The sequence below is a fragment of the Prinia subflava genome, chromosome 5 (genome assembly GCF_021018805.1).
Source record: "Prinia subflava isolate CZ2003 ecotype Zambia chromosome 5, Cam_Psub_1.2, whole genome shotgun sequence".
Classification (NCBI taxonomy): domain Eukaryota; kingdom Metazoa; phylum Chordata; class Aves; order Passeriformes; family Cisticolidae; genus Prinia; species Prinia subflava.
This window is the reverse complement of record NC_086251.1, coordinates 58,744,583-58,803,784: the sequence shown is the minus strand read 5'-3', so window position 1 is coordinate 58,803,784 and position 59,202 is coordinate 58,744,583. Positions and strand designations below refer to the sequence as shown.

The 59,202-nt window shown below is 52.3% G+C and overlaps 13 protein-coding genes across 13 annotated transcripts; all 13 read left to right on the top strand.

Moving 5' to 3' along the window:
• The first annotated feature begins 917 nt into the window (after positions 1-917).
• On the top strand, positions 918-2,441 carry LOC134551511 (inositol 1,4,5-trisphosphate receptor-interacting protein-like 1). Its single transcript, XM_063399174.1, has one exon. The coding sequence runs from the start codon at positions 984-986 to the stop codon at positions 2,439-2,441; it is 1,458 nt and encodes a 485-aa protein (XP_063255244.1). The 5' UTR covers positions 918-983.
• A 3,093-nt stretch (positions 2,442-5,534) lies between these two features.
• LOC134551510 (inositol 1,4,5-trisphosphate receptor-interacting protein-like 1) lies at positions 5,535-7,058 on the top strand. The gene has a single exon (XM_063399172.1). It carries the CDS (start codon positions 5,601-5,603, stop codon positions 7,056-7,058), a length of 1,458 nt encoding a protein of 485 aa, XP_063255242.1. The 5' UTR covers positions 5,535-5,600.
• A 3,166-nt stretch (positions 7,059-10,224) lies between these two features.
• LOC134551509 (inositol 1,4,5-trisphosphate receptor-interacting protein-like 1) lies at positions 10,225-11,682 on the top strand. The gene has a single exon (XM_063399171.1). It carries the CDS (start codon positions 10,225-10,227, stop codon positions 11,680-11,682), a length of 1,458 nt encoding a protein of 485 aa, XP_063255241.1.
• Positions 11,683-14,778: 3,096 nt separating this feature from the next.
• LOC134551508 (inositol 1,4,5-trisphosphate receptor-interacting protein-like 1) lies at positions 14,779-16,302 on the top strand. Its single transcript, XM_063399170.1, has one exon. It carries the CDS (start codon positions 14,845-14,847, stop codon positions 16,300-16,302), a length of 1,458 nt encoding a protein of 485 aa, XP_063255240.1. The 5' UTR covers positions 14,779-14,844.
• Positions 16,303-19,464: 3,162 nt separating this feature from the next.
• On the top strand, positions 19,465-20,922 carry LOC134551507 (inositol 1,4,5-trisphosphate receptor-interacting protein-like 1). Its single transcript, XM_063399169.1, has one exon. It carries the CDS (start codon positions 19,465-19,467, stop codon positions 20,920-20,922), a length of 1,458 nt encoding a protein of 485 aa, XP_063255239.1.
• A 3,062-nt stretch (positions 20,923-23,984) lies between these two features.
• On the top strand, positions 23,985-25,538 carry LOC134551506 (inositol 1,4,5-trisphosphate receptor-interacting protein-like 1). The gene has a single exon (XM_063399168.1). It carries the CDS (start codon positions 23,985-23,987, stop codon positions 25,536-25,538), a length of 1,554 nt encoding a protein of 517 aa, XP_063255238.1.
• A 3,100-nt stretch (positions 25,539-28,638) lies between these two features.
• On the top strand, positions 28,639-30,162 carry LOC134551505 (inositol 1,4,5-trisphosphate receptor-interacting protein-like 1). Its single transcript, XM_063399167.1, has one exon. It carries the CDS (start codon positions 28,705-28,707, stop codon positions 30,160-30,162), a length of 1,458 nt encoding a protein of 485 aa, XP_063255237.1. The 5' UTR covers positions 28,639-28,704.
• A 2,858-nt stretch (positions 30,163-33,020) lies between these two features.
• On the top strand, positions 33,021-34,790 carry LOC134551504 (inositol 1,4,5-trisphosphate receptor-interacting protein-like 1). Its single transcript, XM_063399166.1, has 2 exons — positions 33,021-33,588; positions 33,649-34,790. The coding sequence occupies exons 1-2, from the start codon at positions 33,021-33,023 to the stop codon at positions 34,788-34,790; spliced, it is 1,710 nt and encodes a 569-aa protein (XP_063255236.1).
• A 3,078-nt stretch (positions 34,791-37,868) lies between these two features.
• Positions 37,869-39,392, top strand: LOC134551503 (inositol 1,4,5-trisphosphate receptor-interacting protein-like 1). Its single transcript, XM_063399164.1, has one exon. It carries the CDS (start codon positions 37,935-37,937, stop codon positions 39,390-39,392), a length of 1,458 nt encoding a protein of 485 aa, XP_063255234.1. The 5' UTR covers positions 37,869-37,934.
• A 3,144-nt stretch (positions 39,393-42,536) lies between these two features.
• LOC134551502 (inositol 1,4,5-trisphosphate receptor-interacting protein-like 1) lies at positions 42,537-44,060 on the top strand. Its single transcript, XM_063399163.1, has one exon. The coding sequence runs from the start codon at positions 42,603-42,605 to the stop codon at positions 44,058-44,060; it is 1,458 nt and encodes a 485-aa protein (XP_063255233.1). The 5' UTR covers positions 42,537-42,602.
• Positions 44,061-47,213: 3,153 nt separating this feature from the next.
• Positions 47,214-48,737, top strand: LOC134551501 (inositol 1,4,5-trisphosphate receptor-interacting protein-like 1). The gene has a single exon (XM_063399162.1). It carries the CDS (start codon positions 47,280-47,282, stop codon positions 48,735-48,737), a length of 1,458 nt encoding a protein of 485 aa, XP_063255232.1. The 5' UTR covers positions 47,214-47,279.
• A 3,110-nt stretch (positions 48,738-51,847) lies between these two features.
• Positions 51,848-53,371, top strand: LOC134551500 (inositol 1,4,5-trisphosphate receptor-interacting protein-like 1). The gene has a single exon (XM_063399161.1). It carries the CDS (start codon positions 51,914-51,916, stop codon positions 53,369-53,371), a length of 1,458 nt encoding a protein of 485 aa, XP_063255231.1. The 5' UTR covers positions 51,848-51,913.
• A 3,077-nt stretch (positions 53,372-56,448) lies between these two features.
• Positions 56,449-57,972, top strand: LOC134551499 (inositol 1,4,5-trisphosphate receptor-interacting protein-like 1). The gene has a single exon (XM_063399160.1). The coding sequence runs from the start codon at positions 56,515-56,517 to the stop codon at positions 57,970-57,972; it is 1,458 nt and encodes a 485-aa protein (XP_063255230.1). The 5' UTR covers positions 56,449-56,514.
• Positions 57,973-59,202: the final 1,230 nt, after the last annotated feature.

Here is a 59,202-nt window from a genome sequence, read left to right as displayed (position 1 = left end):
TAGGTTGTGCCACAGTAGCTTTTGATGGGATCTCTAGGAAATATTCCTGCAAAGAAAAGGATATCAAGCTGAGGAACAGGCTGCCTAGGGAAATGGCTGAGTCCGCACGCTCAGAAAGGTTTCAAAGTCATGTGCATGTGGCATTTGGGGACCTGGCTGATGGGTGCAGCAGGCAGCGTTAAGTGTGCAGTTTGCCTGTGTGATCTTCAGGGATTTTTTCAACCTTGCTGACACAGAGATTGAAGTGCACCTCAACCAGTAAGGAATCAAAGCTTAGACTCAATGATCCTCAAGGCTGCCTTCCAACATGGATGTCTAGGAGATTGCCAATGCAGGTGAATGCAGATGAAAAGAAATCCAAAATAAAGAACAATGGCAGTTCTTAGAAGAAGATTCACACAAAGGCAGCCTTAAGCATTACACCAGAGCCACTGGGAGTGGCTGAGCCAGGGTGGGGACAAAGGGTGGAGCTGGCTGGGTTGTGATGTGCTGTGACACCTGTGACATCACAGGGGACATGTCACAATGGGGGCAGCTCTAAAAGGCCCCAGCAGGTAACGCTGGCCCGGCATTGTTTGGGCAAGCGGTGAGTGCGCACGTGCTGGGGAGCCTGGGCTGGGGACAAGGGCTGGGGCAGAAACGCCTCACCCGGGGCTGGGTTCTCCCCCTGCATGCAGGGACAGCCCCTCATGGGACAGCCTTGGGCAGCCCAAGGTGCTGATGCCGCTGCTGGTGGGGCAGTGGGACTGGCCTTGCTGCCTGCCAGCTGTCTGGGGCCCTGTCCTTCCTGCCCCCATATCCCTGCAATTCCCTTCCCTGCTGCACTCATTGTCATGTCCCACCCTCACAGCCCCACTCAAGGCCTTCTCTCCCTCCTCCTGCAGACCATGAATTCCATAATACTCCTTCTCGTGCTCTTGAAGAGCCTCATCCAGTACCCGCAGCCCGTGGGTGATGTCTGGGATGAGGAGACACGACTGCGCATGGAAGTGCGTGCAAAGCAGCTGGAATGGGAGAGGATTCGGCTAGAGCGGGAGGTGGAGCAGCTCACCCTGAAGCAGGTGCAGCTCTTGCAGCCCTTGGCTGTTGCTGTGCTCGTGCTGCTGGTCTTGGTGCTCTGGTTTATCGGGTGGAAAAGGAGCCTGAGGAGAGAGGAGTTAGAAGAGGAAAACAACGGTGCAGCTGAAGAGGGATGCAGAAATGTGCAGGCAAATGAGGAAGATGATGTTGAAAATGGAGGCGTCCATGGAGCTGCAAATGCAGAAAACAACAACGATGTGGCAAATGAAGAGCAAGAAGAAGAAAGCTATGTAAATGATGACGCTGGAAGAATTCTAATGGAGCGCATAGAGTGGCCTGTACAGGACCTGCAGAAAGGCTGTGAGTGGACAGCTGGCCTCATGGAGAACTATATAGCTTACTTTGGAGAGGTGTTATCAAACAGTTTCTACCCAGTCCTGCAGCCAGCCATCGGGGTGGGCAGTGGCTTTGAAGGCTGGAGTCCCCGTGAGCAGGACGTTGTCTATCAGGTGCTCATCCCCATGACTCCTCCGCCAGGCCACAGCTTCCACCTGGAGCTGGACTCTGCAGGGCACAGGCACGTGAGGAACTTCCGTGTCCGCGTGCAGCTGGAGTGCACCTGCACAGGAGAGCAGCAGGGCGAGAACCTGCTGTGCTTCCTGCACCAGCCCGAGGAGGAGCTGAGGAGCAATCAGGAGCCCAGCCTCCTGGACACCCTGTGCACCGACTGCTACCTGGATGTGCACAAAACTGCCCGCTGGTTCTGCCAGCTGGTGAGAGCAGTCTGGCCAGCTCTGCCTCACTCACACAACTGGCACTTGACGCTGCTGCCCTCCAGACGATCCTGCCAGTTCAAGGTGACCAATGGCATTGAAAGCTTCAGGATGGAGATGCTGTTTGGGGTGAGGAGAGATGACTCAGACATCTTTGTGAGCAGCCAGACTGCAGAGGCCTACACCCCAAGCACAACCTGGCCAGAGACCTATGCTGTGGCAGAGGCAAAGTTCTTCAACCACATCGCCAGCCAGGCCCCACCTGACAGTCTGCACCTCAAATGCCTCCAGTTCTTCGTCCATCTTCAGCTGGGCATTGGCTTTTCCACCTACACCATGAAGACCATTGTCATGCACCTGCTCAATGGCCTGCCCGTGTCATCGTGGCGCAGGGGAGATTTTCTGCTGCGACTGCTGGACATCATCGAGAGCCTGCACTTATGTGTGGAAGCAAAACACCTCAACCACTTCATTGTGGGGAACCGCAGGCTTCCTGAAGAGATCCGTTTACCCCGAGATGTGCAGACGGGTCAGACGTACAATCTCTTCCATCAGCTGGCGCAGGAATCGGCCGCCCACAGGCAGGCCATGAGTGAGTACCAGGTGCTGCGAACGCGGTTCGAGAGAATCCTTCTCGGTGAAGACTGAAGGAATGCAGGCACGGAGTCATGGCTATGAGAGCAGAGCTGTGCTTGGGCTGCTCACACCTGGCAGCGGAGAAGCACCTCACAGTCCAAGTCTGGTGCTTGAAGGAGAAGAGGATGCCTGCAACGGCTCTGGCAAAGGTCCCACAGCCTCTCCTGCTGCCTCAGCACGTGGAAGGCCACAGGAGGATTTATTCTCCCTCCTTGTATCGTTTTCCAAAGAAAGGCACCCAGATTCGCATTAAGCCCCGCTTAAGTATGAACTCTCCCATTCCAAAAATGCTCATGAAGAGACCACACGCCGAACATGCAGCAGCAAAGTCACCAAAGCCCACCTGGAACATGCAGTTGTTCCTGGCCTTTGAGAAGGGCTGAAAATTAGAGCATGAAGGAAGGAGGAATGTGGCACAGAGAAAGACAGAAGAAGACACAGGGCAAAAAGGAGCAAGAGGAAAAATCAGCATTGCTCGCCCACAGCCATTCAATGGATGGAGTCTCTTCTTGTCTGCATAAGGGACACCTTTGGGTCAGCATTGGACCAACTGTTGGAGTTAGAGCTGACCTCAATTTTTGTATATATAAGAATCCAGATTTTTTTCCATAGAGATAGACAGATAGATAGATAGATAGATAGATAGATAGATAGATAGATAGATAGATAGAGTGTATACAAGTTATACAGTATAAGGTTTATCAATTATCATATAGAATAGAAAAGGACAATAAAACAAAACAATTTACCAATAAAAATAATATCAAAGATATGAAATATGCAATTATGGCATGAGGGTTGGGCTGGTGCAGGTCAGGCTCTGCTGCCAGGAAACAAGGCAGAGGATGAGAGGAAATGGCCTCCACTTCTGCCAGGAAGGCTTAGATTGGGTAGGAGGGAAAAATTTCTCCTCTGAAAGGGTTGTTAAGCACTGCCAAAGGCTGCCCATGGAATTGGTGGAACTGTTACTGCTTGAGGCACTAAAGGATAATGTGGATGTGGCATTTAGGGACATGGTTTCGAGGTGGATTTGTCAGAGTCAGGTTGGTGCCTTCCGACGTGGTGGCAGGACGAATGTGGGGCGGGACACAGCCCAGATGCTGGCAACTGTGACCTGACTCAAGCCATACCCATGAGCCTGACACGTTGGCTGGCACCGGTGCTGGCAGCTGAGCCACTGGCCACAGGCCACCTCACCCCACTGCAGAACCCTTTCAGGGTCAAGCTGGGCCGAGAGAGAAAGGTCAGCAGCTCTCCCAGCTCCTCAGCACAAGGTGGGAAAAGAGAAACACACGTAGCCATCTACCCCTTGAAGTGACACATCATAACAGAGGAAAGAGAGGGGCAAAAGCACAATTTTGAGATCCACCTACACAACACTGGCAAGGGACCATTCCAATCCAGGTCTCCAGCATTGAAAATGACACAGCTTTTCCTGCTGCTAAAAAACTCCAAACAAAACACTACACAAAGCCCAAACCCAAACAATAATGTTTGAATTTTCCGTGATTGAGGGCTGATAGAAGCTGCTGCCTGGTGCTGATGGTCTCTTCTCTGCACGCTTCTCGTCTTTGCTCATCTCAGGGCTCCACAAAGCCAGGGGAGAGTTGCTTCCTGCTCTTGCCTGTGCTGACACCAAACAGCCTTGGGGTGCCCAGTGCTGTTAGCAGGAGAGCTGGTGAAAGTCACCACAACCCACGCAGCCTTCTCCTTCAAGGCTCCACAAATACCATGGCAGGAAGCTGTAGTCTAAGCTGGATTTCACTTGAGATCCCTTCTTCACAGTCTGGCTGTGCAGGTCAGCAAAATTCACACAGACATCCGGGAACATCCCAGCACAGAATTTCACTCCAAACCTTTCCATTCTCTACAGGGAAAATTCTGATTTTTCCTTCTGCTAGGAAGGGGATGGATTCCCTTGGCTGATGGATTTGGCACCAAGCTTCTCCTCACATGGAAACGCTTCTGGGAAACCCGAAACTCTTCTGCCCACTGACAACCCCTTTTGTCCCTCTGGATCATGGGAAGTCCACTGCAAAAGCAGCACCTTTCTCTCCTCTGCCAGGAGCTGGCTTCACAGCCCAGCTGCCTGACACGGTGCAGATGGTCCCCGAAGGGAGGTTGTAGCTAGGTGGGGATCATTATATTAGCCCAGAGAACAAAAAAGATTGCAAGAGGAAAATGAGTTTAGGTTGTGCCACAGTAGCTTTTGATGGGATCTCTAGGAAATATTCCTGCAAAGAAAAGGATATCAAGCTGAGGAACAGGCTGCCTAGGGAAATGGCTGAGTCAGCACGCTCAGAAAGGTTTCAAAGTCATGTGCATGTGGCATTTGGGGACCTGGCTGATGGGTGCAGCAGGCAGCGTTAAGTGTGCAGTTTGCCTGTGTGATCTTCAGGGATTTTTTCAACCTTGCTGACACAGAGATTGAAGTGCACCTCAACCAGTAAGGAATCAAAGCTTAGACTCAATGATCCTCAAGGCTGCCTTCCAACATGGATGTCTAGGAGATTGCCAATGCAGGTGAATGCAGATGAAAAGAAATCCAAAATAAAGAACAATGGCAGTTCTTAGAAGAAGATTCACACAAAGGCAGCCTAAAGCATTACACCAGAGCCACTGGGAGTGGCTGAGCCAGGGTGGGGACAAAGGGTGGAGCTGGCTGGGTTGTGATGTGCTGTGACACCTGTGACATCACAGGGGACATGTCACAATGGGGGCAGCTCTAAAAGGCCCCAGCAGGTAACGCTGGCCCGGCATTGTTTGGGCAAGCGGTGAGTGCGCACGTGCTGGGGAGCCTGGGCTGGGGACAAGGGCTGGGGCAGAAACGCCTCACCCGGGGCTGGGTTCTCCCCCTGCATGCAGGGACAGCCCCTCATGGGACAGCCTTGGGCAGCCCAAGGTGCTGATGCCGCTGCTGGTGGGGCAGTGGGACTGGCCTTGCTGCCTGCCAGCTGTCTGGGGCCCTGTCCTTCCTGCCCCCATATCCCTGCAATTCCCTTCCCTGCTGCACTCATTGTCATGTCCCACCCTCACAGCCCCACTCAAGGCCTTCTCTCCCTCCTCCTGCAGACCATGAATTCCATAATACTCCTTCTCGTGCTCTTGAAGAGCCTCATCCAGTACCCGCAGCCCGTGGGTGATGTCTGGGATGAGGAGACACGACTGCGCATGGAAGTGCGTGCAAAGCAGCTGGAATGGGAGAGGATTCGGCTAGAGCGGGAGGTGGAGCAGCTCACCCTGAAGCAGGTGCAGCTCTTGCAGCCCTTGGCTGTTGCTGTGCTCGTGCTGCTGGTCTTGGTGCTCTGGTTTATCGGGTGGAAAAGGAGCCTGAGGAGAGAGGAGTTAGAAGAGGAAAACAACGGTGCAGCTGAAGAGGGAGGCAGAAATGTGCAGGCAAATGAGGAAGATGATGTTGAAAATGGAGGCGTCCATGGAGCTGCAAATGCAGAAAACAACAACGATGTGGCAAATGAAGAGCAAGAAGAAGAAAGCTATGTAAATGATGACGCTGGAAGAATTCTAATGGAGCGCATAGAGTGGCCTGTACAGGACCTGCAGAAAGGCTGTGAGTGGACAGCTGGCCTCATGGAGAACTATATAGCTTACTTTGGAGAGGTGTTATCAAACAGTTTCTACCCAGTCCTGCAGCCAGCCATCGGGGTGGGCAGTGGCTTTGAAGGCTGGAGTCCCCGTGAGCAGGACGTTGTCTATCAGGTGCTCATCCCCATGACTCCTCCGCCAGGCCACAGCTTCCACCTGGAGCTGGACTCTGCAGGGCACAGGCACGTGAGGAACTTCCGTGTCCGCGTGCAGCTGGAGTGCACCTGCACAGGAGAGCAGCAGGGCGAGAACCTGCTGTGCTTCCTGCACCAGCCCGAGGAGGAGCTGAGGAGCAATCAGGAGCCCAGCCTCCTGGACACCCTGTGCACCGACTGCTACCTGGATGTGCACAAAACTGCCCGCTGGTTCTGCCAGCTGGTGAGAGCAGTCTGGCCAGCTCTGCCTCACTCACACAACTGGCACTTGACGCTGCTGCCCTCCAGACGATCCTGCCAGTTCAAGGTGACCAATGGCATTGAAAGCTTCAGGATGGAGATGCTGTTTGGGGTGAGGAGAGATGACTCAGACATCTTTGTGAGCAGCCAGACTGCAGAGGCCTACACCCCAAGCACAACCTGGCCTGAGACCTATGCTGTGGCAGAGGCAAAGTTCTTCAACCACATCGCCAGCCAGGCCCCACCTGACAGTCTGCACCTCAAATGCCTCCAGTTCTTCGTCCATCTTCAGCTGGGCATTGGCTTTTCCACCTACACCATGAAGACCATTGTCATGCACCTGCTCAATGGCCTGCCCGTGTCATCGTGGCGCAGGGGAGATTTCCTGCTGCAACTGATGGACATCGTCGAGATCCTGTGCTTGTGTGTGCAAGCAAAACGCCTCAACCACTTCATTGTGGGGAACCGCAGGCTTCCTGAAGAGATCCGTTTACCCCGAGATGTGCAGACGGGTCAGACGTGCAATCTCTTCCATCAGCTGGCGCAGGAATCGGCCGCCCACAGGCAGGCCATGAGTGAGTACCAGGTGCTGCGAACGCGGTTCGAGAGAATCCTTCTCGGTGAAGACTGAAGGAATGCAGGCACGGAGTCATGGCTATGAGAGCAGAGCTGTGCTTGGGCTGCTCACACCTGGCAGCGGAGAAGCACCTCACAGTCCAAGTCTGGTGCTTGAAGGAGAAGAGGATGCCTGCAACGGCTCTGGCAAAGGTCCCACAGCCTCTCCTGCTGCCTCAGCACGTGGAAGGCCACAGGAGGATTTATTTTGCCTCCTTGTATCGTTTTCCAAAGAAAGGCACCCGGATCCGCATTAAGCCCCGCTTAAGTATGAACTCTCCCATTCCAAAAAAAGCTCATCAAGAGACCGCACGCCGAACATGCAGCAGCAAAGTCACCAAAGCCCACCTGGAACATGCAGTTGTTCCTGGCCTTTGAGAAGGGCTGAAAATTAGAGCATGAAGGAAGGAGGAATGTGGCACAGAGAAAGACAGAAGAAGACACAGGGCAAAAAGGAGCAAGAGGAAAAATCAGCATTGCTCGCCCACAGCCATTCAATGGATGGAGTCTCTTCTTGTCTGCAGAAGGGACACCTTTGGGTCAGCATTGGACCAACTGTTGGAGTTAGAGCTGACCCGAATTTTTGTATATATAAGAATCCAGATTTTTTTCCATAGAGATAGACAGATTGATAGATAGATAGATAGATAGATAGATGAGAGATAGATAGATAGATAGATAGAGTGTATACAAGTTATATAGTATAAGGTTTATCAATTATCATATAGAATAGAAAAGGACAATAAAACAAAACAATTTACCAATAAAAATAATATCAAAGATATGAAATATGTAATTATGGCATGAGGGTTGGGCTGGTGCAGGTCAGGCTCTGCTCCCAGGAAACAAGGCAAAGGATAAGAGGAAATGGCCTCCACTTCTGCCAGGGAGGCTTAGATTGGGTAGGAGGGAAAAATTTCTCCTCTGAAAGGGTTGTCAAGCGCTGGCACAAGCTGCCCATGAAATTGGTGGAATTGTTACTGCTTGAGGCACTAAAGGATAATGTGGATGTGGCATTTAGGGACATGGTTTCGAGGTGGATTTGTCAGAGTCAGGTCGGTGCCCTCCAACTTGGTGGCAGGACGAATGTGGGGCGGGACACAGCCCAGATGCTGGCAGCTGTGACCTGACTCAAGCCATACCCATGAACCTGACACGTTGGCTGGCACCAGTGCTGGCAGCTGAGCCACTGGCCACAGGCCACCTCACCCCACTGCAGAACCCTTTCAGGGTCAAGCTGGGCTGAGAGAGAAAGGTCAGCAGCTCTCCCAGCTCCTCAGCACAAGGTGAGAAAAGAGAAACACACGTAGCCATCTACCCCTTGAAGTGACACATCATAACAGAGGAAAGAGAGGGGCAAAGGCACAATTTTGAGATCCATCTACACAACACTGGCAAGGGACCATTCAAATCCAGGTCTCCAGCATTGAAAATGTCACAGCTTTTCCTGCTGCTAAAATACTCCAAACAAAACACCACACAAAGCCCAAACCCAAACAATAAGGTTTGAATTTTCCGTGATTGAGGGCTGATAGAAGCTGCTGCCTGGTGCTGATGGTCTCTTCTCTGCACGTTTCTCGTCTTTGCTCATCTCAGGGCTCCACAAAGCCAGGGCAGGGTTGCTTCCTGCTCTTGCCTGTGCTGACACCAAACAGCCTTGGGGTGCCCAGTGCTGTTAGCAGGAGAGCTGGTGAAAGTCACCACAACCCACGCAGCCTTCTCCTCCAAGGCTCCACAAATACCATGGCAGGAAGCTGTAGTCTAAGCTGCATTTCACTTGAGATCCCTTCTTCACAGTCTCGCTGTGCAGCTCAGCAACATTCACACAGACATCTGGGAACATCCCAGCACGGAATTTCACTCCAAACCTTTCCATACTCTAGAAGGAAAATTCTGATTTTTCCTTCTGCTAGGAAGGGGATGGATTCCCTTGGCTGATGGATTTGGCACCAAGCTTCTCCTCACATGGAAACGCTTCTGGGAAACCTGAAACTCTTCTGCCCACTGACAACCCCTTTTGTCCCTCTGGATCATGGGAAGTCCACTGCAAAAGCAGCACCTTTCTCTCCTCTGCCAGGAGCTGGCTTCACAGCCCAGCTGCCTGACACGGTGCAGATGGTCCCCGAAGGGAGGTTGTAGCTAGGTGGGGATCATTATATTAGCCCAGAGAACAAAAAAGATTGCAAGAGGAAAATGAGTTTAGGTTGTGCACGGTAGCTTTTGATGGGATTTCTAGGAAATATTCCTGCAAAGAAAAGGATATCAAGCTGAGGAACAGGCTGCCTAGGGAAATGGCTGAGTCAGCACCCTCAGAAAGGTTTCAGAGTCATGTGCATGTGGCATTTGGGGACCTGGCTGATGGGTGCAGCAGGCAGTGTTAAGTGTGCAGTTGGACTGTGTGATCTTCAGGGATTTTTTCAACCTCGCTGACACAGAGATTGAAGTGCACCTCAACCAGTAAGGAATCAAAGCTTAGACTCAATGATCCTCAAGGCTGCCTTCCAACATGGATGTCTAGGAGATTGCCAATGCAGGTGAATGCAGATGAAAAGAAATCCAAAATAAAGAACAATGGCAGTTCTTGGAAGAAGATTCACACAAAGGCAGCCTTAAGCATTACACCAGGGCCACTGGGAGTGGCTGAGCCAGGGTGGGGACAAAGGGTGGGATTGGCTGGGTTGTGATGTGCTGTGACACCTGTGACATCACAGGGGACGTGTCACAATGGGGGCAGCTCTAAAAGGCCCCAGCAGGTAACGCTGGCCTGGCATTGCTTGGGCAAGCGGTGAGTGCGCACGTGCTGGGGAGCCTGGGCTGGGGACAAGGGCTGGGGCAGAAACGCCTCACCCGGGGCTGGGTTCTCCCCCTGCATGCAGGGACAGCCCCTCATGGGACAGCCTTGGGCAGCCCACAGTGATGCTTCTGCTGCTGGTGGGGCAGTGGGACTGGCCTTGCTGCCTGCCAGCTGTCTGGAGCCCTGTCCTTCCTGCCCCCATATCCCTGCAATTCCCTTCCCTGCTGCCCTCATTGTCATGTCCCACCCTCACAGCCCCACTCAAGGCCTTCTCTCCCTCCTCCTGCAGACCATGAATTCCATAATACTCCTTCTCGTGCTCTTGAAGAGCCTCATCCAGTACCCGCAGCCCGTGGGTGATGTCTGGGATGAGGAGACACGACTGCGCATGGAAGTGCGTGCAAAGCAGCTGGAATGGGAGAGGATTCGGCTAGAGCGGGAGGTGGAGCAGCTCACCCTGAAGCAGGTGCAGCTCTTGCAGCCCTTGGCTGTTGCTGTGCTCGTGCTGCTGGTCTTGGTGCTCTGGTTTATCGGGTGGAAAAGGAGCCTGAGGAGAGAGGAGTTAGAAGAGGAAAACAACGGTGCAGCTGAAGAGGGAGGCAGAAATGTGCAGGCAAATGAGGAAGATGATGTTGAAAATGGAGGCGTCCATGGAGCTGCAAATGCAGAAAACAACAACGATGTGGCAAATGAAGAGCAAGAAGAAGAAAGCTATGTAAATGATGACGCTGGAAGAATTCTAATGGAGCGCATAGAGTGGCCTGTACAGGACCTGCAGAAAGGCTGCGAGTGGACAACTGGCCTCATGCATAAGTATATAGCTTACTTTGGAGAGGTGTTATCAAACAGTTTCTACCCAGTCCTGCAGCCAGCCATCGGGGTGGGCAGTGCCTTTGAAGGCTGGAGTCCCCGTGAGCAGGACGTTGTCTATCAGGTGCTCATCCCCATGACTCCTCCGCCAGGCCACAGCTTCCACCTGGAGCTGGACTCTGCAGGGCACAGGCACGTGAGGAACTTCCGTGTCCGCGTGCAGCTGGAGTGCACCTGCACAGGAGAGCAGCAGGGGGAGAACCTGCTGTGCTTCCTGCACCAGCCCAAGGAGGAGCTGAGGAGCAGTCAGGAGCCCAGCCTCCTGGACACCCTGTGCACCGACTGCTACCTGGATGTGCACAAAACTGCCCGCTGGTTCTGCCAGCTGGTGAGAGCAGTCTGGCCAGCTCTGCCTCACTCACACAACTGGCACTTGACGCTGCTGCCCTCCAGACGATCCTGCCAGTTCAAGGTGAGCAATGGCATTGAAAGCTTCAGGATGGAGATGCTGTTTGGGGTGAGGAGAGATGACTCAGACATCTTTGTGAGCAGCCAGACTGCAGAGGCCTACACCCCAAGCACAACCTGGCCAGAGACCTATGCTGTGGCAGAGGCAAAGTTCTTCAACCACATCGCCAGCCAGGCCCCACCTGACAGTCTGCACCTCAAATGCCTCCAGTTCTTCGTCCATCTTCAGCTGGGCATTGGCTTTTCCACCTACACCATGAAGACCATTGTCATGCACCTGCTCAATGGCCTGCCCGTGTCATCGTGGCGCAGGGGAGATTTCCTGCTGCGACTGCTGGACATCGTCGAGAGCCTGCACTTATGTGTGGAAGCAAAACACCTCAACCACTTCATTGTGGGGAACCGCAGGCTTCCTGAAGAGATCCGTTTACCCCGAGATGTGCAGACGGGTCAGACGTACAATCTCTTCCATCAGCTGGCGCAGGAATCGGCCGCCCACAGGCAGGCCATGAGTGAGTACCAGGTGCTGCGAACGCGGTTCGAGAGAATCCTTCTCGGTGAAGACTGAAGGAATGCAGGCACGGAGTCATGGCTATGAGAGCAGAGCTGTGCTTGGGCTGCTCACACCTGGCAGTGGAGAAGCACCTCACAGTCCAAGTCTGGTGCTTGAAGGAGAAGAGGATGCCTGCAATGGCTCTGGCAAAGGTCCCACAGCCTCTCCTGCTGCCTCAGGTTGTGGAAGGCCACAGGAGGATTTATTTTGCCTCCTTGTATCGTTTTCCAAAGAAAGGCACCCAGATCCGCATTAAGCCCCGCTTAAGTATGAACTCTCCCATTCCAAAAAAAGCTCATCAAGAGACCGCACGCCGAACATGCAGCAGCAAAGTCACCAAAGCCCACCTGGAACATGCAGTTGTTCCTGGCCTTTGAGAAGGGCTGAAAATTAGAGCATGAAGGAAGGAGGAATGTGGCACAGAGAAAGACAGAAGAAGACACAGGGCAAAAAGGAGCAAGAGGAAAAATCAGCATTGCTCGCCCACAGCCATTCAATGGATGGAGTCTCTTCTTGTCTGCAGAAGGGACACCTTTGGGTCAGCATTGGACCAACTGTTGGAGCTGACCTCAAATTTTGTATATATAAGAATCCAGATTTTTTTCCATAGAGATAGACAGATAGATAGATAGATAGATAGATAGATAGATAGACAGATAGATAGATAGATAGATAGAGTGTATACAAGTTATATAGTATAAGGTTTATCAATTATCATATAGAATAGAAAAGGACAATAAAACAAAACAATTTACCAATAAAAATAATATCAAAGATATGAAATATGTAATTATGGCATGAGGGTTGGGCTGGTGCAGGTCAGGCTCTGCTCCCAGGAAACAAGGCAAAGGACGAGAGGAAATGGCCTCCACTTCTGCCAGGGAGGCTTAGATTGGGTAGGAGGGAAAAATTTCTCCTCTGAAAGGGTTGTCAAGCGCTGGCACAAGCTGCCCATGAAATTGGCGGAATTGTTACTGCTTGAGGCACTAAAGGATAACGTGGATGTGGCATTTAGGGACATGGTTTCGAGGTGGATTTGTCAGAGTCAGGTTGGTGCCCTCCAACTTGGTGGCAGGACGAATGTGGGGCGGGACACAGCCCAGATGCTGGCAGCTGTGACCTGACTCAAGCCATACCCATGAGCCTGACACGTTGGCTGGCACCGGTGCTGGCAGCTGAGCCACTGGCCACAGGCCACCTCACCCCACTGCAGAACCCTTTCAGGGTCAAGCTGGGCCGAGAGAGAAAGGTCAGCAGCTCTCCCAGCTCCTCAGCACAAGGTGGGAAAAGAGAAACACACGTAGCCATCTACCCCTTGAAGTGACACATCATAACAGAGGAAAGAGAGGGGCAAAAGCACAATTTTGAGATCCACCTACACAACACTGGCAAGGGACCATTCCAATCCAGGTCTCCAGCATTGAAAATGACACAGCTTTTCCTGCTGCTAAAAAACTCCAAACAAAACACTACACAAAGCCCAAACCCAAACAATAATGTTTGAATTTTCCGTGATTGAGGGCTGATAGAAGCTGCTGCCTGGTGCTGATGGTCTCTTCTCTGCACGCTTCTCGTCTTTGCTCATCTCAGGGCTCCACAAAGCCAGGGGAGAGTTGCTTCCTGCTCTTGCCTGTGCTGACACCAAACAGCCTTGGGGTGCCCAGTGCTGTTAGCAGGAGAGCTGGTGAAAGTCACCACAACCCACGCAGCCTTCTCCTTCAAGGCTCCACAAATACCATGGCAGGAAGCTGTAGTCTAAGCTGGATTTCACTTGAGATCCCTTCTTCACAGTCTGGCTGTGCAGGTCAGCAAAATTCACACAGACATCCGGGAACATCCCAGCACAGAATTTCACTCCAAACCTTTCCATTCTCTACAGGGAAAATTCTGATTTTTCCTTCTGCTAGGAAGGGGATGGATTCCCTTGGCTGATGGATTTGGCACCAAGCTTCTCCTCACATGGAAACGCTTCTGGGAAACCCGAAACTCTTCTGCCCACTGACAACCCCTTTTGTCCCTCTGGATCATGGGAAGTCCACTGCAAAAGCAGCACCTTTCTCTCCTCTGCCAGGAGCTGGCTTCACAGCCCAGCTGCCTGACACGGTGCAGATGGTCCCCGAAGGGAGGTTGTAGCTAGGTGGGGATCATTATATTAGCCCAGAGAACAAAAAAGATTGCAAGAGGAAAATGAGTTTAGGTTGTGCCACAGTAGCTTTTGATGGGATCTCTAGGAAATATTCCTGCAAAGAAAAGGATATCAAGCTGAGGAACAGGCTGCCTAGGGAAATGGCTGAGTCAGCACGCTCAGAAAGGTTTCAAAGTCATGTGCATGTGGCATTTGGGGACCTGGCTGATGGGTGCAGCAGGCAGCGTTAAGTGTGCAGTTTGCCTGTGTGATCTTCAGGGATTTTTTCAACCTTGCTGACACAGAGATTGAAGTGCACCTCAACCAGTAAGGAATCAAAGCTTAGACTCAATGATCCTCAAGGCTGCCTTCCAACATGGATGTCTAGGAGATTGCCAATGCAGGTGAATGCAGATGAAAAGAAATCCAAAATAAAGAACAATGGCAGTTCTTAGAAGAAGATTCACACAAAGGCAGCCTAAAGCATTACACCAGAGCCACTGGGAGTGGCTGAGCCAGGGTGGGGACAAAGGGTGGAGCTGGCTGGGTTGTGATGTGCTGTGACACCTGTGACATCACAGGGGACATGTCACAATGGGGGCAGCTCTAAAAGGCCCCAGCAGGTAACGCTGGCCCGGCATTGTTTGGGCAAGCGGTGAGTGCGCACGTGCTGGGGAGCCTGGGCTGGGGACAAGGGCTGGGGCAGAAACGCCTCACCCGGGGCTGGGTTCTCCCCCTGCATGCAGGGACAGCCCCTCATGGGACAGCCTTGGGCAGCCCAAGGTGCTGATGCCGCTGCTGGTGGGGCAGTGGGACTGGCCTTGCTGCCTGCCAGCTGTCTGGGGCCCTGTCCTTCCTGCCCCCATATCCCTGCAATTCCCTTCCCTGCTGCCCTCATTGTCATGTCCCACCCTCACAGCCCCACTCAAGGCCTTCTCTCCCTCCTCCTGCAGACCATGAATTCCATAATACTCCTTCTCGTGCTCTTGAAGAGCCTCATCCAGTACCCGCAGCCCGTGGGTGATGTCTGGGATGAGGAGACACGACTGCGCATGGAAGTGCGTGCAAAGCAGCTGGAATGGGAGAGGATTCGGCTAGAGCGGGAGGTGGAGCAGCTCACCCTGAAGCAGGTGCAGCTCTTGCAGCCCTTGGCTGTTGCTGTGCTCGTGCTGCTGGTCTTGGTGCTCTGGTTTATCGGGTGGAAAAGGAGCCTGAGGAGAGAGGAGTTAGAAGAGGAAAACAACGGTGCAGCTGAAGAGGGAGGCAGAAATGTGCAGGCAAATGAGGAAGATGATGTTGAAAATGGAGGCGTCCATGGAGCTGCAAATGCAGAAAACAACAACGATGTGGCAAATGAAGAGCAAGAAGAAGAAAGCTATGTAAATGATGACGCTGGAAGAATTCTAATGGAGCGCATAGAGTGGCCTGTACAGGACCTGCAGAAAGGCTGTGAGTGGACAGCTGGCCTCATGGAGAACTATATAGCTTACTTTGGAGAGGTGTTATCAAACAGTTTCTACCCAGTCCTGCAGCCAGCCATCGGGGTGGGCAGTGGCTTTGAAGGCTGGAGTCCCCGTGAGCAGGACGTTGTCTATCAGGTGCTCATCCCCATGACTCCTCCGCCAGGCCACAGCTTCCACCTGGAGCTGGACTCTGCAGGGCACAGGCACGTGAGGAACTTCCGTGTCCGCGTGCAGCTGGAGTGCACCTGCACAGGAGAGCAGCAGGGCGAGAACCTGCTGTGCTTCCTGCACCAGCCCGAGGAGGAGCTGAGGAGCAATCAGGAGCCCAGCCTCCTGGACACCCTGTGCACCGACTGCTACCTGGATGTGCACAAAACTGCCCGCTGGTTCTGCCAGCTGGTGAGAGCAGTCTGGCCAGCTCTGCCTCACTCACACAACTGGCACTTGACGCTGCTGCCCTCCAGACGATCCTGCCAGTTCAAGGTGACCAATGGCATTGAAAGCTTCAGGATGGAGATGCTGTTTGGGGTGAGGAGAGATGACTCAGACATCTTTGTGAGCAGCCAGACTGCAGAGGCCTACACCCCAAGCACAACCTGGCCTGAGACCTATGCTGTGGCAGAGGCAAAGTTCTTCAACCACATCGCCAGCCAGGCCCCACCTGACAGTCTGCACCTCAAATGCCTCCAGTTCTTCGTCCATCTTCAGCTGGGCATTGGCTTTTCCACCTACACCATGAAGACCATTGTCATGCACCTGCTCAATGGCCTGCCCGTGTCATCGTGGCGCAGGGGAGATTTCCTGCTGCAACTGATGGACATCGTCGAGATCCTGTGCTTGTGTGTGCAAGCAAAACGCCTCAACCACTTCATTGTGGGGAACCGCAGGCTTCCTGAAGAGATCCGTTTACCCCGAGATGTGCAGACGGGTCAGACGTGCAATCTCTTCCATCAGCTGGCGCAGGAATCGGCCGCCCACAGGCAGGCCATGAGTGAGTACCAGGTGCTGCGAACGCGGTTCGAGAGAATCCTTCTCGGTGAAGACTGAAGGAATGCAGGCACGGAGTCATGGCTATGAGAGCAGAGCTGTGCTTGGGCTGCTCACACCTGGCAGCGGAGAAGCACCTCACAGTCCAAGTCTGGTGCTTGAAGGAGAAGAGGATGCCTGCAACGGCTCTGGCAAAGGTCCCACAGCCTCTCCTGCTGCCTCAGCACGTGGAAGGCCACAGGAGGATTTATTTTGCCTCCTTGTATCGTTTTCCAAAGAAAGGCACCCGGATCCGCATTAAGCCCCGCTTAAGTATGAACTCTCCCATTCCAAAAAAAGCTCATCAAGAGACCGCACGCCGAACATGCAGCAGCAAAGTCACCAAAGCCCACCTGGAACATGCAGTTGTTCCTGGCCTTTGAGAAGGGCTGAAAATTAGAGCATGAAGGAAGGAGGAATGTGGCACAGAGAAAGACAGAAGAAGACACAGGGCAAAAAGGAGCAAGAGGAAAAATCAGCATTGCTCGCCCACAGCCATTCAATGGATGGAGTCTCTTCTTGTCTGCAGAAGGGACACCTTTGGGTCAGCATTGGACCAACTGTTGGAGTTAGAGCTGACCCGAATTTTTGTATATATAAGAATCCAGATTTTTTTCCATAGAGATAGACAGATTGATAGATAGATAGATAGATAGATGAGAGATAGATAGATAGATAGATAGAGTGTATACAAGTTATATAGTATAAGGTTTATCAATTATCATATAGAATAGAAAAGGACAATAAAACAAAACAATTTACCAATAAAAATAATATCAAAGATATGAAATATGTAATTATGGCATGAGGGTTGGGCTGGTGCAGGTCAGGCTCTGCTCCCAGGAAACAAGGCAAAGGATAAGAGGAAATGGCCTCCACTTCTGCCAGGGAGGCTTAGATTGGGTAGGAGGGAAAAATTTCTCCTCTGAAAGGGTTGTCAAGCGCTGGCACAAGCTGCCCATGAAATTGGTGGAATTGTTACTGCTTGAGGCACTAAAGGATAATGTGGATGTGGCATTTAGGGACATGGTTTCGAGGTGGATTTGTCAGAGTCAGGTCGGTGCCCTCCAACTTGGTGGCAGGACGAATGTGGGGCGGGACACAGCCCAGATGCTGGCAGCTGTGACCTGACTCAAGCCATACCCATGAACCTGACACGTTGGCTGGCACCAGTGCTGGCAGCTGAGCCACTGGCCACAGGCCACCTCACCCCACTGCAGAACCCTTTCAGGGTCAAGCTGGGCTGAGAGAGAAAGGTCAGCAGCTCTCCCAGCTCCTCAGCACAAGGTGAGAAAAGAGAAACACACGTAGCCATCTACCCCTTGAAGTGACACATCATAACAGAGGAAAGAGAGGGGCAAAGGCACAATTTTGAGATCCATCTACACAACACTGGCAAGGGACCATTCAAATCCAGGTCTCCAGCATTGAAAATGTCACAGCTTTTCCTGCTGCTAAAATACTCCAAACAAAACACCACACAAAGCCCAAACCCAAACAATAAGGTTTGAATTTTCCGTGATTGAGGGCTGAGAGAAGCTGCTGCCTGGTGCTGATGGTCTCTTCTCTGCACGTTTCTCGTCTTTGCTCATCTCAGGGCTCCACAAAGCCAGGGCAGGGTTGCTTCCTGCTCTTGCCTGTGCTGACACCAAACAGCCTTGGGGTGCCCAGTGCTGTTAGCAGGAGAGCTGGTGAAAGTCACCACAACCCACGCAGCCTTCTCCTCCAAGGCTCCACAAATACCATGGCAGGAAGCTGTAGTCTAAGCTGCATTTCACTTGAGATCCCTTCTTCACAGTCTCGCTGTGCAGCTCAGCAACATTCACACAGACATCTGGGAACATCCCAGCACGGAATTTCACTCCAAACCTTTCCATACTCTAGAAGGAAAATTCTGATTTTTCCTTCTGCTAGGAAGGGGATGGATTCCCTTGGCTGATGGATTTGGCACCAAGCTTCTCCTCACATGGAAACGCTTCTGGGAAACCTGAAACTCTTCTGCCCACTGACAACCCCTTTTGTCCCTCTGGATCATGGGAAGTCCACTGCAAAAGCAGCACCTTTCTCTCCTCTGCCAGGAGCTGGCTTCACAGCCCAGCTGCCTGACACGGTGCAGATGGTCCCCGAAGGGAGGTTGTAGCTAGGTGGGGATCATTATATTAGCCCAGAGAACAAAAAAGATTGCAAGAGGAAAATGAGTTTAGGTTGTGCACGGTAGCTTTTGATGGGATTTCTAGGAAATATTCCTGCAAAGAAAAGGATATCAAGCTGAGGAACAGGCTGCCTAGGGAAATGGCTGAGTCAGCACCCTCAGAAAGGTTTCAGAGTCATGTGCATGTGGCATTTGGGGACCTGGCTGATGGGTGCAGCAGGCAGTGTTAAGTGTGCAGTTGGACTGTGTGATCTTCAGGGATTTTTTCAACCTCGCTGACACAGAGATTGAAGTGCACCTCAACCAGTAAGGAATCAAAGCTTAGACTCAATGATCCTCAAGGCTGCCTTCCAACATGGATGTCTAGGAGATTGCCAATGCAGGTGAATGCAGATGAAAAGAAATCCAAAATAAAGAACAATGGCAGTTCTTGGAAGAAGATTCACACAAAGGCAGCCTTAAGCATTACACCAGGGCCACTGGGAGTGGCTGAGCCAGGGTGGGGACAAAGGGTGGGATTGGCTGGGTTGTGATGTGCTGTGACACCTGTGACATCACAGGGGACGTGTCACAATGGGGGCAGCTCTAAAAGGCCCCAGCAGGTAACGCTGGCCTGGCATTGCTTGGGCAAGCGGTGAGTGCGCACGTGCTGGGGAGCCTGGGCTGGGGACAAGGGCTGGGGCAGAAACGCCTCACCCGGGGCTGGGTTCTCCCCCTGCATGCAGGGACAGCCCCTCATGGGACAGCCTTGGGCAGCCCACAGTGATGCTTCTGCTGCTGGTGGGGCAGTGGGACTGGCCTTGCTGCCTGCCAGCTGTCTGGAGCCCTGTCCTTCCTGCCCCCATATCCCTGCAATTCCCTTCCCTGCTGCCCTCATTGTCATGTCCCACCCTCACAGCCCCACTCAAGGCCTTCTCTCCCTCCTCCTGCAGACCATGAATTCCATAATACTCCTTCTCGTGCTCTTGAAGAGCCTCATCCAGTACCCGCAGCCCGTGGGTGATGTCTGGGATGAGGAGACACGACTGCGCATGGAAGTGCGTGCAAAGCAGCTGGAATGGGAGAGGATTCGGCTAGAGCGGGAGGTGGAGCAGCTCACCCTGAAGCAGGTGCAGCTCTTGCAGCCCTTGGCTGTTGCTGTGCTCGTGCTGCTGGTCTTGGTGCTCTGGTTTATCGGGTGGAAAAGGAGCCTGAGGAGAGAGGAGTTAGAAGAGGAAAACAACGGTGCAGCTGAAGAGGGAGGCAGAAATGTGCAGGCAAATGAGGAAGATGATGTTGAAAATGGAGGCGTCCATGGAGCTGCAAATGCAGAAAACAACAACGATGTGGCAAATGAAGAGCAAGAAGAAGAAAGCTATGTAAATGATGACGCTGGAAGAATTCTAATGGAGCGCATAGAGTGGCCTGTACAGGACCTGCAGAAAGGCTGCGAGTGGACAACTGGCCTCATGCATAAGTATATAGCTTACTTTGGAGAGGTGTTATCAAACAGTTTCTACCCAGTCCTGCAGCCAGCCATCGGGGTGGGCAGTGCCTTTGAAGGCTGGAGTCCCCGTGAGCAGGACGTTGTCTATCAGGTGCTCATCCCCATGACTCCTCCGCCAGGCCACAGCTTCCACCTGGAGCTGGACTCTGCAGGGCACAGGCACGTGAGGAACTTCCGTGTCCGCGTGCAGCTGGAGTGCACCTGCACAGGAGAGCAGCAGGGGGAGAACCTGCTGTGCTTCCTGCACCAGCCCAAGGAGGAGCTGAGGAGCAGTCAGGAGCCCAGCCTCCTGGACACCCTGTGCACCGACTGCTACCTGGATGTGCACAAAACTGCCCGCTGGTTCTGCCAGCTGGTGAGAGCAGTCTGGCCAGCTCTGCCTCACTCACACAACTGGCACTTGACGCTGCTGCCCTCCAGACGATCCTGCCAGTTCAAGGTGAGCAATGGCATTGAAAGCTTCAGGATGGAGATGCTGTTTGGGGTGAGGAGAGATGACTCAGACATCTTTGTGAGCAGCCAGACTGCAGAGGCCTACACCCCAAGCACAACCTGGCCAGAGACCTATGCTGTGGCAGAGGCAAAGTTCTTCAACCACATCGCCAGCCAGGCCCCACCTGACAGTCTGCACCTCAAATGCCTCCAGTTCTTCGTCCATCTTCAGCTGGGCATTGGCTTTTCCACCTACACCATGAAGACCATTGTCATGCACCTGCTCAATGGCCTGCCCGTGTCATCGTGGCGCAGGGGAGATTTCCTGCTGCGACTGCTGGACATCGTCGAGAGCCTGCACTTATGTGTGGAAGCAAAACACCTCAACCACTTCATTGTGGGGAACCGCAGGCTTCCTGAAGAGATCCGTTTACCCCGAGATGTGCAGACGGGTCAGACGTACAATCTCTTCCATCAGCTGGCGCAGGAATCGGCCGCCCACAGGCAGGCCATGAGTGAGTACCAGGTGCTGCGAACGCGGTTCGAGAGAATCCTTCTCGGTGAAGACTGAAGGAATGCAGGCACGGAGTCATGGCTATGAGAGCAGAGCTGTGCTTGGGCTGCTCACACCTGGCAGTGGAGAAGCACCTCACAGTCCAAGTCTGGTGCTTGAAGGAGAAGAGGATGCCTGCAATGGCTCTGGCAAAGGTCCCACAGCCTCTCCTGCTGCCTCAGGTTGTGGAAGGCCACAGGAGGATTTATTTTGCCTCCTTGTATCGTTTTCCAAAGAAAGGCACCCAGATCCGCATTAAGCCCCGCTTAAGTATGAACTCTCCCATTCCAAAAAAAGCTCATCAAGAGACCGCACGCCGAACATGCAGCAGCAAAGTCACCAAAGCCCACCTGGAACATGCAGTTGTTCCTGGCCTTTGAGAAGGGCTGAAAATTAGAGCATGAAGGAAGGAGGAATGTGGCACAGAGAAAGACAGAAGAAGACACAGGGCAAAAAGGAGCAAGAGGAAAAATCAGCATTGCTCGCCCACAGCCATTCAATGGATGGAGTCTCTTCTTGTCTGCAGAAGGGACACCTTTGGGTCAGCATTGGACCAACTGTTGGAGCTGACCTCAAATTTTGTATATATAAGAATCCAGATTTTTTTCCATAGAGATAGACAGATAGATAGATAGATAGATAGATAGATAGACAGATAGATAGATAGATAGATAGAGTGTATACAAGTTATATAGTATAAGGTTTATCAATTATCATATAGAATAGAAAAGGACAATAAAACAAAACAATTTACCAATAAAAATAATATCAAAGATATGAAATATGTAATTATGGCATGAGGGTTGGGCTGGTGCAGGTCAGGCTCTGCTCCCAGGAAACAAGGCAAAGGACGAGAGGAAATGGCCTCCACTTCTGCCAGGGAGGCTTAGATTGGGTAGGAGGGAAAAATTTCTCCTCTGAAAGGGTTGTCAAGCGCTGGCACAAGCTGCCCATGAAATTGGCGGAATTGTTACTGCTTGAGGCACTAAAGGATAACGTGGATGTGGCATTTAGGGACATGGTTTCGAGGTGGATTTGTCAGAGTCAGGTTGGTGCCCTCCAACTTGGTGGCAGGACGAATGTGGGGCGGGACACAGCCCAGATGCTGGCAGCTGTGACCTGACTCAAGCCATACCCATGAACCTGACACGTTGGCTGGCACCAGTGCTGGCAGCTGAGCCACTGGCCACAGGCCACCTCACCCCACTGCAGAACCCTTTCAGGGTCAAGCTGGGCTGAGAGAGAAAGGTCAGCAGCTCTCCCAGCTCCTCAGCACAAGGTGAGAAAAGAGAAACACACGTAGCCATCTACCCCTTGAAGTGACACATCATAACAGAGGAAAGAGAGGGGCAAAGGCACAATTTTGAGATCCATCTACACAACACTGGCAAGGGACCATTCAAATCCAGGTCTCCAGCATTGAAAATGTCACAGCTTTTCCTGCTGCTAAAATACTCCAAACAAAACACCACACAAAGCCCAAACCCAAACAATAATGTTTGAATTTTCCGTGATTGAGGGCTGATAGAAGCTGCTGCCTGGTGCTGATGGTCTCTTCTCTGCACATTTCTCGCCTTTGCTCATCTCAGGGCTCCACAAAGCCAGGGGAGGGTTGCTTCCTGCTCTTGCCTGTGCTGACACCAAACAGCCTTGGGGTGCCCAGTGCTGTTAGCAGGAGAGCTGGTGAAAGTCACCACAACCCACGCAGCCTTCTCCTTCAAGACTCCACAAATACCATGGCAGGAAGCTGTAGTCTAAGCTGGATTTCACTTGAGATCCCTTCTTCACAGTCTCGCTGTGCAGGTCAGCAAAATTCACACAGACATCTGGGAACATCCCAGTACGGAATTTCACTCCAAACCTTTCCATACTCTAGAAGGAAAATTCTGATTTTTCCTTCTGCTAGGAAGGGGATGGATTCCCTTGGCTGATGGATTTGGCACCAAGCTTGTCCTCACATGGAAACGCTTCTGGGAAACCTGAAACTCTTCTGCCCACTGACAACCCCTTTTGTCCCTCTGGATCATGGGAAGTCCACTGCAAAAGCAGCACCTTTCTCTCCTCTGCCAGGAGCTGGCTTCACAGCCCAGCTGCCTGACACGGTGCAGATGGTCCCCGAAGGGAGGTTGTAGCTAGGTGGGGATCAGTACAGTAGCCCAGAGAACAAACAAGATGACCAGAGGAAAATGAGCTCAGGTTGTGCCACGGTAGCTTTTGATGGGATCTCTAGGAAATATTCCTGCAAAGAAAAGGATATCAAGCTGAGGAACAGGCTGCCTAGGGAAATGGCTGAGTCAGCACCCTCAGAAAGGATTCAAAGTCATGTGCAAGTGGCATTTGGGGACCTGGCTGATGGGTGCAGTAGGCAGTGTTAAGTGTGCAGTTGGACTGTGTGATCTTCAGGGATTTTTTCAACCTCACTGACACAGAGATTGAAGTGCACCTCAACCAGTAAGGAATCAAAGCTTAGACTCAATGATCCTCAAGGCTGCCTTCCAACATGGATGTCTAGGAGATTGCCAATGCAGGTGAATGCAGATGAAAAGAAATCCAAAATAAAGAACAATGGCAGTTCTTGGAAGAAGATTCACACAAAGGCAGCCTTAAGCATTACACCAGGGCCACTGGGAGTGGCTGAGCCAGGGTGGGGACAAAGGGTGGGATTGACTGGGTTGTGATGTGCTGTGACACCTGTGACATCACAGGGGACGTGTCACAATGGGGGCAGCTCTAAAAGGCCCCAGCAGGTAACGCTGGCCCGGCATTGCTTGGGCAAGCGGTGAGTGCGCACGTGCTGGGGAGCCTGGGCTGGGGACAAGGGCTGGGGCAGAAACGCCTCAGCCGGGGCTGGGTTCTCCCCCTGCATGCAGGGACAGCCCCTCATGGGACAGCCTTGGGCAGCCCACAGTGATGCTTCTGCTGCTGGTGGGGCAGTGGGACTGGCCTTGCTGCCTGCCAGCTGTCTGGGGCCCTGTCCTTCCTGCCCCCAGATCCCTGCAATTCCCTTCCCTGCTGCCCTCATTGTCATGTCCCACCCTCACAGCCCCACTCAAGGCCTTCTCTCCCTCCTCCTGCAGACCATGAATTCCATAATACTCCTTCTCGTGCTCTTGAAGAGCCTCATCCAGTACCCGCAGCCCGTGGGTGATGTCTGGGATGAGGAGACACGACTGCGCATGGAAGTGCGTGCAAAGCAGCTGGAATGGGAGAGGATTCGGCTAGAGCGGGAGGTGGAGCAGCTCACCCTGAAGCAGGTGCAGCTCTTGCAGCCCTTGGCTGTTGCTGTGCTCGTGCTGCTGGTCTTGGTGCTCTGGTTTATCGGGTGGAAAAGGAGCCTGAGGAGAGAGGAGTTAGAAGAGGAAAACAACGGTGCAGCTGAAGAGGGAGGCAGAAATGTGCAGGCAAATGAGGAAGATGATGTTGAAAATGGAGGCGTCCATGGAGCTGCAAATGCAGAAAACAACAACGATGTGGCAAATGAAGAGCAAGAAGAAGAAAGCTATGTAAATGATGACGCTGGAAGAATTCTAATGGAGCGCATAGAGTGGCCTGTACAGGACCTGCAGAAAGGCTGCGAGTGGACAACTGGCCTCATGCATAAGTATATAGCTTACTTTGGAGAGGTGTTATCAAACAGTTTCTACCCAGTCCTGCAGCCAGCCATCGGGGTGGGCAGTGCCTTTGAAGGCTGGAGTCCCCGTGAGCAGGACGTTGTCTATCAGGTGCTCATCCCCATGACTCCTCTGCCAGGCCACAGCTTCCACCTGGAGCTGGACTCTGCAGAGCACAGGCACGTGAGGAACTTCCGTGTCCGCGTGCAGCTGGAGTGCACCTGCACAGGAGAGCAGCAGGGCGAGAACCTGCTGTGCTTCCTGCACCAGCCCGAGGAGGAGCTGAGGAGCAATCAGGAGCCCAGCCTCCTGGACACCCTGTGCACCGACTGCTACCTGGATGTGCACAAAACTGCCCGCTGGTTCTGCCAGCTGGTGAGAGCAGTCTGGCCAGCTCTGCCTCACTCACACAACTGGCACTTGATGCTGCTGCCCTCCAGACGATCCTGCCAGTTCAAGGTGACCAATGGCATTGAAAGCTTCAGGATGGAGATGCTGTTTGGGGTGAGGAGAGATGACTCAGACATCTTTGTGAGCAGCCAGACTGCAGAGGCCTACACCCCAAGCACAACCTGGCCAGAGACCTATGCTGTGGCAGAGGCAAAGTTCTTCAACCACATCGCCAGCCAGGCCCCACCTGACAGTCTGCACCTCAAATGCCTCCAGTTCTTCGTCCATCTTCAGCTGGGCATTGGCTTCTCCACCTACACCATGAAGACCATTGTCATGCACCTGCTCAATGGCCTGCCCGTGTCATCGTGGCGCAGGGGAGATTTCCTGCTGCAACTGATGGACATCGTCGAGATCCTGTGCTTGTGTGTGCAAGCAAAACGCCTCAACCACTTCATTGTGGGGAACCGCAGGCTTCCTGAAGAGATCCGTTTACCCCGAGATGTGCAGACGGGTCAGACGTACAATCTCTTCCATCAGCTGGCGCAGGAATCGGCCGCCCACAGGCAGGCCATGAGTGAGTACCAGGTGCTGCGAACGCGGTTCGAGAGAATCCTTCTCGGGGAAGACTGAAGGAATGCAGGCACGGAGTCATGGCTATGAGAGCAGAGCTGTGCTTGGGCTGCTCACACCTGGCAGCGGAGTAGCACCTCACAGTCCAAGTCTGGTGCTTGAAGGAGAAGAGGATGCCTGCAACGGCTCTGGCAAAGGTCCCACAGCCTCTCCTGCTGCCTCAGGTTGTGGAAGGCCACAGGAGGATTTATTCTCCCTCCTTGTATCGTTTTCCAAAGAAAGGCACCCAGATCCGCATTAAGCCCCGCTTAAGTATGAACTCTCCCATTCCAAAAAAAGCTCATCAAGAGACCGCACGCCGAACATGCAGCAGCAAAGTCACCAAAGCCCACCTGGAACATGCAGTTGTTCCTGGCCTTTGAGAAGGGCTGCAAATTAGAGCATGAAGGAAGGAGGAATGTGGCACAGAGAAAGACAGAAGAAGACACAGGGCAAAAAGGAGCAAGAGGAAAAATCAGCATTGCTCGCCCACAGCCATTCAATGGATGGAGTCTCTTCTTGTCTGCAGAAGGGACACCTTTGGGTCAGCATTGGACCAACTGTTGGAGTTAGAGCTGACCCGAATTTTTGTATATATAAGAATCCAGATTTTTTTCCATAGAGATAGACAGATAGATAGATAGATAGATAGATAGATAGATGAGAGATAGATAGATAGATAGATAGAGTGTATACAAGTTATATAGTATAAGGTTTATCAATTATCATATAGAATAGAAAAGGACAATAAAACAAAACAATTTACCAATAAAAATAATATCAAAGATATGAAATATGTAATTATGGCATGAGGGTTGGGCTGGTGCAGGTCAGGCTCTGCTCCCAGGAAACAAGGCAAAGGATAAGAGGAAATGGCCTCCACTTCTGCCAGGGAGGCTTAGATTGGGTAGGAGGGAAAAATTTCTCCTCTGAAAGGGTTGTCAAGCGCTGGCACAATCTGCCCATGAAATTGGTGGAATTGTTACTGCTTGAGGCACTAAAGGATAACGTGGATGTGGCATTTAGGGACATGGTTTCGAGGTGGATTTGTCAGAGTCAGGTTGGTGCCCTCCAACTTGGTGGCAGGACGAATGTGGGGCGGGACACAGCCCAGATGCTGGCAGCTGTGACCTGACTCAAGCCATACCCATGAACCTGACACGTTGGCTGGCACCAGTGCTGACAGCTGAGCCACTGGCCACAGGCCACCTCACCCCACTGCAGAACCCTTTCAGGGTCAAGCTGGGCTGAGAGAGAAAGGTCAGCAGCTCTCCCAGCTCCTCAGCACAAGGTGAGAAAAGAGAAACACACGTAGCCATCTACCCCTTGAAGTGACACATCATAACAGAGGAAAGAGAGGGGCAAAGGCACAATTTTGAGATCCATCTACACAACACTGGCAAGGGACCTTTCAAATCCAGGTCTCCAGCATTGAAAATGTCACAGCTTTTCCTGCTGCTAAAATACTCCAAACAAAACACTACACAAAGCCCAAACCCAAACAATAATGTTTGAATTTTCCGTGATTGAGGGCTGATAGAAGCTGCTGCCTGGTGCTGATGGTCTCTTCTCTGCACGCTTCTCGTCTTTGCTCATCTCAGGGCTCCACAAAGCCAGGGGAGAGTTGCTTCCTGCTCTTGCCTGTGCTGACACCAAACAGCCTTGGGGTGCCCAGTGCTGTTAGCAGGAGAGCTGGTGAAAGTCACCACAACCCACGCAGCCTTCTCCTTCAAGGCTCCACAAATACCATGGCAGGAAGCTGTAGTCTAAGCTGCATTTCACTGGAGATCCCTTCTTCACAGTCTCGCTGTGCAGGTCAGCAACATTCACACAGACATCTGGGAACATCCCAGTACGGAATTTCACTCCAAACCTTTCCATACTCTAGAAGGAAAATTCTGATTTTTCCTTCTGCTAGGAAGGGGATGGATTCCCTTGGCTGATGGATTTGGCACCAAGCTTGTCCTCACATGGAAACGCTTCTGGGAAACCTGAAACTCTTCTGCCCACTGACAACCCCTTTTGTCCCTCTGGATCATGGGAAGTCCACTGCAAAAGCAGCACCTTTCTCTCCTCTGCCAGGAGCTGGCTTCACAGCCCAGCTGCCTGACACGGTGCAGATGGTCCCCGAAGGGAGGTTGTAGCTAGGTGGGGATCATTATATTAGCCCAGAGAACAAAAAAGATTGCAAGAGGAAAATGAGTTTAGGTTGTGCACGGTAGCTTTTGATGGGATCTCTAGGAAATATTCCTGCAAAGAAAAGGATATCAAGCTGAGGAACAGGCTGCCTAGGGAAATGGCTGAGTCAGCACCCTCAGAAAGGTTTCAAAGTCATGTGCATGTGGCATTTGGGGACCTGGCTGATGGGTGCAGCAGGCAGTGTTAAGTGTGCAGTTGGACTGTGTGATCTTCAGGGATTTTTTCAACCTCGCTGACACAGAGATTGAAGTGCACCTCAACCAGTAAGGAATCAAAGCTTAGACTCAATGATCCTCAAGGCTGCCTTCCAACATGGATGTCTAGGAGATTGCCAAAGCAGGTGAATGCAGATGAAAAGAAATCCAAAATAAAGAACAATGGCAGTTCTTGGAAGAAGATTCACACAAAGGCAGCCTTAAGCATTACACCAGGGCCACTGGGAGTGGCTGAGCCAGGGTGGGGACAAAGGGTGGAGCTGGCTGGGTTGTGATGTGCTGTGACACCTGTGACATCACAGGAGATGTGTCACAATGGGGGCAGCTCTAAAAGGCCCCAGCAGGTAACGCTGGCCCGGCATTGCTTGGGCAAGCGGTGAGTGCGCACGTGCTGGGGAGCCTGGGCTGGGGACAAGGGCTGGGGCAGAAACGCCTCACCCGGGGCTGGGTTCTCCCCCTGCATGCAGGGACAGCCCCTCATGGGACAGCCTTGGGCAGCCCACGGTGCTGATGCTGCTGCTGGTGGGGCAGTGGGACTGGCCTTGCTGCCTGCCAGCTGTCTGGGGCCCTGTCCTTCCTGCCCCCAGATCCCTGCAATTCCCTTCCCTGCTGCCCTCATTGTCATGTCCCTCCCTCACAGCCCCACTCAAGGCCTTCTCTCCCTCCTCCTGCAGACCATGAATTCCATAATACTCCTTCTCGTGCTCTTGAAGAGCCTCATCCAGTACCCGCAGCCCGTGGGTGATGTCTGGGATGAGGAGACACGACTGCGCATGGAAGTGCGTGCAAAGCAGCTGGAATGGGAGAGGATTCGGCTAGAGCGGGAGGTGGAGCAGCTCACCCTGAAGCAGGTGCAGCTCTTGCAGCCCTTGGCTGTTGCTGTGCTCGTGCTGCTGGTCTTGGTGCTCTGGTTTATCGGGTGGAAAAGGAGCCTGAGGAGAGAGGAGTTAGAAGAGGAAAACAACGGTGCAGCTGAAGAGGGAGGCAGAAATGTGCAGGCAAATGAGGAAGATGATGTTGAAAATGGAGGCATCCATGGAGCTGCAAATGCAGAAAACAACAATGATGTGGCAAATGAAGAGCAAGAAGAAGAAAACTGTGTAAATGATGACGCTGGAAGAATTCTAATGGAGCGCATAGAGTGGCCTGTACAGGACCTGCAGAAAGGCTGTGAGTGGACAACTGGCCTCATGCATAAGTATATAGCTTACTTTGGAGAGGTGTTATCAAACAGTTTCTACCCAGTCCTGCAGCCAGCCATCGGGGTGGGCAGTGCCTTTGAAGGCTGGAGTCCCCGTGAGCAGGACGTTGTCTATCAGGTGCTCATCCCCATGACTCCTCCGCCAGGCCACAGCTTCCACCTGGAGCTGGACTCTGCAGAGCACAGGCACGTGAGGAACTTCCGTGTCCGCGTGCAGCTGGAGTGCACCTGCACAGGAGAGCAGCAGGGCGAGAACCTGCTGTGCTTCCTGCACCAGCCCGAGGAGGAGATGAGGAGCAATCAGGAGCCCAGCCTCCTGGACACCCTGTGCACCGACTGCTACCTGGATGTGCACAAAACTGCCCGCTGGTTCTGCCAGCTGGTGAGAGCAGTCTGGCCAGCTCTGCCTCACTCACACAACTGGCACTTGACGCTGCTGCCCTCCAGACGCTCCTGCCAGTTCAAGGTGAGCAATGGCATTGAAAGCTTCAGGATGGAGATGCTGTTTGGGGTGAGGAGAGATGACTCAGACATCTTTGTGAGCAGCCAGACTGCAGAGGCCTACACCCCAAGCACAACCTGGCCAGAGACCTATGCTGTGGCAGAGGCAAAGTTCTTCAACCACATCGCCAGCCAGGCCCCACCTGACAGTCTGCACCTCAAATGCCTCCAGTTCTTCGTCCATCTTCAGCTGGGCATTGGCTTCTCCACCTACACCATGAAGACCATTGTCATGCACCTGCTCAATGGCCTGCCCGTGTCATCGTGGCGCAGGGGAGATTTCCTGCTGCAACTGATGGACATCGTTGAGATCCTGTGCTTGTGTGTGCAAGCAAAACGCCTCAACCACTTCATTGTGGGGAACCGCAGGCTTCCTGAAGAGATCCGTTTACCCCGAGATGTGCAGACGGGTCAGACGTACAATCTCTTCCATCAGCTGGCGCAGGAATCGGCCGCCCACAGGCAGGCCATGAGTGAGTACCAGGTGCTGCGAACGCGGTTCGAGAGAATCCTTCTCGGGGAAGACTGAAGGAATGCAGGCACGGAGTCATGGCTATGAGAGCAGAGCTGTGCTTGGGCTGCTCACACCTGGCAGCGGAGAAGCACCTCACAGTCCAAGTCTGGTGCTTGAAGGAGAAGAGGATGCCTGCAACGGCTCTGGCAAAGGTCCCACAGCCTCTCCTGCTGCCTCAGGTTGTGGAAGGCCACAGGAGGATTTATTCTCCCTCCTTGTATCGTTTTCCAAAGAAAGGCACCCGGATCCGCATTAAGCCCCGCTTAAGTATGAACTCTCCCATTCCAAAAAAAGCTCATCAAGAGACCGCACGCCGAACATGCAGCAGCAAAGTCACCAAAGCCCACCTGGAACATGCAGTTGTTCCTGGCCTTTGAGAAGGGCTGCAAATTAGAGCATGAAGGAAGGAGGAATGTGGCACAGAGAAAGACAGAAGAAGACACAGGGCAAAAAGGAGCAAGAGGAAAAATCAGCATTGCTCGCCCACAGCCATTCAATGGATGGAGTCTCTTCTTGTCTGCAGAAGGGACACCTTTGGGTCAGCATTGGACCAACTGTTGGAGTTAGAGCTGACCCGAATTTTTGTATATATAAGAATCCAGATTTTTTTCCATAGAGATAGACAGATAGATAGATAGATAGATAGATAGATAGATAGATGAGAAATAGATAGATAGATAGATAGAGTGTATACAAGTTATATAGTATAAGGTTTATCAATTATCATATAGAATAGAAAAGGACAATAAAACAAAACAATTTACCAATAAAAATAATATCAAAGATATGAAATATGTAATTATGGCATGAGGGTTGGGCTGGTGCAGGTCAGGCTCTGCTCCCAGGAAACAAGGCAAAGGATAAGAGGAAATGGCCTCCACTTCTGCCAGGGAGGCTTAGATTGGGTAGGAGGGAAAAATTTCTCCTCTGAAAGGGTTGTCAAGCGCTGGCACAAGCTGCCCATGAAATTGGTGGAATTGTTACTGCTTGAGGCACTAAAGGATAACGTGGATGTGGCATTTAGGGACATGGTTTCGAGGTGGATTTGTCAGAGTCAGGTTGGTGCCCTCCAACTTGGTGGCAGGACGAATGTGGGGCGGGACACAGCCCAGATGCTGGCAGCTGTGACCTGACTCAAGCCATACCCATGAACCTGACACGTTGGCTGGCACCAGTGCTGACAGCTGAGCCACTGGCCACAGGCCACCTCACCCCACTGCAGAACCCTTTCAGGGTCAAGCTGGGCTGAGAGAGAAAGGTCAGCAGCTCTCCCAGCTCCTCAGCACAAGGTGAGAAAAGAGAAACACACGTAGCCATCTACCCCTTGAAGTGACACATCATAACAGAGGAAAGAGAGGGGCAAAGGCACAATTTTGAGATCCATCTACACAACACTGGCAAGGGACCTTTCAAATCCAGGTCTCCAGCATTGAAAATGTCACAGCTTTTCCTGCTGCTAAAATACTCCAAACAAAACACCACACAAAGCCCAAACCCAAACAATAATGTTTGAATTTTCCGTGATTGAGGGCTGATAGAAGCTGCTGCCTGGTGCTGATGGTCTCTTCTCTGCACGTTTCTCGTCTTTGCTCATCTCAGGGCTCCACAAAGCCAGGGGAGGGTTGCTTCCTGCTCTTGCCTGTGCTGACACCAAACAGCCTTGGGGTGCCCAGTGCTGTTAGCAGGAGAGCTGGTGAAAGTCACCACAACCCACGCAGCCTTCTCCTTCAAGGCTCCACAAATACCATGGCAGGAAGCTGTAGTCTAAGCTGCATTTCACTGGAGATCCCTTCTTCACAGTCTCGCTGTGCAGGTCAGCAACATTCACACAGACATCTGGGAACATCCCAGTACGGAATTTCACTCCAAACCTTTCCATACTCTAGAAGGAAAATTCTGATTTTTCCTTCTGCTAGGAAGGGGATGGATTCCCTTGGCTGATGGATTTGGCACCAAGCTTGTCCTCACATGGAAACGCTTCTGGGAAACCTGAAACTCTTCTGCCCACTGACAACCCCTTTTGTCCCTCTGGATCATGGGAAGTCCACTGCAAAAGCAGCACCTTTCTCTCCTCTGCCAGGAGCTGGCTTCACAGCCCAGCTGCCTGACACGGTGCAGATGGTCCCCGAAGGGAGGTTGTAGCTAGGTGGGGATCATTATATTAGCCCAGAGAACAAAAAAGATTGCAAGAGGAAAATGAGTTTAGGTTGTGCACGGTAGCTTTTGATGGGATCTCTAGGAAATATTCCTGCAAAGAAAAGGATATCAAGCTGAGGAACAGGCTGCCTAGGGAAATGGCTGAGTCACCACCCTCAGAAAGGTTTCAAAGTCATGTGCATGTGGCATTTGGGGACCTGGCTGATGGGTGCAGCAGGCAGTGTTAAGTGTGCAGTTGGACTGTGTGATCTTCAGGGATTTTTTCAACCTCGCTGACCCAGAGATTGAAGTGCACCTCAACCAGTAAGGAATCAAAGCTTAGACTCAATGATCCTCAAGGCTGCCTTCCAACATGGATGTCTAGGAGATTGCCAAAGCAGGTGAATGCAGATGAAAAGAAATCCAAAATAAAGAACAATGGCAGTTCTTGGAAGAAGATTCACACAAAGGCAGCCTTAAGCATTACACCAGGGCCACTGGGAGTGGCTGAGCCAGGGTGGGGACAAAGGGTGGAGCTGGCTGGGTTGTGATGTGCTGTGACACCTGTGACATCACAGGAGATGTGTCACAATGGGGGCAGCTCTAAAAGGCCCCAGCAGGTAACGCTGGCCTGGCATTGCTTGGGCAAGCGGTGAGTGCGCACGTGCTGGGGAGCCTGGGCTGGGGACAAGGGCTGGGGCAGAAACACCTCACCCGGGGCTGGGTTCTCCCCCTGCATGCAGGGACAGCCCCTCATGGGACAGCCTTGGGCAGCCCACGGTGCTGCTGCTGCTGCTGGTGGGGCAGTGGGACTGGCCTTGCTGCCTGCCAGCTGTCTGGGGCCCTGTCCTTCCTGCCCCCATATCCCTGCAATTCCCTTCCCTGCTGCCCTCATTGTCATGTCCCTCCCTCACAGCCCCACTCAAGGCCTTCTCTCCCTCCTCCTGCAGACCATGAATTCCATAATACTCCTTCTCGTGCTCTTGAAGAGCCTCATCCAGTACCCGCAGCCCGTGGGTGATGTCTGGGATGAGGAGACCCAACTGCACATGGAAGTGCGTGCAAAGCAGCTGGAATGGGAGAGGATTCGGCTAGAGCGGGAGGTGGAGCAGCTCACCCTGAAGCAGGTGCAGCTCTTGCAGCCCTTGGCTGTTGCTGTGCTCGTGCTGCTGGTCTTGGTGCTCTGGTTTATTGGGTGGAAAAGGAGCCTGAGGAGAGAGGAGTTAGAAGAGGAAAACAACGGTGCAGCTGAAGAGGGAGGCAGAAATGTGCAGGCAAATGAGGAAGATGATGTTGAAAATGGAGGCATCCATGGAGCTGCAAATGCAGAAAACAACAATGATGTGGCAAATGAAGAGCAAGAAGAAGAAAACTGTGTAAATGATGACGCTGGAAGAATTCTAATGGAGCGCATAGAGTGGCCTGTACAGGACCTGCAGAAAGGCTGCGAGTGGACAACTGGCCTCATGCATAAGTATATAGCTTACTTTGGAGAGGTGTTATCAAACAGTTTCTACCCAGTCCTGCAGCCAGCCATCGGGGTGGGCAGTGCCTTTGAAGGCTGGAGTCCCCGTGAGCAGGACGTTGTGTATCAGGTGCTCATCCCCATGACTCCTCCGCCAGGCCACAGCTTCCACCTGGAGCTGGACTCTGCAGAGCACAGGCACGTGAGGAACTTCCGTGTCCGCGTGCAGCTGGAGTGCACCTGCACAGGAGAGCAGCAGGGCGAGAACCTGCTGTGCTTCCTGCACCAGCCCGAGGAGGAGCTGAGGAGCAATCAGGAGCCCAGCCTCCTGGACACCCTGTGCACCGACTGCTACCTGGATGTGCACAAAACTGCCCGCTGGTTCTGCCAGCTGGTGAGAGCAGTCTGGCCAGCTCTGCCTCACTCACAAAACTGGCACTTGACGCTGCTGCCCTCCAGACGCTCCTGCCAGTTCAAGGTGAGCAATGGCATTGAAAGCTTCAGGATGGAGATGCTGTTTGGGGTGAGGAGAGATGACTCAGACATCTTTGTGAGCAGCCAGACTGCAGAGGCCTACACCCCAAGCACAACCTGGCCAGAGACCTATGCTGTGGCAGAGGCGAAGTTCTTCAACCACATCGCCAGCCAGGCCCCACCTGACAGTCTGCACCTCAAATGCCTCCAGTTCTTCGGCCATCTTCAGCTGGGCATTGGCTTCTCCACCTACACCATGAAGACCATTGTCATGCACCTGCTCAATGGCCTGCCCGTGTCATCGTGGCACAGGGGAGATTTCCTGCTGCAACTGATGGACATCGTTGAGATCCTGTGCTTGTGTGTGCAAGCAAAACGCCTCAACCACTTCATTGTGGGGAACCGCAGGCTTCCTGAAGAGATCCGTTTACCCCGAGATGTGCAGACGGGTCAGACGTACAATCTCTTCCATCAGCTGGCACAGGAATCGGCCGCCCACAGGCAGGCCATGAGTGAGTACCAGGTGCTGCGAACGCGGTTCGAGAGAATCCTTCTCGGGGAAGACTGAAGGAATGCAGGCACGGAGTCATGGCTATGAGAGCAGAGCTGTGCTTGGGCTGCTCACACCTGGCAGCGGAGAAGCACCTCACAGTCCAAGTCTGGTGCTTGAAGGAGAAGAGGATGCCTGCAACGGCTCTGGCAAAGGTCCCACAGCCTCTCCTGCTGCCTCAGGTTGTGGAAGGCCACAGGAGGATTTATTCTCCCTCCTTGTATCGTTTTCCAGAGAAAGGCACCCGGATCCGCATTAAGCCCCGCTTAAGTATGAACTCTCCCATTCCAAAAAAAGCTCATCAAGAGACCGCACGCCGAACATGCAGCAGCAAAGTCACCAAAGCCCACCTGGAACATGCAGTTGTTCCTGGCCTTTGAGAAGGGCTGCAAATTAGAGCATGAAGGAAGGAGGAATGTGGCACAGAGAAAGACAGAAGAAGACACAGGGCAAAAAGGAGCAAGAGGAAAAATCAGCATTGCTCGCCCACAGCCATTCAATGGATGGAGTCTCTTCTTGTCTGCAGAAGGGACACCTTTGGGTCAGCATTGGACCAACTGTTGGAGTTAGAGCTGACCCGAATTTTTGTATATATAAGAATCCAGATTTTTTTCCATAGAGATAGACAGATAGATAGATAGATAGATAGATAGATAGATAGAGTGTATACAAGTTATATAGTATAAGGTTTATCAATTATCATATAGAATAGAAAAGGACAATAAAACAAAACAATTTACCAATAAAAATAATATCAAAGATATGAAATATGTAATTATGGCATGAGGGTTGGGCTGGTGCAGGTCAGGCTCTGCTCCCAGGAAACAAGGCAAAGGATAAGAGGAAATGGCCTCCACTTCTGCCAGGGAGGCTTAGATTGGGTAGGAGGGAAAAATTTCTCCTCTGAAAGGGTTGTCAAGCGCTGGCACAAGCTGCCCATGAAATTGGTGGAATTGTTACTGCTTGAGGCACTAAAGGATAACGTGGATGTGGCATTTAGGGACATGGTTTCGAGGTGGATTTGTCAGAGTCAGGTTGGTGCCCTCCAACTTGGTGGCAGGACGAATGTGGGGCGGGACACAGCCCAGATGCTGGCAGCTGTGACCTGACTCAAGCCATACCCATGAACCTGACACGTTGGCTGGCACCAGTGCTGGCAGCTGAGCCACTGGCCACAGGCCACCTCATCCCACTGCAGAACCCTTTCAGGGTCAAGCTGGGCTGAGAGAGAAAGGTCAGCAGCTCTCCCAGCTCCTCAGCACAAGGTGAGAAAAGAGAAACACACGTAGCCATCTACCCCTTGAAGTGACACATCATAACAGAGGAAAGAGAGGGGCAAAGGCACAATTTTGAGATCCATCTACACAACACTGGCAAGGGACCTTTCAAATCCAGGTCTCCAGCATTGAAAATGTCACAGCTTTTCCTGCTGCTAAAATACTCCAAACAAAACACCACACAAAGCCCAAACCCAAACAATAATGTTTGAATTTTCCGTGATTGAGGGCTGATAGAAGCTGCTGCCTGGTGCTGATGGTCTCTTCTCTGCACGTTTCTCGTCTTTGCTCATCTCAGGGCTCCACAAAGCCAGGGGAGGGTTGCTTCCTGCTCTTGCCTGTGCTGACACCAAACAGCCTTGGGGTGCCCAGTGCTGTTAGCAGGAGAGCTGGTGAAAGTCACCACAACCCACGCAGCCTTCTCCTTCAAGGCTCCACAAATACCATGGCAGGAAGCTGTAGTCTAAGCTGCATTTCACCTCAGATCCCCTCTTCACAGTCTGGCTGTGCAGGTCAGCACAATTCATACAGACATCTGGGAACATCCCAGCACGGAATTTCACTCCAAACCTTTCCATACTCTAGAAGGAAAATTCTGATTTTTCCTTCTGCTAGGAAGGGGATGGATTCCCTTGGCTGATGGATTTGGCACCAAGCTTGTCCTCACATGGAAACGCTTCTGGGAAACCTGAAACTCTTCTGCCCACTGACAACCCCTTTTGTCCCTCTGGATCATGGGAAGTCCACTGCAAGAGCAGCACCTTTCTCTCCTCTGCCAGGAGCTGGCTTCACAGCCCAGCTGCCTGACACGGTGCAGATGGTCCCCGAAGGGAGGTTGTAGCTAGGTGGGGATCATTATATTAGCCCAGAGAACAAAAAAGATTGCAAGAGGAAAATGAGTTTAGGTTGTGCACGGTAGCTTTTGATGGGATCTCTAGGAAATATTCCTGCAAAGAAAAGGATATCAAGCTGAGGAACAGGCTGCCTAGGGAAATGGCTGAGTCAGCACGCTCAGAAAGGTTTCAAAGTCATGTGCATGTGGCATTTGGGGACCTGGCTGATGGGTGCAGCAGGCAGCGTTAAGTGTGCAGTTGGACTATGTGATCTTCAGGGACATTTTTCAACCTCGCTGACACAGAGATTGAAGTGCACCTCAACCAGTAAGGAATCAAAGCTTAGACTCAATGATCCTCAAGGCTGCCTTCCAACATGGATGTCTAGGAGATTGCCAATGCAGGTGAATGCAGATGAAAAGAAATCCAAAATAAAGAACAATGGCAGTTCTTGGAAGAAGATTCACACAAAGGCAGCCTTAAGCATTACACCAGGGCCACTGGGAGTGGCTGAGCCAGGGTGGGGACAAAGGGTGGGATTGACTGGGTTGTGATGTGCTGTGACACCTGTGACATCACAGGGGACATGTCACAATGGGGGCAGCTCTAAAAGGCCCCAGCAGGTAACGCTGGCCTGGCATTGCTTGGGCAAGCGGTGAGTGCGCACGTGCTGGGGAGCCTGGGCTGGGGACAAGGGCTGGGGCAGAAACGCCTCAGCCGGGGCTGGGTTCTCCCCCTGCATGCAGGGACAGCCCCTCATGGGACAGCCTTGGGCAGCCCACAGTGATGCTTCTGCTGCTGGTGGGGCAGTGGGACTGGCCTTGCTGCCTGCCAGCTGTCTGGGGCCCTGTCCTTCCTGCCCCCATATCCCTGCAATTCCCTTCCCTGCTGCCCTCATTGTCATGTCCCACCCTCACAGCCCCACTCAAGGCCTTCTCTCCCTCCTCCTGCAGACCATGAATTCCATAATACTCCTTCTCGTGCTCTTGAAGAGCCTCATCCAGTACCCGCAGCCCGTGGGTGATGTCTGGGATGAGGAGACACGACTGCGCATGGAAGTGCGTGCAAAGCAGCTGGAATGGGAGAGGATTCGGCTAGAGCGGGAGGTGGAGCAGCTCACCCTCAAGCAGGTGCAGCTCTTGCAGCCCTTGGCTGTTGCTGTGCTCGTGCTGCTGGTCTTGGTGCTCTGGTTTATCGGGTGGAAAAGGAGCCTGAGGAGAGAGGAGTTAGAAGAGGAAAACAACGGTGCAGCTGAAGAGGGAGGCAGAAATGTGCAGGCAAATGAGGAAGATGATGTTGAAAATGGAGGCGTCCATGGAGCTGCAAATGCAGAAAACAACAACGATGTGGCAAATGAAGAGCATGAAGAAGAAAACTGTGTAAATGATGACGCTGGAAGAATTCTAATGGAGCGCATAGAGTGGCCTGTACAGGACCTGCAGAAAGGCTGTGAGTGGACAACTGGCCTCATGCATAAGTATATAGCTTACTTTGGAGAGGTGTTATCAAACAGTTTCTACCCAGTCCTGCAGCCAGCCATCGGGGTGGGCAGTGCCTTTGAAGGCTGGAGTCCCCGTGAGCAGGACGTTGTGTATCAGGTGCTCATCCCCATGACTCCTCCGCCAGGCCACAGCTTCCACCTGGAGCTGGACTCTGCAGAGCACAGGCACGTGAGGAACTTCCGTGTCCGCGTGCAGCTGGAGTGCACCTGCACAGGAGAGCAGCAGGGCGAGAACCTGCTGTGCTTCCTGCACCAGCCCGAGGAGGAGCTGAGGAGCAATCAGGAGCCCAGCCTCCTGGACACCCTGTGCACCGACTGCTATCTGTATGTGCACAAAACTGCCCGCTGGTTCTGCCAGCTGGTGAGAGCAGTCTGGCCAGCTCTGCCTCACTCACACAACTGGCACTTGACGCTGCTGCCCTCCAGACGATCCTGCCAGTTCAAGGTGACCAATGGCATTGAAAGCTTCAGGATGGAGATGCTGTTTGGGGTGAGGAGAGATGACTCAGACATCTTTGTGAGCAGCCAGACTGCAGAGGCCTACACCCCAAGCACAACCTGGCCAGAGACCTATGCTGTGGCAGAGGCGAAGTTCTTCAACCACATTGCCAGCCAGGCCCCACCTGACAGTCTGCACCTCAAATGCCTCCAGTTCTTCGTCCATCTTCAGCTGGGCATTGGCTTCTCCACCTACACCATGAAGACCATTGTCATGCACATGCTCAATGGCCTGCCCGTGTCATCGTGGCGCAGGGGAGATTTCCTGCTGCAACTGATGGACATCGTCGAGATCCTGTGCTTGTGTGTGCAAGCAAAACGCCTCAACCACTTCATTGTGGGGAACCGCAGGCTTCCTGAAGAGATCCGTTTACCCCGAGATGTGCAGACGGGTCAGACGTGCAATCTCTTCCATCAGCTGGCGCAGGAATCGGCCGCCCACAGGCAGGCCATGAGTGAGTACCAGGTGCTGCGAACGCGGTTCGAGAGAATCCTTCTCGGTGAAGACTGAAGGAATGCAGGCACGGAGTCATGGCTATGAGAGCAGAGCTGTGCTTGGGCTGCTCACACCTGGCAGCGGAGAAGCACCTCACAGTCCAAGTCTGGTGCTTGAAGGAGAAGAGGATGCCTGCAACGGCTCTGGCAAAGGTCCCACAGCCTCTCCTGCTGCCTCAGCACGTGGAAGGCCACAGGAGGATTTATTCTCCCTCCTTGTATCGTTTTCCAAAGAAAGGCACCCGGATCCGCATTAAGCCCCGCTTAAGTATGAACTCTCCCATTCCAAAAAAAGCTCATGAAGAGACCGCACGCCGAACATGCAGCAGCAAAGTCACCAAAGCCCACCTGGAACATGCAGTTGTTCCTGGCCTTTGAGAAGGGCTGAAAATTAGAGCATGAAGGAAGGAGGAATGTGGCACAGAGAAAGACCGAAGAAGACACAGGGCAAAAAGGAGCAAGAGGAAAAATCAGCATTGCTCGCCCACAGCCATTCAATGGATGGAGTCTCTTCTTGTCTGCAGAAGGGACACCTTTGGGTCAGCATTGGACCAACTGTTGGAGTTAGAGCTGACCTCAATTTTTGTATATATAAGAATCCAGATTTTTTTCCATCGAGATAGACAGATAGATAGATAGATAGATAGATAGATAGATAGATAGATAGATAGATGAGAGATAGATAGATAGATAGATAGATAGATAGATAGATAGATAGATAGATAGAGTGTATACAAGTTATATAGTATAAGGTTTATCAATTATCATATAGAATAGAAAAGGACAATAAAACAAAACAATTTACCAATAAAAATAATATCAAAGATATGAAATATGTAATTATGGCATGAGGGTTGGGCTGGTGCAGGTCAGGCTCTGCTCCCAGGAAACAAGGCAAAGGATAAGAGGAAATGGCCTCCACTTCTGCCAGGGAGGCTTAGATTGGGTAGGAGGGAAAAATTTCTCCTCTGAAAGGGTTGTCAAGCGCTGGCACAAGCTGCCCATGAAATTGGTGGAATTGTTACTGCTTGAGGCACTAAAGGATAACGTGGATGTGGCATTTAGGGACATGGTTTCGAGGTGGATTTGTCAGAGTCAGGTTGGTGCCCTCCAACTTGGTGGCAGGACGAATGTGGGGCGGGACACAGCCCAGATGCTGGCAACTGTGACCTGACTCAAGCCATACCCATGAACCTGACACGTTGGCTGGCACCAGTGCTGGCAGCTGAGCCACTGGCCACAGGCCACCTCACCCCACTGCAGAACCCTTTCAGGGTCAAGCTGGGCTGAGAGAGAAAGGTCAGCAGCTCTCCCAGCTCCTCAGCACAAGGTGGGAAAAGAGAAACACACGTAGCCATCTACCCCTTGAAGTGACACATCATAACAGAGGAAAGAGAGGGGCAAAGGCACAATTTTGAGATCCATCTACACAACACTGGCAAGGGACCATTCAAATCCAGGTCTCCAGCATTGAAAATGTCACAGCTTTTCCTGCTGCTAAAATACTCCAAACAAAACACCACACAAAGCCCAAACCCAAACAATAATGTTTGAATTTTCCGTGATTGAGGGCTGATAGAAGCTGCTGCCTGGTGCTGATGGTCTCTTCTCTGCACGTTTCTCGTCTTTGCTCATCTCAGGGCTCCACAAAGCCAGGGCAGGGTTGCTTCCTGCTCTTGCCTGTGCTGACACCAAACAGCCTTGGGGTGCCCAGTGCTGTTAGCAGGAGAGCTGGTGAAAGTCACCACAACCCACGCAGCCTTCTCCTTCAAGGCTCCACAAATACCATGGCAGGAAGCTGTAGTCTAAGCTGCATTTCACTTGAGATCCCTTCTTCACAGTCTGGCTGTGCAGGTCAGCAACATTCACACAGACATCTGGGAACATCCCAGTACGGAATTTCACTCCAAACCTTTCCATACTCTAGAAGGAAAATTCTGATTTTTCCTTCTGCTAGGAAGGGGATGGATTCCCTTGGCTGATGGATTTGGCACCAAGCTTCTCCTCACATGGAAACGCTTCTGGGAAACCTGAAACTCTTCTGCCCACTGACAACCCCTTTTGTCCCTCTGGATCATGGGAAGTCCACTGCAAGAGCAGCACCTTTCTCTCCTCTGCCAAGAGCTGGCTTCACAGCCCAGCTGCCTGACACGGTGCAGATGGTCCCCAAAGGGAGGTTGTAGCTAGGTGGGGATCATTATATTAGCCCAGAGAACAAAAAAGATTGCAAGAGGAAAATGAGTTTAGGTTGTGCACGGTAGCTTTTGATGGGATCTCTAGGAAATATTACTGCAAAGAAAAGGATATCAAGCTGAGGAACAGGCTGCCTAGGGAAATGGCTGAGTCACCACCCTCAGAAAGGTTTCAAAGTCATGTGCATGTGGCATTTGGGGACCTGGCTGATGGGTGCAGCAGGCAGTGTTAAGTGTGCAGTTGGACTGTGTGATCTTCAGGGATTTTTTCAACCTCGCTGACACAGAGATTGAAGTGCACCTCAACCAGTAAGGAATCAAAGCTTAGACTCAATGATCCTCAAGGCTGCCTTCCAACATGGATGTCTAGGAGATTGCCAATGCAGGTGAATGCAGATGAAAAGAAATCCAAAATAAAGAACAATGGCAGTTCTTGGAAGAAGATTCACACAAAGGCAGCCTTAAGCATTACACCAGGGCCACTGGGAGTGGCTGAGCCAGGGTGGGGACAAAGGGTGGGATTGACTGGGTTGTGATGTGCTGTGACACCTGTGACATCACAGGGGACGTGTCACAATGGGGGCAGCTCTAAAAGGCCCCAGCAGGTAACGCTGGCCTGGCATTGCTCGGGCAAGCGGTGAGTGCGCACGTGCTGGGGAGCCTGGGCTGGGGACAAGGGCTGGGGCATAAACGCCTCACCCGGGGCTGGGTTCTCCCCCTGCATGCAGGGACAGCCCCTCATGGGACAGCCTTGGGCAGCCCACGGTGCTGCTGCTGCTGCTGGTGGGGCAGTGGGACTGGCCTTGCTGCCTGCCAGCTGTCTGGGGCCCTGTCCTTCCTGCCCCCATATCCCTGCAATTCCCTTCCCTGCTGCACTCATTGTCATGTCCCACCCTCACAGCCCCACTCAAGGCCTTCTCTCCCTCCTCCTGCAGACCATGAATTCCATAATACTCCTTCTCGTGCTCTTGAAGAGCCTCATCCAGTACCCGCAGCCCGTGGGTGATGTCTGGGATGAGGAGACACGACTGCGCATGGAAGTGCGTGCAAAGCAGCTGGAATGGGAGAGGATTCGGCTAGAGCGGGAGGTGGAGCAGCTCACCCTGAAGCAGGTGCAGCTCTTGCAGCCCTTGGCTGTTGCTGTGCTCGTGCTGCTGGTCTTGGTGCTCTGGTTTATCGGGTGGAAAAGGAGCCTGAGGAGAGAGGAGTTAGAAGAGGAAAACAATGGTGCAGCTGAAGAGGGAGGCAGAAATGTGCAGGCAAATGAGGAAGATGATGTTGAAAATGGAGGCGTCCACGGAGCTGCAAATGCAGAAAACAACAACGATGTGGCAAATGAAGAGCAAGAAGAAGAAAGCTATGTAAATGATGACGCTGGAAGAATTCTAATGGAGCGCATAGAGTGGCCTGTACAGGACCTGCAGAAAGGCTGTGAGTGGACAACTGGCCTCATGGAGAACTATATAGCTTACTTTGGAGAGGTCTTATCAAACAGTTTCTACCCAGTCCTGCAGCCAGCCATCGGGGTGGGCAGTGCCTTTGAAGGCTGGAGTCCCCGTGAGCAGGACGTTGTGTATCAGGTGCTCATCCCCATGACTCCTCCGCCAGGCCACAGCTTCCACCTGGAGCTGGACTCTGCAGGGCACAGGCACGTGAGGAACTTCCGTGTCCGCGTGCAGCTGGAGTGCACCTGCACAGGAGAGCAGCAGGGCGAGAACCTGCTGTGCTTCCTGCACCACCCCGAGGAGGAGCTGAGGAGCAGTCAGGAGCCCAGCCTCCTGGACACCCTGTGCATCGGCTCCTACCTGGATGTGCACAAAACTGCCCGCTGGTTCTGCCAGCTGGTGAGAGCAGTCTGGCCAGCTCTGCCTCACTCACACAACTGGCACTTGACGCTGCTGCCCTCCAGACGATCCTGCCAGTTCAAGGTGACCAATGGCATTGAAAGCTTCAGAATGGAGATGCTGTTTGGGGTGAGGAGAGATGGCTCAGACATCTTTGTGAGCAGCCAGACTGCAGAGGCCTACACCCCAAGCACAACCTGGCCAGAGACCTATGCTGTGGCAGAGGCAAAGTTCTTCAACCACATCGCCAGCCAGGCCCCACCTGACAGTCTGCACCTCAAATGCCTCCAGTTCTTCGTCCATCTTCAGCTGGGCATTGGCTTCTCCACCTACACCATGAAGACCATTGTCATGCACATGCTCAATGGCCTGCCCGTGTCATCGTGGCGCAGGGGAGATTTCCTGCTGCAACTGATGGACATCGTCGAGATCCTGTGCTTGTGTGTGCAAGCAAAACGCCTCAACCACTTCATTGTGGGGAACCGCAGGCTTCCTGAAGAGATCCGTTTACCCCGAGATGTGCAGACGGGTCAGACGTACAATCTCTTCCATCAGCTGGCGCAGCAATCGGCCGCCCACAGGCAGGCCATGAGTGAGTACCAGGTGCTGCGAACGCGGTTCGAGAGAATCCTTCTCGGGGAAGACTGAAGGAATGCAGGCACGGAGTCATGGCTATGAGAGCAGAGCTGTGCTTGGGCTGCTCACACCTGGCAGCGGAGAAGCACCTCACAGTCCAAGTCTGGTGCTTGAAGAGAAGAGGATGCCTGCAACGGCTCTGGCAAAGGTCCCACAGCCTCTCCTGCTGCCTCAGCACGTGGAAGGCCACAGGAGGATTTATTCTCCCTCCTTGTATCGTTTTCCAAAGAAAGGCACCCGGATCCGCATTAAGCACCGCTTAAGTATGAACTCTCCCATTCCAAAAAAAGCTCATGAAGAGACCGCACGCCGAACATGCAGCAGCAAAGTCACCAAAGCCCACCTGGAACATGCAGTTGTTCCTGGCCTTTGAGAAGGGCTGAAAATTAGAGCATGAAGGAAGGAGGAATGTGGCACAGAGAAAGACAGAAGAAGACACAAGGCAAAAAGGAGCAAGAGGAAAAATCAGCATTGCTCGCCCACAACCACTCAATGGATGGAGTCTCTTCTTGTCTGCAGAAGGGACACCTTTGGGTCAGCATTGGACCAACTGTTGGAGTTAGAGCTGACCCGAATTTTTGTATATATAAGAATCCAGATTTTTTTCCATAGAGATAGACAGATAGATAGATAGATAGATAGATAGATGAGAGATAGACAGATAGATAGATAGATAGATAGATGAGAGACAGACAGATAGATAGATAGATAGATAGATAGATAGATAGATAGATAGAGTGTATACAAGTTATATAGTATAAGGTTTATCAATTATCATATCGAATAGAAAAGGACAATAAAACAAAACAATTTACCAATAAAAATAATATCAAAGATATGAAATATGTAATTATGGCATGAGGGTTGGGCTGGTGCAGGTCAGGCTCTGCTCCCAGGAAACAAGGCAAAGGATAAGAGGAAATGGCCTCCACTTCTGCCAGGAAGGCTTAGATTGGGTAGGAGGGAAAAATTTCTCCTCTGAAAGGGTTGTCAAGCGCTGGCACAAGCTGCCCATGAAATTGGTGGAATTGTTACTGCTTGAGGCACTAAAGGATAACGTGGATGTGGCATTTAGGGACATGGTTTCGAGGTGGATTTTCAGAGTCAGGTTGGTGCCCTCCAACTTGGTGGCAGGACGAATGTGGGGCGGGACACAGCCCAGATGCTGGCAGCTGTGACCTGACTCAAGCCATACCCATGAACCGGACACGTTGGCTGGCACCAGTGCTGGCAGCTGAGCCACTGGCCACAGGCCACCTCACCCCACTGCAGAACCCTTTCAGGGTCAAGCTGGGCTGAGAGAGAAAGGTCAGCAGCTCTCCCAGCTGCTCAGCACAAGGTGAGAAAAGAGAAACACACGTAGCCATCTACCCCTTGAAGTGACACATCATAACAGAGGAAAGAGAGGGGCAAAGGCACAATTTTGAGATCCATCTACACAACACTGGCAAGGGACCATTCAAATCCAGGTCTCCAGCATTGAAAATGTCACAGCTTTTCCTGCTGCTAAAATACTCCAAACAAAACACCACACAAAGCCCAAACCCAAACAATAATGTTTGAATTTTCCGTGATTGAGGGCTGATAGAAGCTGCTGCCTGGTGCTGATGGTCTCTTCTCTGCACGTTTCTCGTCTTTGCTCATCTCAGGGCTCCACAAAGCCAGGGGAGGGTTGCTTCCTGCTCTTGCCTGTGCTGACACCAAACAGCCTTGGGGTGCCCAGTGCTGTTAGCAGGAGAGCTGGTGAAAGTCACCACAACCCACGCAGCCTTCTCCTCCAAGGCTCCACAAATACCATGGCAGGAAGCTGTAGTCTAAGCTGGATTTCACTTGAGATCCCTTCTTCACAGTCTGGCTGTGCAGGTCAGCAACATTCACACAGACATCTGGGAACATCCCAGTACGGAATTTCACTCCAAACCTTTCCATACTCTAGAAGGAAATATCTGATTTTTCCTTCTGCTAGGAAGGGGATGGATTCCCTTGGCTGATGGATTTGGCACCAAGCTTCTCCTCACATGGAAACGCTTCTGGGAAACCTGAAACTCTTCTGCCCACTGACAACCCCTTTTGTCCCTCTGGATCATGGGAAGTCCACTGCAAGAGCAGCACCTTTCTCTCCTCTGCCAGGAGCTGGCTTCACAGCCCAGCTGCCTGACACGGTGCAGATGGTCCCCGAAGGGAGGTTGTAGCTAGGTGGGGATCATTATATTAGCTCAGAGAACAAAAAAGATTGCAAGAGGAAAATGAGTTTAGGTTGTGCACGGTAGCTTTTGATGGGATCTCTAGTAAATATTACTGCAAAGAAAAGGATATCAAGCTGAGGAACAGGCTGCCTAGGGAAATGGCTGAGTCAGCACCCTCAGAAAGGTTTCAAAGTCATGTGCATGTGGCATTTGGGGACCTGGCTGATGGGCGCAGCAGGCAGCGTTAAGTGTGCAGTTGGACTGTGTGATCTTCAGGGATTTTTTCAACCTCGCTGACACAGAGATTGAAGATTGAACCAGTAAGGAATCAGAGCTTAGACTCAATGATCCTCAAGGCTGCCTTCCAACATGGATGTCTAGGAGATTGCCAATGCAGGTGAATGCAGATGAAAAGAAATCCAAAATAAAGAACAATGGCAGTTCTTGGAAGAAGATTCACACAAAGGCAGCCTTAAGCATTACACCAGGGCCACTGGGAGTGGCTGAGCCAGGGTGGGGACAAAGGGTGGGGCTGGCTGGGTTGTGATGTGCTGTGACACCTGTGACATCACAGGGGACGTGTCACAATGGGGGCAGCTCTAAAAGGCCCCAGCAGGTAACGCTGGCCCAGCATTGCTCGGGCAAGCGGTAAGTGCGCACGTGCTGGGGAGCCTGGGCTGGGGACAAGGGCTGGGGCAGAAACGCCTCACCTGGGGCTGGGTTCTCCCCCTGCATGCAGGGACAGCCCCTCATGGGACAGCCTTGGGCAGCCCACGGTGCTGATGCCGCTGCTGGTGGGGCAGTGGGACTGGCCTTGCTGCCTGCCAGCTGTCTGGGGCCCTGTCCTTCCTGCCCTCAAATCCCTGAGCATCCTGTCCTCCCACCGGCAAGCCGTACTTCCCTCCCTCACAGCCCCACTCAAGGCCTTCTCTCCCTCCTCCTGCAGACCATGAATTCCATAATACTCCTTCTCGTGCTCTTGAAGAGCCTCATCCAGTACCCGCAGCCCGTGGGTGATGTCTGGGATGAGGAGACACGACTGCGCATGGAAGTGCGTGCAAAGCAGCTGGAATGGGAGAGGATTCAGCTAGAGCGGGAGGTGGAACAGCTCACCCTGAAGCAGGTGCAGCTCTTGCAGCCCTTGGCTGTTGCTGTGCTCATGCTGCTGGTCTTGGTGCTCTGGTTTATCGGGTGGAAAAGGAGCCTGAGGAGAGAGGAGTTAGAAGAGGAAAACAACGGTGCAGCTGAAGAGGGAGGCAGAAATGTGCAGGCAAATGAGGAAGATGATGTTGAAAATGGAGGCGTCCATGGAGCTGCAAATGCAGAAAACAACAACGATGTGGCAAATGAAGAGCAAGAAGAAGAAAACTGTGTAAATGATGACGCTGGAAGAATTCTATTGGAGCGCATAGAGTGGCCTGTACAGGACCTGCAGAAAGGCTGTGAGTGGACAACTGGCCTCATGGAGAACTATATAGCTTACTTTGGAGAGGTGTTATCAAACAGTTTCTACCCAGTCCTGCAGCCAGCCATCGGGGTGGGCAGTGCCTTTGAAGGCTGGAGTCCCCGTGAGCAGGACGTTGTGTATCAGGTGCTCATCCCCATGACTCCTCCGCCAGGCCACAGCTTCCACCTGGAGCTGGACTCTGCAGGGCACAGGCACGTGAGGAACTTCCGTGTCCGCGTGCAGCTGGAGTGCACCTGCACAGGAGAGCAGCAGGGGGAGAACCTGCTGTGCTTCCTGCACCAGCCCGAGGAGGAGCTGAGGAGCAATCAGGAGCCCAGCCTCCTGGACACCCTGTGCATCGGCTCCTACCTGGATGTGCACAAAACTGCCCGCTGGTTCTGCCAGCTGGTGAGAGCAGTCTGGCCAGCTCTGCCTCACTCACACAACTGGCACTTAACGCTGCTGCCCTCCAGACGCTCCTGCCAATTCAAGGTGACCAATGGCATTGAAAGCTTCAGGATGGAGATGCTGTTTGGGGTGAGGAGAGATGACTCAGACATCTTTGTGAGCAGCCAGACTGCAGAGGCCTACACCCCAAGCACAACCTGGCCAGAGACCTATGCTGTGGCAGAGGCAAAGTTCTTCAACCACATCGCCAGCCAGGCCCCACCTGACAGTCTGCACCTCAAATGCCTCCAGTTCTTCGTCCATCTTCAGCTGGGCATTGGCTTTTCCACCTACACCATGAAGACCATTGTCATGCACCTGCTCAATGTCGTGCCCGTGTCATCGTGGCGCAGGGGAGATTTTCTGCTGCGACTGCTGGACATCATCGAGAGCCTGCACTTATGTGTGGAAGCAAAACACCTCAACCACTTCATTGTGGGGAACCGCAGGCTTCCTGAAGAGATCCGTTTACCCCGAGATGTGCAGACGGGTCAGACGTACAATCTCTTCCATCAGCTGGCACAGGAATCGGCCGCCCACAGGCAGGCCATGAGTGAGTACCAGGTGCTGCGAACGCGGTTCGAGAGAATCCTTCTCGGTGAAGACTGAAGGAATGCAGGCACGGAGTCATGGCTATGAGAGCAGAGCTGTGCTTGGGCTGCTCACACCTGGCAGCGGAGAAGCACCTCACAGTCCAAGTCTGGTGCTTGAAGGAGAAGAGGATGCCTGCAACGGCTCTGGCAAAGGTCCCACAGCCTCTCCTGCTGCCTCAGCTTGTGGAAGGCCACAGGAGGATTTATTCTCCCTCCTTGTATCGTTTTCCAAAGAAAGGCACCCAGATCCGCATTAAGCCCCGCTTATGTATGAACTCTCCCATTCCAAAAAAAGCTCATCAAGAGACCGCACGCCGAACATGCAGCAGCAAAGTCACCAAAGCCCACCTGGAACATGCAGTTGTTCCTGGCCTTTGAGAAGGGCTGCAAATTAGAGCATGAAGGAAGGAGGAATGTGGCACAGAGAAAGACAGAAGAAGACACAGGGCAAAAAGGAGCAAGAGGAAAAATCAGCATTGCTCGCCCACAGCCATTCAATGGATGGAGTCTCTTCTTGTCTGCAGAAGGGACACCTTTGGGTCAGCATTGGACCAACTGTTGGAGTTAGAGCTGACCTCAATTTTTGTATATATAAGAATCCAGATTTTTTTTCATAGAGATAGATAGATTAGATAGATAGATAGATAGATAGATAGATAGATAGATAGATAGATAGATAGATAGATAGATAGAGTGTATACAAGTTATACAGTATAAGGTTTATCAATTATCATATGGAATAGAAAAGGACAATAAAACAAAACAATTTACCAATAAAAATAATATCAAAGATATGAAATATGCAATTATGGCATGAGGGTTGGGCTGGTGCAGGTCAGGCTCTGCTCCCAGGAAACAAGGCAGAGGATGAGAGGAAATGGCCTCCACTTCTGCCAGGAAGGCTTAGATTGGGTAGGAGGGAAAAATTTCTCCTCTGAAAGGGTTGTTAAGCACTGCCAAAGGCTGCCCATGGAATTGGTGGAACTGTTACTGCTTGAGGCACTAAAGGATAATGTGGATGTGGCATTTAGGGACATGGTTTCGAGGTGGATTTGTCAGAGTCAGGTTGGTGCCCTCCGACTTGGTGGCAGGACGAATGTGGGGCGGGACACAGCCCAGATGCTGGCAGCTGTGACCTGACTCAAGCCATACCCATGAGCCTGACACGTTGGCTGGCACCGGTGCTGGCAGCTGAGCCACTGGCCACAGGCCACCTCACCCCGCTGCAGAACCCTTTCAGGGCCAAGCTGGGCCGAGAGAGAAAGGTCAGCAGCTCTCCCAGCTCCTCAGCACAAGGTGGGAAAAGAGAAACACACGTAGCCGTCTACCCCTTGACGTGACACATAATAATAGAAGAAAGAGAGGGGCAAAAGCACAATTTTGAGATCCACCTACACAACACTGGCAAGGGACCATTCCAATCCAGGTCTCCAGCATTGAAAATGACACAGCTTTTCCTGCTGCTAAAAAACTCCAAACAAAACACCACACAAAGCCCAAACCCAAACAATAAGGTTTGAATTTTCTGTGATTGAGGGCTGAGAGAAGCTGCTGCCTGGTGCTGATGGTCTCTTCTCTGCACGCTTCTCGTCTTTGCTCATCTCAGGGCTCCACAAAGCCAGGGGAGGGTTTCTTCCTGCTCTTGCCTGTGCTGACACCAAACAGCCTTGGGGTGCCCAGTGCTGTTAGCAGGAGAGCTGGTGAAAGTCACCACAACCCACGCAGCCTTCTCCTCCAAGGCTCCACAAATACCATGGCAGGAAGCTGTAGTCTAAGCTGGATTTCACCTCAGATCCCCTCTTCACAGTCTGGCTGTGCAGGTCAGCAAAATTCACACAGACATCCGGGAACATCCCAGCACAGAATTTCACTCCAAATCTTTCCATTCTCTACAGGGAAAATTCTGATTTTTCCTTCTGCTAGGAAGGGGATGGATTCCCTTGGCTGATGGATTTGGCACCAAGCTTCTCCTCACATGGAAACGCTTCTGGGAAACCTGAAACACTTCTGCCCACTGACAACCCCTTTTGTCCCTCTGGATCATGGGAAGTCCACTGCAAAAGCAGCACCTTTCTCTCCTCTGCCAGGAGCTGGCTTCACAGCCCAGCTGCCTGACACGGTGCAGATGGTCCCCGAAGGGAGGTTGTAGCTAGGTGGGGATCATTATATTAGCCCAGAGAACAAAAAAGATTGCAAGAGGAAAATGAGTTTAGGTTGTGCACGGTAGCTTTTGATGGGCTCTCTAGGAAATATTCCTGCAAAGAAAAGGATATCAAGCTGAGGAACAGGCTGCCTAGGGAAATGGCTGAGTCAGCACGCTCAGAAAGGTTTCAAAGTCATGTGCATGTGGCATTTGGGGACCTGGCTGATGGGTGCAGTAGGCAGTGTTAAGTGTGCAGTTGGACTGTGTGATCTTCAGGGATTTTTTCAACTTTGCTGACACAGAGATTGAAGTGCACCTCAACCAGTAAGGAATCAAAGCTTAGACTCAATGATCCTCAAGGCTGCCTTCCAACATGGATGTCTAGGAGATTGCCAATGCAGGTGAATGCAGATGAAAAGAAATCCAAAATAAAGAACAATGGCAGTTCTTGGAAGAAGATTCACACAAAGGCAGCCTTAAGCATTACACCAGGGCCACTGGGAGTGGCTGAGCCAGGGTGGGGACAAAGGGTGGGGCTGGCTGGGTTGTGATGTGCTGTGACACCTGTGACATCACGGGGGACATGTCACAATGGGGGCAGCTCTAAAAGGCCCCAGCAGGTAACGCTGGCCTGGCATTGCTTGGGCAAGCGGTAAGTGCGCACGTGCTGGGGAGCCTGGGCTGGGGACAAGGGCTGGGGCAGAAATGCCTCACCCGGGGCTGGGTTCTCCCCCTGCATGCAGGGACAGCCCCTCATGGGACAGCCTTGGGCAGCCCACGGTGCTGCTGCTGCTGCTGGTGGGGCAGTGGGACTGGCCTTGCTGCCTGCCAGCTGTCTGGGGCCCTGTCCTTCCTGCCCCCATATCCCTGCAATTCCCTTCCCTGCTGCCCTCATTGTCATGTCCCACCCTCACAGCCCCACTCAAGGCCTTCTCTCCCTCCTCCTGCAGACCATGAATTCCATAATACTCCTTCTCGTGCTCTTGAAGAGCCTCATCCAGTACCCGCAGCCCGTGGGTGATGTCTGGGATGAGGAGACACGACTGCGCATGGAAGTGCGTGCAAAGCAGCTGGAATGGGAGAGGATTCGGCTAGAGCGGGAGGTGGAGCAGCTCACCCTGAAGCAGGTGCAGCTCTTGCAGCCCTTGGCTGTTGCTGTGCTCGTGCTGCTGGTCTTGGTGCTCTGGTTTATCGGGTGGAAAAGGAGCCTGAGGAGAGAGGAGTTAGAAGAGGAAAACAACGGTGCAGCTGAAGAGGGAGGCAGAAATGTGCAGGCAAATGAGGAAGATGATGTTGAAAATGGAGGCGTCCATGGAGCTGCAAATGCAGAAAACAACAACGATGTGGCAAATGAAGAGCAAGAAGAAGAAAACTGTGTAAATGATGACGCTGGAAGAATTCTCTTGGAGCGCATAGAGTGGCCTGTGCAGGACCTGCAGAAAGGCTGTGAGTGGACAGCTGGCCTCATGGAGAACTATATAGCTTACTTTGGAGAGGTCTTATCAAACAGTTTCTACCCAGTCCTGCAGCCAGCCATCGGGGTGGGCAGTGCCTTTGAAGGCTGGAGTCCCCGTGAGCAGGACGTTGTGTATCAGGTGCTCATCCCCATGACTCCTCCGCCAGGCCACAGCTTCCACCTGGAGCTGGACTCTGCAGGGCACAGGCACGTGAGGAACTTCCGTGTCCGCGTGCAGCTGGAGTGCACCTGCACAGGAGAGCAGCAGGGGGAGAACCTGCTGTGCTTCCTGCACCAGCCCGAGGAGGAGCTGAGGAGCAATCAGGAGCCCAGCCTCCTGGACACCCTGTGCATCGGCTCCTACCTGGATGTGCACAAAACTGCCCGCTGGTTCTGCCAGCTGGTGAGAGCAGTCTGGCCAGCTCTGCCTCACTCACACAACTGGCACTTAACGCTGCTGCCCTCCAGACGCTCCTGCCAATTCAAGGTGACCAATGGCATTGAAAGCTTCAGGATGGAGATGCTGTTTGGGGTGAGGAGAGATGACTCAGACATCTTTGTGAGCAGCCAGACTGCAGAGGCCTACACCCCAAGCACAACCTGGCCAGAGACCTATGCTGTGGCAGAGGCAAAGTTCTTCAACCACATCGCCAGCCAGGCCCCACCTGACAGTCTGCACCTCAAATGCCTCCAGTTCTTCGTCCATCTTCAGCTGGGCATTGGCTTTTCCACCTACACCATGAAGACCATTGTCATGCACCTGCTCAATGTCGTGCCCGTGTCATCGTGGCGCAGGGGAGATTTTCTGCTGCGACTGCTGGACATCATCGAGAGCCTGCACTTATGTGTGGAAGCAAAACACCTCAACCACTTCATTGTGGGGAACCGCAGGCTTCCTGAAGAGATCCGTTTACCCCGAGATGTGCAGACGGGTCAGACGTACAATCTCTTCCATCAGCTGGCGCAGGAATCGGCCGCCCACAGGCAGGCCATGAGTGAGTACCAGGTGCTGCGAACGCGGTTCGAGAGAATCCTTCTCGGGGAAGACTGAAGGAATGCAGGCACGGAGTCATGGCTATGAGAGCAGAGCTGTGCTTGGGCTGCTCACACCTGGCAGCGGAGAAGCACCTCACAGTCCAAGTCTGGTGCTTGAAGGAGAAGAGGATGCCTGCAACGGCTCTGGCAAAGGTCCCACAGCCTCTCCTGCCGCCTCAGCTTGTGGAAGGCCACAGGAGGATTTATTCTCCCTCCTTGTATCGTTTTCCAAAGAAAGGCACCCAGATCCGCATTAAGCCCCGCTTAAGTATGAACTCTCCCATTCCAAAAATGCTCATGAAGAGACCACACGCCGAACATGCAGCAGCAAAGTCACCAAAGCCCACCTGGAACATGCAGTTGTTCCTGGCCTTTGAGAAGGGCTGCAAATTAGAGCATGAAGGAAGGAGGAATGTGGCACAGAGAAAGACAGAAGAAGACACAGGGCAAAAAGGAGCAAGAGGAAAAATCAGCATTGCTCGCCCACAGCCATTCAATGGATGGAGTCTCTTCTTGTCTGCAGAAGGGACACCTTTGGGTCAGCATTGGACCAACTGTTGGAGTTAGAGCTGACCTCAATTTTTGTATATATAAGAATCCAGATTTTTTTTCATAGAGATAGATAGATTAGATAGATAGATAGATAGATAGATAGATAGAGTGTATACAAGTTATACAGTATAAGGTTTATCAATTATCATATAGAATAGAAAAGGACAATAAAACAAAACAATTTACCAATAAAAATAATATCAAAGATATGAAATATGCAATTATGGCATGAGGGTTGGGCTGGTGCAGGTCAGGCTCTGCTCCCAGGAAACAAGGCAGAGGATGAGAGGAAATGGCCTCCACTTCTGCCAGGAAGGCTTAGATTGGGTAGGAGGGAAAAATTTCTCCTCTGAAAGGGTTGTTAAGCACTGCCAAAGGCTGCCCATGGAATTGGTGGAACTGTTACTGCTTGAGGCACTAAAGGATAATGTGGATGTGGCATTTAGGGACATGGTTTCGAGGTGGATTTGTCAGAGTCAGGTTGGTGCCCTCCGACTTGGTGGCAGGACGAATGTGGGGCGGGACACAGCCCAGATGCTGGCAACTGTGACCTGACTCAAGCCATACCCATGAGCCTGACACGTTGGCTGGCACCGGTGCTGGCAGCTGAGCCACTGGCCACAGGCCACCTCACCCCACTGCAGAACCCTTTCAGGGTCAAGCTGGGCCGAGAGAGAAAGGTCAGCAGCTCTCCCAGCTCCTCAGCACAAGGTGGGAAAAGAGAAACACACGTAGCCATCTACCCCTTGAAGTGACACATCATAACAGAGGAAAGAGAGGGGCAAAAGCACAATTTTGAGATCCACCTACACAACACTGGCAAGGGACCATTCCAATCCAGGTCTCCAGCATTGAAAATGACACAGCTTTTCCTGCTGCTAAAAAACTCCAAACAAAACACTACACAAAGCCCAAACCCAAACAATAAGGTTTGAATTTTCTGTGATTGAGGGCTGAGAGAAGCTGCTGCCTGGTGCTGATGGTCTCTTCTTTGCACGCTTCTCGTCTTTGCTCATCTCAGGGCTCCACAAAGCCAGGGGAGAGTTGCTTCCTGCTCTTGCCTGTGCTGACACCAAACAGCCTTGGGGTGCCCAGTGCTGTTAGCAGGAGAGCTGGTGAAAGTCACCACAACCCACGCAGCCTTCTCCTTCAAGGCTCCACAAATACCATGGCAGGAAGCTGTAGTCTAAGCTGCATTTCACTTGAGATCCCTTCTTCACAGTCTCGCTGTGCAGGTCAACAACATTCACACAGACATCTGGGAACATCCCAGTACGGAATTTCACTCCAAACCTTTCCATACTCTAGAAGGAAAATTCTGATTTTTCCTTCTGCTAGGAAGGGGATGGATTCCCTTGGCTGATGGATTTGGCACCAAGCTTCTCCTCACATGGAAACGCTTCTGGGAAACCCGAAACTCTTCTGCCCACTGACAACCCCTTTTGTCCCTCTGGATCATGGGAAGTCCACTGCAAAAGCAGCACCTTTCTCTCCTCTGCCAGGAGCTGGCTTCACAGCCCAGCTGCCTGACACGGTGCAGATGGTCCCCGAAGGGAGGTTGTAGCTAGGTGGGGATCATTATATTAGCCCAGAGAACAAAAAAGATTGCAAGAGGAAAATGAGTTTAGGTTGTGCACGGTAGCTTTTGATGGGCTCTCTAGGAAATATTCCTGCAAAGAAAAGGATATCAAGCTGAGGAACAGGCTGCCTAGGGAAATGGCTGAGTCAGCACGCTCAGAAAGGTTTCAAAGTCATGTGCATGTGGCATTTGGGGACCTGGCTGATGGGTGCAGTAGGCAGTGTTAAGTGTGCAGTTTGCCTGTGTGATCTTCAGGGATTTTTTCAACCTCGCTGACACAGAGATTGAAGTGCACCTCAACCAGTAAGGAATCAAAGCTTAGACTCAATGATCCTCAAGGCTGCCTTCCAACATGGATGTCTAGGAGATTGCCAATGCAGGTGAATGCAGATGAAGAGAAATCCAAAAGAAAGAACAATGGCAGTTCTTGGAAGAAGATTCACACAAAGGCAGCCTTAAGCATTACACCAGGGCCACTGGGAGTGGCTGAGCCAGGGTGGGGACAAAGGGTGGGATTGACTGGGTTGTGATGTGCTGTGACACCTGTGACATCACAGGGGACGTGTCACAATGGGGGCAGCTCTAAAAGGCCCCAGCAGGTAACGCTGGCCCGGCATTGCTCGGGCAAGCGGTGAGTGCGCACGTGCTGGGGAGCCTGGGCTGGGGACAAGGGCTGGGGCAGAAACGCCTCACCCAGGGCTGGGTTCTCCCCCTGCATGCAGGGACAGCCCCTCATGGGACAGCCTTGGGCAGCCCATGGTGCTGCTGCTGCTGCTGGTGGGGCAGTGGGACTGGCCTTGCTGCCTGCCAGCTGTCTGGGGCCCTGTCCTTCCTGCCCCCATATCCCTGCAATTCCCTTCCCTGCTGCCCTCATTGTCATGTCCCACCCTCACAGCCCCACTCAAGGCCTTCTCTCCCTCCTCCTGCAGACCATGAATTCCATAATACTCCTTCTCGTGCTCTTGAAGAGCCTCATCCAGTACCCGCAGCCCGTGGGTGATGTCTGGGATGAGGAGACACGACTGCGCATGGAAGTGCGTGCAAAGCAGCTGGAATGGGAGAGGATTCGGCTAGAGCGGGAGGTGGAGCAGCTCACCCTGAAGCAGGTGCAGCTCTTGCAGCCCTTGGCTGTTGCTGTGCTCGTGCTGCTGGTCTTGGTGCTCTGGTTTATCGGGTGGAAAAGGAGCCTGAGGAGAGAGGAGTTAGAAGAGGAAAACAACGGTGCAGCTGAAGAGGGAGGCAGAAATGTGCAGGCAAATGAGGAAGATGATGTTGAAAATGGAGGCGTCCATGGAGCTGCAAATGTGGAAAACAACAATGATGTGGCAAATGAAGAGCATGAAGAAGAAAACTGTGTAAATGATGACGCTGGAAGAATTCTATTGGAGCGCATAGAGTGGCCTGTGCAGGACCTGCAGAAAGGCTGTGAGTGGACAGCTGGCCTCATGGAGAACTATATAGCTTACTTTGGAGAGGTCTTATCAAACAGTTTCTACCCAGTCCTGCAGCCAGCCATCGGGGTGGGCAGTGCCTTTGAAGGCTGGAGTCCCCGTGAGCAGGACGTTGTCTATCAGGTGCTCATCCCCATGACTCCTCCGCCAGGCCACAGCTTCCACCTGGAGCTGGACTCTGCAGGGCACAGGCACGTGAGGAACTTCCGTGTCCACGTGCAGCTGGAGTGCACCTGCACAGGAGAGCAGCAGGGCGAGAACCTGCTGTGCTTCCTGCACCAGCCCGAGGAGGAGCTGAGGAGCAGTCAGGAGCCCAGCCTCCTGGACACCCTGTGCATCGGCTCCTACCTGGATGTGCACAAAACTGCCCGCTGGTTCTGCCAGCTGGTGAGAGCAGTCTGGCCAGCTCTGCCTCACTCACACAATTGGCACTTAACGCTGCTGCCCTCCAGACGCTCCTGCCAATTCAAGGTGACCAATGGCATTGAAAGCTTCAGGATGGAGATGCTGTTTGGGGTGAGGAGAGATGACTCAGACATCTTTGTGAGCAGCCAGACTGCAGAGGCCTACACCCCAAGCACAACCTGGCCAGAGACCTATGCTGTGGCAGAGGCAAAGTTCTTCAACCACATCGCCAGCCAGGCCCCACCTGACAGTCTGCACCTCAAATGCCTCCAGTTCTTCGTCCATCTTCAGCTGGGCATTGGCTTCTCCACCTACACCATGAAGACCATTGTCATGCACCTGCTCAATGTCGTGCCCGTGTCATCGTGGCGCAGGGGAGATTTTCTGCTGCGACTGCTGGACATCATCGAGAGCCTGCACTTATGTGTGGAAGCAAAACACCTCAACCACTTCATTGTGGGGAACCGCAGGCTTCCTGAAGAGATCCGTTTACCCCGAGATGTGCAGACGGGTCAGACGTACAATCTCTTCCATCAGCTGGCGCAGGAATCGGCCGCCCACAGGCAGGCCATGAGTGAGTACCAGGTGCTGCGAACGCGGTTCGAGAGAATCCTTCTCGGGGAAGACTGAAGGAATGCAGGCACGGAGTCATGGCTATGAGAACAGAGCTGTGCTTGGGCTGCTCACACCTGGCAGCGGAGAAGCACCTCACAGTCCAAGTCTGGTGCTTGAAGGAGAAGAGGATGCCTGCAACGGCTCTGGCAAAGGTCCCACAGCCTCTCCTGCCGCCTCAGCTTGTGGAAGGCCACAGGAGGATTTATTCTCCCTCCTTGTATCGTTTTCCAAAGAAAGGCACCCAGATCCGCATTAAGCCCCGCTTAAGTATGAACTCTCCCATTCCAAAAATGCTCATGAAGAGACCACACGCCGAACATGCAGCAGCAAAGTCACCAAAGCCCACCTGGAACATGCAGTTGTTCCTGGCCTTTGAGAAAGGCTGCAAATTAGAGCATGAAGGAAGGAGGAATGTGGCACAGAGAAAGACAGAAGAAGACACAGGGCAAAAAGGAGCAAGAGGAAAAATCAGCATTGCTCGCCCACAGCCATTCAATGGATGGAGTCTCTTCTTGTCTGCAGAAGGGACACCTTTGGGTCAGCATTGGACCAACTGTTGGAGTTAGAGCTGACCTCAATTTTTGTATATATAATAATCCAGATTTTTTTTCATAGAGATAGATAGATTAGATAGATAGATAGATAGATAGATAGATAGATAGATAGATAGATAGATAGATAGATAGATAGATAGATAGAGTGTATACAAGTTATACAGTATAAGGTTTATCAATTATCATATAGAATAGAAAAGGACAATAAAACAAAACAATTTACCAATAAAAATAATATCAAAGATATGAAATATGCAATTATGGCATGAGGGTTGGGCTGGTGCAGGTCAGGCTCTGCTCCCAGGAAACAAGGCAGAGGATGAGAGGAAATGGCCTCCACTTCTGCCAGGAAGGCTTAGATTGGGTAGGAGGGAAAAATTTCTCCTCTGAAAGGGTTGTTAAGCACTGCCAAAGGCTGCCCATGGAATTGGTGGAACTGTTACTGCTTGAGGCACTAAAGGATAATGTGGATGTGGCATTTAGGGACATGGTTTCGAGGTGGATTTGTCAGAGTCAGGTTGGTGCCCTCCGACTTGGTGGCAGGACGAATGTGGGGCGGGACACAGCCCAGATGCTGGCAACTGTGACCTGACTCAAGCCATACCCATGAGCCTGACACGTTGGCTGGCACCGGTGCTGGCAGCTGAGCCACTGGCCACAGGCCACCTCACCCCACTGCAGAACCCTTTCA

Coding starts and splice junctions, on each gene's coding strand:
- LOC134551511 (XM_063399174.1), top strand. CDS start 984: ATGGAAGTGCGTGCAAAGCAGCTGGAATGGGAGAGGATTCGGCTAGAG.
- LOC134551510 (XM_063399172.1), top strand. CDS start 5,601: ATGGAAGTGCGTGCAAAGCAGCTGGAATGGGAGAGGATTCGGCTAGAG.
- LOC134551509 (XM_063399171.1), top strand. CDS start 10,225: ATGGAAGTGCGTGCAAAGCAGCTGGAATGGGAGAGGATTCGGCTAGAG.
- LOC134551508 (XM_063399170.1), top strand. CDS start 14,845: ATGGAAGTGCGTGCAAAGCAGCTGGAATGGGAGAGGATTCGGCTAGAG.
- LOC134551507 (XM_063399169.1), top strand. CDS start 19,465: ATGGAAGTGCGTGCAAAGCAGCTGGAATGGGAGAGGATTCGGCTAGAG.
- LOC134551506 (XM_063399168.1), top strand. CDS start 23,985: ATGAATTCCATAATACTCCTTCTCGTGCTCTTGAAGAGCCTCATCCAG.
- LOC134551505 (XM_063399167.1), top strand. CDS start 28,705: ATGGAAGTGCGTGCAAAGCAGCTGGAATGGGAGAGGATTCGGCTAGAG.
- LOC134551504 (XM_063399166.1), top strand. CDS start 33,021: ATGCAGGGACAGCCCCTCATGGGACAGCCTTGGGCAGCCCACGGTGCT. Junction 33,589..33,648: donor AGATGATGTTGAAAATGGAG/GCATCCATGGAG, acceptor AAGAGCAAGAAG/AAGAAAACTGTGTAAATGAT.
- LOC134551503 (XM_063399164.1), top strand. CDS start 37,935: ATGGAAGTGCGTGCAAAGCAGCTGGAATGGGAGAGGATTCGGCTAGAG.
- LOC134551502 (XM_063399163.1), top strand. CDS start 42,603: ATGGAAGTGCGTGCAAAGCAGCTGGAATGGGAGAGGATTCGGCTAGAG.
- LOC134551501 (XM_063399162.1), top strand. CDS start 47,280: ATGGAAGTGCGTGCAAAGCAGCTGGAATGGGAGAGGATTCAGCTAGAG.
- LOC134551500 (XM_063399161.1), top strand. CDS start 51,914: ATGGAAGTGCGTGCAAAGCAGCTGGAATGGGAGAGGATTCGGCTAGAG.
- LOC134551499 (XM_063399160.1), top strand. CDS start 56,515: ATGGAAGTGCGTGCAAAGCAGCTGGAATGGGAGAGGATTCGGCTAGAG.